This window comes from Prionailurus viverrinus, chromosome B1 (genome assembly GCF_022837055.1).
Source record: "Prionailurus viverrinus isolate Anna chromosome B1, UM_Priviv_1.0, whole genome shotgun sequence".
Taxonomy (NCBI): Eukaryota; Metazoa; Chordata; class Mammalia; order Carnivora; family Felidae; genus Prionailurus; species Prionailurus viverrinus.
Genome location: NC_062564.1, coordinates 7,148,760 through 7,212,210, shown reverse-complemented (window position 1 = coordinate 7,212,210; position 63,451 = coordinate 7,148,760). Strand labels below are relative to the sequence as shown.

The window sequence follows — 63,451 nt, the reverse complement described above, 5'->3', positions numbered from 1 at the left end:
GGGTTGGTGCCTCATACCTACTTACAGGTGATCTGGGGTCTCCTAGGGAGGCCAGGACGTGCTCTTGAGGCAAGACATTGATCTTCTGGTTCTTCTCATTGCCTCAAAGCCTATAGCAGTTTTTCAACCTCAGCACTGTCGACATTAGGGGACAGATAATTCTTATTTCTCTGTCTTCAAGGTCATCCCTGTCCACCGTAGGGTGTTTAGTACCATCCCTGGCCACCGGCCATTAGACGCCAGTAGCGCCTTTCTAATGGTCAGAACTACAGTGTCTCCAGACATCGCCAGTTCTGTGCTGGGGCCAAACCTTGTCCTGTCGGGACTTCTGGTTTATGACATCTAAATCCTCATGCAAGGTTTGTTTTTCTCTGGCTGTTTGGACCAATTCTTAGGGCTGAGGCTTGGCTCTAGCATTATCAGGGTGCAGCTGACTTTGAAAGAACCTAGGAAGAAAGGAAGGTTACATGAATGTATCCGGAGCGGGGCCGCATGGGATTCTTTGTCTGCTACCCCGTTATCAGTGCACAAGGCTTTATACTTTGGACTGTGAGAGAGAATGAGGTGGCTTCTCCGCATGACTGGATCTCCTCCGGGTTGTTGTCTGCTCCTGTAGTTGAGCCAGGCCTCAAGAATCCCGGGAAGTTATGGGGATAGAAGCTGTGGTTACTCTGGAGGACCATGTTCTAGGTGGACAAATAAAACAGATTCTTATAAATGAATCCTATCGTGGCACTGCTGCTTAATGAAAAGGAGGCACAAGTTATTAGAGTTATGTAAAGGGAACAGCAAAACTCTAAGACAGGAAGACAGATGATATTCGGTCTGTTGTATTTTAAGTCAGAATTATTGGGCTATCCCTTATACGCAGTAAAATTTTATTCATTAAAATTTAGTGTACATTTCTTTCTTTTTTAAGTTTATTTATTTTTATTTATTTGTTTTAATTTTTGTTTTTTTGAGAGAGAGAGAGAGACAGACAGACAGAGTGCAACAGGGCAAGGGGCGTAGAGAGTGGGAGACACAGAATCCAAAGCAGGCTCCAGGCTCCAAACTGTCAGCACAAAGCCTGATGTGGGGCTCGAAGTCATGAACTGTGAGATCATGACCTGTGCCATGCTTGGATGCTTAACTGACTGAAACACTCAGGTGCCCCTATTTATTTTTTTTTAGTAATCTCTGCACTCAACATGGGACTCAAACTCATGACCCCGAGATCAAGAGTCACATGCTTTTCTGACTGAGCCAGCCAGGCACCCTGAAATTCAGTGTACATTTCTATGAGTTTTGAAAAATGCATGTAGTCATGTAACCAGCATCACAATCATGCATTGGATGGCTCCCTTACCTTTCTTCCTCTCTTTGTGCAGTCAACGGCTCAGGCCTCCAGCCCTTGACCACCACTTATCTTTCTGTCCATATGGTTTTGCCTTTTCTTCTTTCTTAAGTTTTGGTAGTTTGTTTCTTTAAAGGAATTTACCCTTTTCCACCAAAGTTGTTGAATTTAATGACATAAAGCTATGCCAAATAAGACCTTCTTATTGATCCAAGATTTGTTCCTTTCTTTTATTACTGATGTTGGTCATTTGTGTTTAGTTTCTCCATTGACTTTCTCTCAGATCAGCACATAAGGGGTTTGTACATTTTATTGATCTTTCCAATGAACCAACTTTTGATTTCATCTTTGATTTCTGTTTAATACATTTTTCTTATTATCCTTATTACTCTCCTGTCTTTCTCATTTTAGATTTTCTCTTCTTTGGCAGTGTGAACATATGGGTACTACAATGTATTTCAAAATGCTAATTTAGCTTTATTCCACACATTCTGATATGATGTGCTTTCTTTTTTACTCAGTTCAAAATGCTTACTCATTTTTATTCAGAGTGCATTGTTTAGTTTCCAAATATATGGGAATTTCCCCAATACTGAATATTGGTTTCTACTTTACTTTTGTTAGGGTTGCAGAACATACTTTGTATGATTTCGATAATTTTGTTTATCAAGACTTGTTTTGTGGTTTATATTGGTAAGTGCACACTTAAAAAGAATGTTTGGGGCACCTGGGTGGCTCAGTTGGTTGGGTGTCCAACTCTTGATTTCGGCTCAAGTCGTGATCTCATGGTTTGTGAGATCGAGTCCCTTGTCGGGCTTTGTGCTGATGGCATAAAGCCTGCTTGGGATTCTCTCACCCTCTGTCTCTGCCCCTCCCCTACTCACACGCACTCTCTTTCTCTCTCTCCCAAAATTAAATAAACAAACTTAAAAAGAATGTTTATTCTGTGGTTGTGTGAAGTTTTAAAATAATATTAGTTAGATTAAGTTGGTGGTCATCTTATTCAGGTCTTTGGTATGCTTACTGAATGTCCTCTCGTGTTACTGATAACTGAAAAAGAAAAATTTTTATTGAGATATAATTGATACATAACATTATATTCCCTTCAGGTGTACCACATAATGATTCAATGTATGTCTGTATTGTGAAGTGATCACCACAGTAGGTCTTATTAACATCTGTCAGCACACACAGTTACAAATGTTTCCTTGTGATGAGAACTTTTAAGTTTTACTCTTTTAGCAGCTTCCAAACGTGTAGTATTATTAACTATAGTCGAGTGCTGTACATGACACCCTGAGGGCTTATTTGTTTTATAACTGGGGGTTCACACCTTTTGACCCCCTTCGTCCATTTCACCACACATCCCCCAACCCCTGCCTCTGGCAACTGCCAGTCTTTCCCTATATCAATGAGTTTGTTGTGTTGTTTTTTTTTCTTTGAATTACACATATAAGTAAACTCAGATGGCATCTGTCTTGCTGTGTCTTTCCGAATTATTTCACTTCGTGTATGTAATGCCATCAGGATCCATCCATGTTGTCATAAATGGCAGGGTCCCCTTATTTTCGTGACTGAGTAATATTCCATTGTGTCTGTGTGTGTATGACATTGCCTTCATCCATCCACCCCTGGAACCTGTGAATATGTCACCTCACATGGCAAAGGAGGTTGCACTGGAAGTTGGAACTGAAGATCCCAGTCGGCTGATCTTAAAATAGGGAGATTACCTTAAATTATCTAGGTGGGCCCAATTTAATGACAAGCCTCCTTAAAAAAGGGAAGAGAGGGACGCCTGGGTGGCGCAGTCGGTTAAGCGTCCGACTTCAGCCAGGTCACGATCTCGCGGTCCGTGAGTTCGAGCCCCGCGTCGGGCTCTGGGCTGATGGCTCAGAGCCTGGAGCCTGTTTCCGATTCTGTGTCTCCCTCTCTCTCTGCCCCTCCCCCGTTCATGCTCTGTCTCTCTCTGTCCCAAAAATAAATAAAAACAGTGGAAAAAAAATTTTTAAAAAAAAGGGAAGGGAAGAGAGAGGCTGCAGGTTAGTTTTGAGTGTTAGGATGTGAGAAGGATTAAAGCCCGGTGTTGGCTTTAAAGATGGGTGAAGCATAATGGCCCATGATGCACAGGAACATTCCACCATTGCTGCCCTAACCACGGAGGAAGGGAGCCATAGAGCTTCCAGGAGGGAACTCGGCCCTGCCGATACCTTGATTTTACCCCATTGAGATCCACGTCCGTGGATCTCTGGTTAGATTCTGACCGACAGAGCTGTCAGATAATGAATTGTTTTTGCTTTAACAAAACAAAGATCTGTGGTAATTTGTTAGAGCAGGCAGAGGGAGCAATGCAGTGGCTTACAGGATGGAAGGAAAGCTGAATGGCCATGCCCAGTGAAAGTGGGAACTTGAGAAATTCCATGGATCTCAGCCAGAAACACATGGACAGGCCAGAGCGCTACCTCTGGAAAGAATGTAGAAGAGGTTGTCTCGTATCTGGGTGCTGCTCTGTCTGGGGAAATTTCCCGTACGTTGCCTCTTTGTCAGGGAAGAGACGCCATGAGGCTGCATGGAAGGAAGTAACGCATTTTGCCAGTGGAAAGGGGAGCGGTGCCCCCAGATGCTGGGTTCGGGGGCAGCAGTGCCTGGCAAAAGATAGGTATGATCACAGCTCCCCCACCCAACCCTGGTCACTTAACTAGAAGCTTGTCCACACCCGACAGAAAGATGGGGACCAAACAGTGATGGAGTGAAAATGTACAAGATGAACTTTTGAAGTCGGTCTTGTGCTTGCTCGTTTTGCTTTATTATTTATTGAGGACTCCATAAGAATCCCTGTGAGAAGACAGAAAGAGAGAGAGAGAGCACAGAAGAGAGAATAAAACGTCAAAAGAAACACAAAGCTTCAAAAAATATTCGTCTTTCCTTGGGTGTTGTAGGCTCGATGAAGGGCTCATTCCCCACGGGCAGGCAGCATGTTAGGTCATTTAAACATTGCCCAGCATGGACTTCTTTTTCAAGGCAAAATTCCTGGCAGGAGCCATTTGGGGGCTCACAGATCTCCTTGAATTTGCCCCTGGCTGTGCAGAAAGGAGGGTTATTATAACTATTTATAAGACTCCCTGAACTAAAAACAAAATTTTTTTTTTACTATTTATTTATTTTTGAGAGAGGGGGAGGGGGCAGAGAGATAGGGAGACACAGAATTTGAGCAGGCTCCAAGCTCCGAGCTTTTAGTACAGAGCTCAGCTCGGGACCCGAACCCATAAACTGCAAGATCATGACCTGAGCTGAAGCCCGGATGCCACCCAGGCACCCCAAAGGCATTTTTCTTACTTTTTTAAATTGTTCTTTGCTAGTGAATCTTGTAGATTGCACAATGTCATATCTAGCTTTTTGCTTTCAAAACAGAAGCTAGAGTCACCAAGCACATACAAGAGGATCTGGTCTGCTTAGTCAACTTCCAGGTGAGGAAATGAGGCCAAGAGAAAGAGAAGCACCTTGGCCAAGCTCGATGATTGGGTGAGGGCGGGAGCGGGACAGAGGTGAAACCGTGTTCTCGGCCCCATTGTATTTCCCCTTCCTGCTTCCACTCGGTATCCCCCTCCCCTCTCCTGGCTTCCCACGGAAAAGCTTCAGGCCCACTGCAAATGACCCCTGAGGGCAGCAGGAGAGATCCCAGTGCACCCAGCACAGGTATCAGAAACGGGTTTGCCTCTGCTTTTCTAAACACAACACTACTTTCCTTTCTTTTGGTTGAGTGACTGAAAACAAAACAAAAAAGAATTAGTTTTCAAAATTTGGAAGCTGTAAGACTTCATTTCCTATCTTCCATGCAACCCATCTGGTTAGTGAGGATGGCCGCTTAGTAAGTACCAATCAGACGGGTCTGTGGCAATGCCACATGGACATTTTAAGCTGAAGTTCCCAGCTCTGTGTGCTCCTGAGTTAATGTCCTTGGATATGGCTTCACCTCTCACCAGGTCCGGGAGTCCGAGAAAGGAGGCAGGACAGTGGAGCCCTGGCGGGGAGGAGGTGAAGACCAAGCCTTGAGTGACAGTTAGCTCCCTCCTGCAGCCTGGGGGAGGCCCTCACTTTTTTTTTTTCAATATATGAAGTTTATTGTCAAATTGGTTTCCATACAACACCCAGTGCTCATCCCAAAAGGTGCCCTCCTCAATACCCATCACCCACCCTCCCCGCCCTCCCACCCCCCATCAACCCTCAGTTTGTTCTCAGTTTTTAAGAGTCTCTTATGCTGAGGCCCTCACTTTTCACAGCCTTGACTTTTCCTCTATAAAATACAAACAATAGACTCGAGCATCGAGACCTTGTCAACGACAGCGAATGATTTTATGGTATCTGCACCTGTCATACATAGCTCCTCTGCTCATTGTAACAAGGATAAATGCTCTTTTGTTTTGGTAAGAAAATACTTCTGCATCGTTTAAAAGAATACTTATTCTGGGGCACCTGGGTGGCTCAGGTCATGATCTCGCAGTTTGTGAGTTTGAGCCCCACCCCACGTTGGGCTCTGTGCTGACGGCTCAGAGCCTGGAGCCTGCTTCAGATTCTGTGTCTCCCTCTCTCTTTGCCACCCCTCTGTCTTAAAGATAAACATTTAAAATAAATAAATAAAGGAATACTTATTCTTCCCTTTAAATAAGAGAAACATTTTCAAGTTAAGTCATAATGAGCTCAGCCAGGCTTTTACATATTAGCTCTTCACAGTGGGATGGAGGAGCTTGACCCCAGACCCAGAGGTATGATTCCAGACTGTTGTTCACGCCAAACCCTCGCGCGTGTGGAACGGTGGATATACTTCACACACATGCACACACACAGATTATTACTAAGGGCAAGATGCAATGAAAGCCCTGGAGAGACAGCCTCGGACACTCCCAGTACCATACTGGTGCCGTGATTTTCCATCCAAAGCCTGCTTCTGCAGGGCGGAGGGCCTGAAGCATCCCAACCTTGTGTTGCCTTTGGCTTTTGTCACTCTTTTGGTCATGTCTTATTCCTCTCCCACCTCTCACTTAGGGAAGCTCTCCTTCATCCTGTGCCACAGCTCTGTTTTGGGGCTTGGTGACTCTCTCCGGGGCTCTACAGCCACCAAAGTGACTGGCCTGTGACTTGTTGGGAATCAGGGGCCATCATATCTTCCTTGGCATGCCTGCTTCCTGGTAAGGGCCTCCCCTACTGTGGGAGCCTGACAATATCTGATAAACTGGACCAGCTTCCCACCCCCAGCCTCTGCGCACCTGAATCTCGCCCCCGCTGCTTCCTCCAGAGTAGCTCTCCTGGAACCGAGTTGCAGCCACTTTATAAGCCGTACCCTCCCCACCAACCTAAAGTACTGTCTACCTGTTCGCAGTAAGCAGTCCCTTAAAACCCAGGCTTCGCTGGGAAAGTCGGGATTCACCGAGACTAGGCGTGCCTCCCATTATATTTTCTGGTGGAAATTTTGGGAAGCATCCTTTTGCAAACAACATAAAACGCAAGAGTCAACAGTTCCCTGACGAATAAGAGGACGGCCCAGCTCCTCTTATCTGTGCCTGTTTTCCTATCCCTTCCCGAACTTCGAGGCCCCGAATTGTCAGGAGCAGATGACAAGACATTCCACTTGATGGAGACCACTACGTTGCTCGTGCCTCCTTGGAGCTACAGGTCCCGAGTTTTAGGGAATTTAATGATCCATTTTGGGTATCTGGCCACTTCCTTGGGTGAAAGCGAGGAGTGCCCACCCAATTACATGTCTGTGCAGGGCGCCTCACACCCGTGACCCATGTTTGCACGCTGAATGCAGGAAGATACACTCCACCGGGGTGTCGTTGCTGATGCCTGTGTTTAAGTTCAACTTTGTAAGACTAGATGTTGGAAAGGGGGGGAAAAACTAGGGGTTGGGGTGGAGCCTCCAGGGACAGAGTCAAGCACAGGACACCAGCAGCACGAAGGAGCCAAGGATTGGACATTTCTTTTTTTTTTTTTTTTTTAATTTTTTTTCAACGTTTTTTATTTATTTTTGGGACAGTGAGAGACAGAGCATGAATGGGGGAGGGGCAGAGAGAGAGGGAGACACAGAATCGGAAACAGGCTCCAGGCTCCGAGCCATCAGCCCAGAGCCCGACGTGGGGCTCGAACCCACAAGCCGTTAGAGCATGACCTGACCCAAAGACGAACACTTAACAGACTGAGCCACCAAGCGCCCCCATTTTTATTTCTTTTAAAAACTTTTTCACTTTCCTTTTGATTTATTCTTTAACCATTTGTTATTTAGATTACAAATATTTGAGGATTTTCCAGTGATCTTTCTGTCATTGATTTCTAACTTAATTTTATGGTAGTCAGAGAACTACTTTGTATGAACTGAATCTTTTAGAATTTATTTGGAATTATTTAATGGACAAGAATATTGCCCATGTTGGTATATGTTCCATGTACATTTTATTTTTTTTTATTTTTTTATTTTTTAAATTTTTTTTTCAACGTTTTTATTTATTTTTGAGACAGAGAGAGACAGAGCATGAACGGGGGAGGGGCAGAGAGAGAGGGAGACACAGAATCAGAAACAGGCTCCAGGCCCCGAGCCATCAGCCCAGAGCCTGACGCGGGGCTCGAACTCACGGACCGCGAGATCGTGACCTGGCTGAAGTCGGACGCTTAACCGACTGCGCCACCCAGGCGCCCCAATGTACATTTTAGAAGTATGTGTATTGTATCATATTTAGGTTAAATATTTTATGACTGTCAAGTAGGTTAATTTGATTGATAGTGTTTATTTTTGGGACAGCGAGAGACAGAGCATGAACGGGGGAGGGGCAGAGAGAGAGGGAGACACAGAATCGGAAGCAGGCTCCAGGCTCCGAGCCATCAGCCCAGAGCCTGACGCGGGGCTTGACCTCACGGACCGCGAGATCGTGACCTGGCTGAAGTCGGACGCTCAACAGACTGCGCCACCCAGGCGCCCCTGGATTGGACATTTCTTAGGTCAGAGTAAGCCTTTCGAGGAGACCCCCTGGCTCGTCCCTCTGCCGGGGCCCCTACAGCTCTGGTGGGACTCTTACGCCAGTACCTTGGAATACCCTGGGCTTTTGCTGCAGGTAGGCAGAGGACGTTGGAAACCAACAATTACTAGAAGAGATACCCATTTGGGGGGTTATGTGGGTCTAGAAAATACTGGTAAACTTGCCTAATTAAATCCATCTTCAGTGGTGGAGCAAAGAGGGTATCAGACGCTTGAAGCACCCTGCCTTCCCTTCATCTGACCGAGAGCTGCTAGCGGGGACTGATGAGTCAGGCGGCTGCAGGCCCCAGCCACAGGGTCCTCCGGTTTCCTGCGAGCCCGCTGCTCGGGGTTCAGGTGATGGTGATTTTGCTCCAAGTACTGGATCCCCATAAGGTCTCAGGCACTCGACTCTTACCGAGACTTCGGCAAAATTTCTTTTGTTACCTGGTAGAACTTGGCTCATAGACAACGGTAAAGAGGAGGGCTGGAGAGAGGAGAAAGCTTGGCTTCATTTCCGAGAGGCAGAGAGGACTTCCGTCTGCGGCTCTCCAGCACTGGCAGAATGTCTTTGTCTGGATGATAAGCACCCTTCTGTACCTCATTAGGGATATTCATGGACCCAGGTGTTCTACGCATACACAATTGCCTTCAAGGGAAGACTGGGCATCCTTGTGCGGTCGGACACTCAGTTCAGTAGGAGGACGTGGGTGCACCGTTTGATCAGAAAAGCTTATTAAATGGGGACAGAAGCTCCAAACACCTTGGCGGCAGATCAGAGTGTAGGAACAGAGCCATCTATATCAAGTTACAAGGAGAAACCAGTTGGGTTAGTTAGTGACTAGACATTTTGTCGGTGAATGCTGCCCAGGCTTTCCTAATAATAACCACCACGCTCGCTCCTGGTCTGAACGCCCTCGGTGCCCTGCTCCTGGGACGGTGCTTACCACCCCGTGTGTTAGTCTGCTGAACACATGCATACTTCCCCCACGAAGGTGTGGGCTTCTTACTTGTGGGGATCACACTTTGCTCCTTGAAGCGTGAATCACATGGTCATTTACTTTCAAACGCTCCTCATGAAATGGAACAATGCGGGGCAGTGACATGCCACTGAACGTGGAGACACAAGGTCTGGATGGAGGTGCTGGATCTCCAGACCTGCTACTGACTAGGCGTATGGACGTTGGCAGAAGATTGTCTTCCTCGGATGTCCACAGCGCCCGTACAGATCTGGATCTGTTGAATCCACATCGGGGGTCTCTTAATCGTTATTGTGTGTGTGACTAACAGGGAAAGTTGCTGTTTAATGTGGACCTGTAGATGCACTCTCAACATTTTCAGTGTGGTAGGGTGGGGTGGAGCCTGGAAGTCTGCTTGAACAAGGCTCCCCGGTAATTACTCTGAAATTGATTCTGGAATACTCATTGGAAGGTGTCAACTTGAATATTCTCGAAGCTTCTTTGTAGCTCCAATATCAGAAAAATCCTAAGTTCGCTTGTCTTAGGATAAACCTCATGTTTGGGTTTTGTGACTGACAACAGTGCAGGACCAGAGCCCTTCACCCTCCGCTCAGTATTCTTCTCCTGAAGAGGTCCACGCACGGGTCTCTGTGCTCACGCATGCCCGCTGACAGCTACCCTCTCCCTCCTGTGGCTCACATGTACAACCGTGGAACACAGGGAGTGGTGCAGTCTTAGGACTCTGACTCCAACCCACCCCATATGCGTGCCTCGTCATTCACGTAGAGGAGGATGTACCATGATCGCTACCTCCTTAGTTTAATATTACTGTAACTACTAAATTCATTAGTATTTCTGTCACTTTGTTCATTATCATGATAGTTCTGATTGTTATTCACCATTAATTTTTATTAATTATTACCATTCTTACTGTGGGTCATTTTTGTGGGGTTATGCAACACTGAAGAGAGGCTGACTGTTGATTAAGGCTGCATAATTTACTGAAGATGATTTCAGACGCGCACATGCCAGCTGCAACCCTACTCTCACTCCACTGCCTGGGTGTTCTTGCACTTCCAGAGCCTCTGGAAAAATGTAGCAATACCCCTGAGGACCCAGCAACCACGTTTGCTGTCCTGTCTCCTTGTCACATCCAAGTCAGCACTAAATGCTCTAAGCTAACTCTGGGGCACAGGATCCGCTCCTGCAGGCGTGGACGAGTCACGAATGACATCCATGGCATTCCCAAGACTCTTCTGTAGGCAGACAGGGTGTCCAGGGGGAGCACTCTTGATCTGCTGAACCCCTAAAAATTTGCAAGTCCCCTCACGATGCCAGCACCTCTTGTTCTGGCATCGATGACCCAGGGAGATCTATCACAAAATTTTCTTCTAAGTCTACTCAGGGTCCTGGGAACTGCCCTGTTGTCCTGGGAAGGACGGACAGGGTGTCTATACCGGCATGTGCCTCCTTAGAATTTGATGTCCGCTGAGAGCACAGAAACTGCCATTGCCACACCTGAAGAGTGTCCTAGGCCTTTCTGAACCTCTGGAAATAGTCTAAGTACCTTCAGGTGTCTTGGAAATGCAGGTACTGCCCTGGAAGGCACAGAGATGATGACCCTCTGGCCTGAGCAAGGACGGCCTTCATGAAGTAGGTCAGGGCATCCTTGAACTACTTGTGTTGGTCTGTCGCCCCCTGCTGGTCCAGGAACAGCATTGAGGACACCTTCCCACAGCCCCCCTGCAGTTGCCCTGCACGGGCCTCCCCCAAACAAGTCCCCCAGGGTTCTGTGGGGAAGAGCTGTTGGAAGGGCATCCAGGCAGCGAGAGCTGAGGCAATGCTGGGACCTAACGTGGGTATAGTCGGGGCCTCTATGTGCGGAGGGTGGGTCTGACTCCTGCCTTCCCTGCTTGGAGCCCAGCCCCGTCATCCAGAAGGCAGAACTTCTGAAACCCGGTGGGTGCGCAGTGATGGGCAGGCCCAGGACTGAAGTCCCTCTGTTTTCCTCAGGACACCCCTCTGAACTTTGTGCACGGAGGTCCCAAGTTCACTCACATCCTTCTCCTCGGCTCTCTCTTTTCCTCTGCTGCTACTTTCTGCCTTAATTTTTTTTCTTTGTTCAGACCTTGGACTCTGGCCTCAAACTATCCCATGAGGCCAGAAACTGGTCCCTTGCCATTCATACAGGGGAGTCTGTACTCTCACCTCCCATTACCTTAGGTTTATTGTTCTTGTCATTAGTAGTGGTGGTGTTATTATAATCATTATGTTGATTATCATTTCACTTTCATTGTTAGTCATTATTATTCTTACGAGTATTTTCTTAGTAACAGTATTCCTCTATTGATTTTTTCTTATTGATTATGATTTTTTCTTATTGATTATGATTTTTTTAAGTTTATTTATTTTGAGAGGGAGGAGGGGCAGAGAGAGAGGAAAGAGCGAGAATCCCAAGCAGGTTCTGCACTGTCATTGCAGACGTGGGGCTCAAACTCACAAACCATGACATCATGACCTGAGCTGAAGTCAGATGCTTAACTGACTGAGCCACCCAGGTGCCCCATGGGTTATAATTTTGTAGTCAACTTATAGGACACTGAGGACTTCCTGTAGGACTTAGAAAACCCCGAAGTCAGGCAGGCAGGTGGACATTCCTGTGCCTTCCAGCGTGGTAACAGGATTTCTGGGGCCACTGAAGGGACTAGGAATGCTTCCAGGAGCTTGGGTAGTCTTTGGGCGCCCTTGTGACACCTCAGTTGAGGCGGCTGTGTGTCTGTGTGTCTGTAGGGGACCCTTTCAGTTGTGTCTGGCAGCCAGATGCCCTTCCTGAATAGAGAAGCTATATGCCATGCTGTAAGATAGAATCACAATTATAATCGGTAATAATAATAATCGGTCATAATAAAAACCGATGCGTATCAGCAATCATGATGATAAGCATGTGATACTGACACTCATACCTATTGACTATATTGACAATAATAGTAAACCTATGGACTTGAGACACAGAGGAGAGATTTCCCTTAGTGAATGTAGGTACAGATACTGGGCCTCATGAGGTAGTTTGGAGTCCCAGGAGGCAGAGGTGACCAGCCAGAAAGAGAAGAAAATCAGCTGGAAGTAGGCATGTGCAAACACGGGGAACCCGAAAGGAACCCCAAGCCCTGAGCATCCAGGCCAACCAACACCCAGCAGCTTTGGGGAGAGGAGACAGCTGGCTGATGGGGCAGGGCCCCGTCCCAAGAAGGCAGGGCTCCAGACCTACATACGGCGCCCAGAAGCACGGACTCTGACAAACAATAAGCCCCTAGCATTGTGTCGTCCCAAACCATCTGGCTGCCCTTCTGCTGTCTGCTCCTCCGTGGCCCTCCATGGCTGGGACATCTGGGTACTTGTATCTCCTCCAAAGGCTGCTGGAGGGGTTGTCACCCTCCATTCTCCCCTACCTGCAGCGGCGAGACAGACAAAACCAGTGGTTCCCGGCTTTGCTAGAAGATTCTGTGTTTGCTCCAACAGGCCAGTCACCTGCTCAGTGCATTTTCGTATAGCTCCAGCCATCCCTGGACACCTGAGGAGACTTAGAAAATTTCCAGAAGCTCGGGAATTCTGGAAAGCACTCTGTGAGCATCCTTTGCCTGTGGCAGTGGATCCATGGGCTCCTGAACTGTCTTAAAATTTTTTCGGAGGCTCTGGTGAACACATGGGCCCGTTCCAGTTACAAAGGAGTGTTTCCTGGGCCCTGAGTTGATTCCCCCTGGGATCTCAGTTGGGTAACAGAAACTGTTCACGACCCATCCCTGCTGGCATAAGGGGCTTGTGGACCTGAGTTTATTTAGAGAAATTTTAGGTGGCCCAGTTGATGCAAGAAAGCCTTCTCTAGGGGCTGCAGGTCTGCCTATAGAGTTGCTGGCATGTGGACGATGTGTCTAATATTTTCCAGAGCCTAAGATAAGACGAGGGTGTCCTTTCCAAGTCCCCCCCTGCTGGTATGGACAGGTCCTTGCATCCAGAAGGAACCTGGAATATTTCAGGGGGCCCATCCTTTGAATTAGCACCAGACAAGACAGTACAGGAGCCCCGAGGTGCTGGGTGTATGTATGTCTTCGGGTTACTCTTCTAATCATCTGCAGTAGCCTGGACAGCTTTCACAAACTGAGAAGCTTTACACAACATTACATAACAATCACACAAAAGATCCATGATAACCATAATAATACATGGCGAGTAACAGTAACAATCACAGGGATGATCCTAATGACTAATACACAAGTATTAGTACACTAATACACTAATACACAAGTATTAGTCATTTCAATGAAGATATTGTTAACGTAAAGAGACGGAGATTGAGCATATATTTCTTTGAGTATCTGACAACGTACTGATTGATATAGGGCCCCGTGGTGTAGTTTGGAGGCAGAGTCCTAGGACCGCGCCGTGAAATGTGGTCCTGGGAGGGCAAAGAAGGGCAGTAGCAGGGAAAAGGCAACAAGCCACATGAGGCCACGCGTGCAAGCGAGGCCTCGCGCGCCACTCTGGGACGCATTACTGCCGGGCATTGATGAGGGACACTGGTCCAGATCCTGCCTGCCACAGGCCTCTCAGAGGCTTTCATAGTTTTGCCACATGGCTGGCGGGGCAGCGCTCCAGTGAGAAAGCAGTACCAGCCCCACATCGCCCCCTCCAGGTCTCAGAAGCTCTACTTACAAGGGACATCAAGCCCCCAGCGCTCCATCAGCCCTCACCCCCGTGGCTAGCCTGCTGCCATCTGGTTTTCCCCAGCCCCATTATGGTGAAGGTATCTCCATACGGTATTCACCAAAGCCTGGGGAGGGCATCATCCTGTACTTCTCCACCAGCAGGGGCAAAACAGGCCAGCACCCATGGTTCTGGAGCCTCCCTAGAGGACTTAGAGAATTCTGAGGTTGCTCAGACGGGCAGGAAGCCCTCTCTGAGGCTTGCAGTGGAGCTCCAGCCTTACACACCTGAGGGTACTTAGAAAACTTCCAGAGGCTCATGCAGTCCTAGGACACCCTTTGTGCAAATCAAACGCGTACAGTGGTGGCTCCTTGAAGTCAGAAATGAACTTAGGAAAACCTGGGGAGTCTCTAGAGGAAGGAGAAGAACTCTACTGCCATTCCAGAGAGAAAGGAACAGTTTTGTTGCCTGAAGGACACTCCTGCGTCCAAGTTCTTGAGTTGGAGGAGCACGCGGAAGAAACAGAAACCAGACGACTGTGCCTTGGACCAGTGGAAATTCCTCCCGAACAATCCCGGCCAAAGCCTGAATCCAACCTCAGGAAAACAGAATTCTCCCTGCCTTCCAATGTTGTCATGATTCACTAGTCGAATACAGCACGGAAATCCTGAACGGGGAAAACCACCTGCTCAACCATGCAGGTATGTACAGGTGGCAATGCACGTTGGCAAGTCCCGTGTCGGGAGGAGCTCCAGGGGTAACAAGAAGAATAACAGGTCTCCAGATGTATCCCAGTCATCTCTGTCCAAGTGTTGACACACGAGCATATGCACGCGCACACACACACAGTTACTCGTGGATGAGGAGGTGAAGACAGAAGGTTTGTGGTTGTGCCCGCAGGTAGCAGAGACAATATTCCAGGTGAGCTCACACACAGGACGTATTTTGTGACGTGGCTTATGGTTGTCTAGGCAGGTGGGGCGCTGTCTTTCTGCACATGTTCATGGACATCGCATGCAGCATGCATAAGTGTTTACTGGGTATTGGGCTGTAGGTCTCCACGGCAGGATTTCCGGAGAGGAGCGGGTCTTACTTCTGGGTCTGAGGATTTGCCAGTTGTGGTGTGTGGAAAGTCAGCTGATGATGGATGGGGGGGGGGGGGGGGCGTTTCCATTTTTGCAATATGTGACCCATGTTCAGGGACCTGGAAGAACTGCATTGGGAATGGATTTGCCTGATGCGTGGGTTGGTTTTTCTTTTCACCCATTTCCTACTGGTATTTAGTGTTGTCAAAGTAAGTTCAGTTTTTGGCAGGTTGTCCAAATAAGTTCAATGGTGCGTTCTCAAGGAGCAGTGGGCTGTGCCATCTACATAGCTTCGGGCATGTTGATCACACATTTTGTGGTTCATCTGGTGGGTATATGGGGTAAGCGTGTGCATCTGGGACTGCAGGTGTGTGTGCACGTTGCCTGGCCTTGGTCAGATTTGGGATTCATTTAATTTGGGATTAAATGCATTCAAAAATGTGTTTGTGCTCTATAGAAAGATGATATTTGAATTCATAGACCTTTGTGGTTAGAGAGAGTGCAGGTAAATGGTTTATTTAAAAATAAGGAGCAAGTGATCCTCTGCCTTAATATCGGAGGTTTTTATGGAGATGTAAATGAGTCAGGAATAATTTTTCCTATGTTCTAGGCTACGTGGTATTAATATCTTATAAAGTTGTCCCAATTGCCACTTCTCACAGAAACGTTATCTGCCATCTTTCATTAGATGAATAGCAAAGATGATTATTGAGAGCTCCCCCCACCCCCACATACACACCCACCATCCCCGCAGGTGCCTGTGCTGTGAGGTGTGTCCTGAGGTACCAGGCACATTGTCCTGGCTGCAGTGACCCAAGGAGGCCATTTCTGGCCCTCCAGGGCCACTAGACTTTTCCACCTACATTTGTGGATGTAGGAACTGCTCTTATCCTCCTGAAAAGGCTGGAGATGGTGAACTCTTGGGGCCAGGAGCTTCCTCAGAGTTGTCTGCATCAGCTTAGAGTCCAGAGTCTGACATTTCTGACAACTGAGATCTAGTAACAGTGTTTTCAGCCCAACTTGACACTCTGGAAATATGCTGGATCCCTGTTGGAGAGCTGGAAAGGTGTGTGATGCCCTCGAAGGCAGCTTGGCGACCCGCCCTCCCAGGGAAACTGCAGAATTTCCTGAGTCCTTCAGGAAACCCATGGACCTCTCACACATGCCTGTTTTGCCCCCTGCGACACACTGAGATGCATGAACGCAGACATCTGGGATTTCCAGGCTGGAGAGGATCAGGAGACAAGCAGCCAGACATTAAGGGTAGCAGTAATGCTTGGAATTGCAGTCTGTGCGAAAATGCCGGAGCGTGATGGTGTGGGCATCCTGGTCCTTAATTTCTGTTCACATTAACAACGACATTTGCCGGCAATACCCATGGCTACAATTCTATTGGAAGGGACGTCGAACTTTACAAATGTCAGCTAACAAGGGCTAGAAGAGAAAAACCCAGTGCATCTACACAAATAAATAGTAAACCTCGGTGAGCCTTAATGAACCAGAGCTACATGGGCCCACAGGGAGATTTTTCAGGAACAATTGTTTGAGTCAGAAGGTAAGGTGCAGAGTGAAACATAAAGCGTATCAACAGGGGCGCCTGGGTGGCTCAGTCAGTTAAGCGTCCGACTTCCACTCAGGTCACGATCTCATGGTTCGTGACTTTGAGCCCCAGATCGGGCGCTCTGCTGTCAGCACAGATCCTGCTTTGGATCCTCTGTCCCCCTTTTTCTCTGCACCTCCTCCACTTGTGCACACTCTCTCTCTCTCGCTCTCAAAAATAAACATTAAAAAAAGAAAGTGTATAACAAGTGTAATGTTTTTACTTACATAAAATATATGTTGTTAAAAGTTTACACACGGGGGCGCCTGGGTGGCGCAGTCGGTTAAGCATCCGACTTCAGCCAGGTCACGATCTTGCGGTCTGGGAGTTCGAGCCCCCCGTCGGGCTCTGGGCTGATGGCTCGGAGCCTGGAGCCTGTTTCCAATTCTGTGTCTCCCTCTCTCTCTGCCCCTCCCCCGTTCATGCTCTGTCTCTCTCTGTCCCAAAAATAAATAAACGTTGAAAAAAAAATAAAAAAAAAAAAGTTTACACACGTGTATATTAACATTTTTCAATGCTTATAAATGGTGAACAATTACTGTATATTATTTCCAGAGAATTCGATCACATGTGATTGGATCCCATAATTATATTATATGGAAGTGAGTTAAGCAGGCTCCAAAAGGTAGAATCCTGTGTATAAGAATATCTTATAAATTATGATAAATCTTTCCAAATTGTCCATCAAAACACATTAGTCATCAAACCACCTTCAAAACAGCATTAACTGTGTACGATTCCCCAAAACAGTATATACAAGCGTTTGCTTCTAATTAGTTAACAAAAGACAATATTAAGAACTTTTACATTTTCCAGTTTGGTAGAGAAACTGTATCAAGTTAATATTATAATACCTGTTTTCCCAACCAGCACTGAGGCTGTTTGATTTTCATACCAAAATGATCGTTCATATTTCTTTAACTGTTAAATTTAATGTTTTATGTTCCATGACTTTTTATTTGGTTCATTTCTTTTCAATTTGATTGAGAGGAAATCCTAGTATATATTGTATACATGGCATCTTCTCCTACAGCATCCAAGCAGGTGGATGTGCCTGCGCACAAGGAAGAAATCTGTTCTAGAAGCTGTTCTCACAAGTCGGCCGCATGAGATCCCCTGCCCTATGGTGTCTCCCCTGAAATGACCTGAACTGACTTCCTCACCTCATGGACAGAATAAAATACAGGTAAGGAATGTCACTGAAACCCCCCCTCTAAAGTATGTTCCAAATACTTTAGCCAGGACCCCTCCCTCATTGTCAAGGTAGGCCGGATGTCGGTTCTCAGGATGTTCTAGAGCTGTTCTAGAAGCTGTTCTCACAAGTCGGCCGCATGAGATCCCCTGCCCTATGGTGTCTCCCCTGAAATGACCTGAACTGACTTCCTCACCTCATGGACAGAATAAAATACAGGTAAGGAATGTCACTGAAACCCCCCCCCCTAAAGTATGTTCCAAATACTTTAGCCAGGACCCCTCCCTCATTGTCAAGGTAAGCCGGATGTCGGCTCTCAGGATGTTCCCTAGGCTGCCATTCCTCAGTCCCCAGGAACAAGCCAAGTATCCTGAAATGAACTCACATCCCATCCCACATCCTGCTGCACATAAATTGGGCCAGGACTCCAGACTCAGCATCAAGGCACCAGGTGAGAGATCTGCCCAGATCCCCATCCATCCAGACTTGACAGAATCCCTCAAATAAATGGAGTCCCAGCCCCTTCCAGACCTTCAGTGGAGTATGATCTTGGGGGGCTTTACAGACTCTCCAGTATCCCTTCAACAGAAATGGATTTAGACCCAAAGACCACGAGGACACTTGCCCAAATGCCAACCCCTGACCTCCAGGCTCTCCTTGGGAGACCTCACCTAAATACTGTCCAGGCCTGCACTGTGCCCCGTCCTTCCCTGTCCAGCTGTGTTCCAGGCCAGTTCCTCCAAACAGGCTTCCTGAGATTAGACAATGAACAGTGGAGCCTCAGGTTCACAACAACTCCCTCATTCCAGCCTCCTGAGAAGCCAGCCCCTCATGGTCAGAGTCCTCACGTCTTAAAGAGTTCTGAGGAATGCTGTCCCTATATCCTGGCGTATCCACGTGCGGCACCTTTTGGTGAACTCTGCCTCTGAGCAGAGTGACCAGGGGTGACAGAGGAGACAGCCTCCGGCCTCAGGTGTTGTGGAAGGGACTGTTGGATTGAGTAGGGAGGGATGCAGGGAACACCTAAATACCTCCCAGAGAGTCCTATCCTTCCCCCTCTTCGTAGAAGGGACCCAAATGATGGTCCCACCCTCTGTTGGTTTGTTGGTTCACAACCTCGGGAGTTCCTGGGTAAAATTTGAAGCTGGCCTCCACACATGGAGGTCAGGGAAGGACCGAAGAAAAGAGAAGACCACTCCAGATTGGTAGGTTATAGTTTTAATAAGCAAAGGGAACTTACATGCAAGGCATGACTTGGGCAGCTGCAAAATGAATCACTCTGAATACCAGCCACCAGGATCTTTGTATAGAGGCCTTAAAGGGGTTCAGTCACATTTACCATTGGATGGTCTCAGCATGTTGCACTCTCAAAGCTGCATCCTTGAAATGGTTTCTAGTATGGGCACAGTGGGCAGAACATACATTCCAAGGACGGGGAAGGGGCGAGGAGCTTTCTACAGCCTGGGTCATGTCCTCTCAGTGACCTCCTCCAACACCCTCATGACCTCACCTAAACCTAATTACCTCCAAGAGACCCCATCTGTAAACATCATCACACTGGAGGGCAGGGCTTCAACATAATGAGTTTGGGGAAGAGGGACACAGTTCAGTCCATAGTACCATGTCACTGGTTGAATGTTCTAGGGCCCAAGTTAGTGGAAAAACCATGCGGTTGCTGAAGAGAGTGGAACTGGGGCGTGGGGCTCTCCTAGGGAGACCTTGGGCACACGTGCAGGGTTTCAGATGGAAACTCTGCTCGTACATGTGCCAGGTAGGGCAGAGATTGGTTCTGTGAGGGGCACAGGCCAGTCAGTGTCCTGTGCCCATGCATGGCCAATGTCACTGGGCATCACTGAGTGTCCACAAATCGGGTGAAGACTCAGCCATCAGAGCGTGCTCCTCAGCAACCCCTACACCAAATGATGCTGACTCTAGCTCTCTCTGACCACCCTGACCAGAGGAGATATACAGGCATTTAATGAGGAACTGCAATGTGACATCAGTGTTTGGGTGAGCCGAGCCTCACATCCAGGACAGATCCAAACACCCTAAAAGGAACCCATAAAACTTGACTATGCTCTCTGGAATCCTGACACTCTTAAGACAATTCCAGAGCCAACCTTCATTCTTTCCTCCATCGGCTAAAGTCCTTCTTCCTCCATAAATACCGGAATGAAATGATCCCTGACTGAGCAGGCACTCATACTTTCTCGGGAAGAGAGCTCCTTCAAAGAGTGACTGTGAACTTCCCTCAGGAGTATGTGGGCATCCTGATCCCTTCTCTGAGGACTCCGAACAGAGACATGGCACTTAAGACAAGAACCTGGTGTCTGTGGGTGAGTCTGTGTTGCCCTGTGCATGAGGACCTGCCCTGGAAATGACTTGAGATCCCCCGGGACACAGAGCTCTGGGGCCTCTAAAATGTGTAACTGAGTCTGGATGTCAAGGTCAGCAGCCCATGGATTTTCATCACAAACTCACTGTGTGTGTTCTTCATCCCCCACTTTCTACCTCTGGGTTGTTCTCTTCACTTTCAACATGGCATGCTGAGAGTATTAATATACCCATCCACACATGAACATATTTTCATCATGAAAGCAATGAGACAAATGGTATTTGAGCATTCCAAAGGCCTCAGCAGAACCTCAGGACAAAAGGCTAACCAATGTCTCAACACTGGGGGGCACCATATTCAAACTTCACACATTACACCCCCTCATGTGCTCACATCCCCACACGGGAATCCGATTCTCCAAGCTTAAGCTCCTTCATTCCACCACCCTAGAGCCAACAGAACAACTGCTCCCTTCCACAGGAGCTCCCTACTTTGACTCATAGCACATCTCTGCTCTCAGCTGGAGGCTCCCAGATGTTAGGACATTCAGGGTACTTGATGGGCAAATGTACTAGAACCAGAGACATCCCCAGGAGAGAAGGCATCATCATCCCTGGGATGATGTGGGCACAGGCACCCCTAAACATGCATTCCAGTCTACAGGGGCCACCTACCCACCAGGCCATCAGAGTGACCCTCATCAAAATTCTATCCTACAGTCATTATGATTACATAGGGTAGTGTTTCTAAGGAATGCCTGGAAAATGGTTTTTCACTGTAATAATATAATGAAAACAGAAATAGAAGAAATTATACTTCAATTCAGTCTCATTTCTTTTCTTTTCACTCCTCAGCTTTCATCGGATCTAATTCCGAGCCTGGGAAAGAGATTCAGAGGTGTGGGAAGACCTTGGTTTACTAAGACACCATCTTACGGGCTCAGCTTTTCATAAGGAGCTTCCAAATAATACACATCGACATGTGCACCCAAGAAAAATCACTTCAGTCGATTTATGGCCTCCCAAAGCACTCCGTATAAAGCAGAACACAGAGGATTTGATGGAGGAGGTGGCTTGGAGGCTGGATGGCTTACACTGGTGGAACTGTATCACTTGGCTTCCATGTAAAGAGAGAGGGGGATAAAGAAAGACTAAATGGGGGAGGGGTTCATGTACCGGGATTCCTTGATCCCTTCTTAATCTGTGCCCAGCTCCTCACAGGTATGAGAGGAGTGAGGTGAGTTCAGATTAAGTAATCTCTGCCCTGGAGACCAGGAGGGATCGTGGGTAGGGCTCCCCCAACTCGCTCCATATGAACTCCACAGTGTTTACTGTTGCCCTGCCTGAGGACGTTATCTTCCAGAATTTAAACCCATTTGAGCCCAAATATTTAATATTAAAAAAATGTAAAACTAGAGAAATAGGTGTTACGAGAAAACCAGAAAGGTTCTTCTCTGGAAATAATCTTTGAGAAATCCTGCAGCCTGAGTAGTTGGGATTTAGTCTTGCCAAATTCCCTCTAGCATGAACGTCAGAATTTACAAAGGAAACAGATGAAGATTTTCACTCACACACTTTCCATTAGAATTTATTAAGGGTATAAATGAGGCAACTAAACTTTGAAAATCCAGTTTCACTATGCTTTTTGGTGTTGTCAAAAAAGAGACGTTTCAGTGAGATGTATACAGAAATAATGAAAAATTAATACTTGCCCATACTCGACACAAAACATTGGGAGGCAGAAAAAAAACACAGACTAAAAAAACCCTGATTTTTCAAAATTAAAAATGCTCTTTCGAGTAGTACCTCCGGAATAAAGAAAAATGTGAAATTACAATAGATTCAGGAAATACTAACTCCGGCAACTTGCAGAATGTCCTGCACATCAGTCTTAAAGGTATGCGAATTTATCAACCTCAAGCCCTGCGCAGTAACACGAGGGCCTCAGCCGACCATCCTCACGGCCCAATCCTGGGCCCGTGTGTCCCTCTGCCTCCCCGCGAACAGGGAGGAGAAATGTTAGAAATGTTAGCTACCCTCCGTGGTCCGGCTGAACCCCTGGGTTCGCACAAGTGAATTCGGCGTTCACACTCGTTCTATCGGAAAGGAAACCACAATTTGATAGGCGGAGCCGCAGACGCCCCTGCCCCGTCCACGCCGCCGCAGGGGTGTCCCCGCAATCCGAGCGCCTCTCGCGGTCCGCGGGACTCTGGCGCGCACGTAGGGTTATTTAAGCCGTTCTCACGCTGTTGCGAAGGAAACAACTCCGCATTCGGAATTACCGGCGCGCCAACGCTAAGCTTTTACCTTAGCGTATCTGAGTCATTTAACGTGGCGTAGGGTGGGCAGCCCGGCGCCACAGGCCACCCCGCCACCTGGAGGCAAACGCCGGGACCCAAGCTCCGGGCGGAAGAACTTGCAGAACGAAAACGCCCTGGGGGCGGGGCGGAGACTTGCATAAGCCACACCCAAGCCCTTCCTTCCAGACCCCGCCCCGTCCGAGGTCCCCGTTTCCGGCCGACCCGGATGCAGATTTCCCAAACGGAAGGGCTCTTTTCCCGGTGCGGGTTTCAGCGTTTCTAGTTGCAGCTGGCACGTTGATGGTCTGGGTGTTGCGGCCTCCACACCCGGAGTCCGGGCCCTCGCTAACTTGACAGTCCCCGCATCCGCCAGCCCCGCCCGCGGGGAGCCCGGCCTGGTCGGAAGACGTTGTGCTGCTGCACTGGATCCGCGTCTGTTTCCGGTAAACTGCCTCCCAGGCCGTTTCGCCCGTTTTTCTGCCTCCGTTCTTTTCACCGTCTCTCCCTGGCCCCCGCGCGTGTCAAGGCCCCACTGGCGGGGTGCATGGTCGCCCTTCGCGGTACCGAGGGGGCAGCACCACGACGCCCTGCTCTCCGGATCCTGCAGACCCCAGCCCCCTCCTGAGTTCCTCTCTCCCTTCTCGCGTCTTTCTGGGGCCGGCCCTGCTGGTCCTTGGGCTCTCCACAGTCAGTTCCTCAGGGAGGCCCTGAGTCCCTTGCTGGGGCTTTCACCTGCCCCTGTCCTGTGGCACCCCTTGTTCTGTCCCGTCCCATCCTGCTGGCTGTGCCTGTCAGGTATTGTTTACATTCCCGATGAGCCACTACAAAGCGTGCTTCTGGACAGGGGCATCTTCATTCTGTTCCTGTGAATGTGAAGGTGGGGCCGGGGGATAGGGGAAAGAGAGAGACCAGGGAGAAGCAGGGAGCTACAGCCAAAGAGAGTGATGAGAAAAAGCAGCTGTGAAATCGAGGAGAGGGAAGTGGGTCCGATGGGCTTTGAAAGACCAAATAAGAGTGAGAGCGTGACATGAGCTAGAAGCAGTGGAATAAATGAAAGTGGCAAAAAAAGGATCAGCAGAGAGATGGAAAAGAGCAGAAGGGAGAGGAGGCGAGCAACAGTAGCAATGGGGGCAAAAGAAGGGTAGATCCCAAATTCATTAGAATTTTGTTTTTAATTCCCAACGTATATTCCCTCTTAAATATGTCAGAGTCAGATGATGAGGTCTTAATGGTTTTATAGTCTGCTATTATATGTTGAAAGTATTCTTTGGTGCTTAGTAAATAATTGTACACTATTTCAGTGTGCCCTTGATTAAGGATATTGGCAATTTTTTATATTAACAGTCAAAACCTAGTTGAACCAATTAGTCTAATATTCCACATCTTCTCTTTCTTCTTATGTGATCTTTTAACCTAGTGGTCTGTGAACTAGTTCCCAGTCAAGTGTGTATCTATTTCCTTTGTCCTTTCTCTGGAAATGACCAAGGATGGGTTGGACTGTTGTGGGACTTTGTTGAAAGATAGCCCATCTGTTCATAATTGGATAAATTACTCAGCTGCTTCTATTGACCTTCTTCCACGGTTTTCAGTGCTACTAATTAGGTATTCTTAATTACCTATTTTTTGGTAGTTTAATCTGATGTTCTGGAAAAGAGGAATTAAATACTTGAGATAGTGATTAAAACCATGAAAGAGAAGCAGCTCTTGCTCAGGTGTATGATATGTGATCTGTAAATTTTAGGGGTAGGGGTGAGAAGGGCAAGCCTTACCACTGTCCCATCCAGGCCATGTCTTTCCTGTGAGGAGACTTCCGCTCTGCTGGCCTCTCCCACCGACCCCTTCACCTGCCCCAGTACACATGCAGGGAGTCACGGGGCAGTTTGATGGGAAAGGGCCCAGGCTTTTTTTTGTCTTTTCTTTTTTTAAGTTTATTTATTGTGAGATAGCACATGAGCCCTTGTGAACAGGGGAGAGGCAGAGAGAGAGGGATAGAGAGAATCCCAAATAGGTTCCACGTGCTGTCAGTGCAGATCCCACACGGGGCTGCATCCTGCAAACCTCGAGATCATGACCTGAGCTGAAATCAAGAGTTGGACGCCAGACCCACTGAGCCAGCCAGGCGCCCCCGGACCTAGGCTCTTTTAGCCAAATAGAGAACAAAAGCATCTCTCCAAGGAGGAGGAAGGAGGAGGTGCTTTGCTCTGTGAAGGGAGCCTGTAGAAGGAATTAGAGTGCTCTTTGGGGAGTTAGGGGTCCTGGAATGGGGGAGAGTTTGAGAAGCTCTGACCCTGTGCTCAGCAGGTATTAGCAGAGACTGGGGTCTTTGTCTTCAAGGGACCGTCAGTCCAGTGCGTGGACTCACCACTGCTGCGGACCGTGTGGGCTTCACTGGGATAGGAGAGTGTTCTGAAGAAATGAGCAGAAAAGCCCGACTGTTGATCTTCACGGAGGAGCGTAATCCTGCTGAATCCCCGTTATTTCAGCGTGCAGCGGAGGACTGGCTTTGCCACAGAGTGAATGCCTTCTCCTGGGTGTGTGTCTGCAGTGCAGGGAGGGGCCGTGCTGTTTCGAAGCCCCGAAAGCCATCGCCACGCTCAGGAGTGAGGGAGTGACTTTCAAGACGGATCTTGGCTGAGAAAGAAGTTTGTCATGTGTTCTTTTTTAATTCCTGACCTGAGGAATCATGTGAAATCATGACCTGAGCCAAAATCAGGAGGTCACTTGACCGGTGAGCCACCCAGGTGCCCCTGCTTTCTTTTTTTAATTCAAGATTTTTAATCCAATCAAGATCGGAAGATACTGCAACGTTTAAGTTCTGGGAGGATCAAATAGAGAGGAGTAGTGGAAGTTATTATTATTTTATAAGTAATAACATAAAATTCATGATATGGCAGGAAATAACAGGACCCAAACATAAAGTTGGAGGTAAAGAACCTAGCTAAGATTAAAAGTTATTCCTCACCTTTTACGGAGAAGATGGCATAAACACCAGGTACGACTGCACGAATACTTTACAATTTAACAGTTGAGGGGCACCTGTGCGGCTCAGTTGGTTATGTGTCCAACTTCGGTTCAGGTCACGATCTCGCGGTTTGTGGGTTCGAGCCCCACGTCGGGCTCTGTACTGACAGGTCAGAGCCTGGAGCCTGCTTCAGATTCTGTGTCTCCTTATCTCTCTCCCCCTCCCCAGCTCACACTCTGTCTTTGTCTCTCTCTCCCTCCCTCCCTCCCTCCCTCCCTCCCTCCCTCTCTCTCTCTCCCTCTCTCTCTCTCCCTCTCTCTCTCCCTCTCTCTCTCTCTCCCTCCCCCCCTCTCAAAAATAAACATTAAAAAAATAATAAAATAAGATGAACAGTTGAAAGCATCTACCTCCAAAATTACCTACCTTATTTGTGAAATAAGTTACCAACCATCTGATGAATGAAAGAGGAAGGACAAGTCGATGGAAATTTATCTGTCATAGCTAAATTTTGAAATAGCATTTATTTTGCATGGGAGTTGGAATTTACATGCAAGACCTAACACGATTGCCAGGTATTTTTGAGAAATGACCAAAATGACCTGAGATACAGTTGCGTATTTACTGTGCTGTGTACTGGAATTATTTCATTGTGAGAGGCAGAAACTTTCAGCCAAAAGATTTTTCTCTGCAGACGTAGAGATTCCACTTAAACATATAATTCAGTTGTGAATGAGATGGCGGTGAAAGTATTTACTGCGTTGTGCTCTGTATTAATATTTTATTTATTTTCCCATTAGCCAAAAGATAAAGTATAAGGCTGGCTTCCCATTTTAATTATAAATTAATAAATTCTTAACATGTTCTTGAAAGCCCCCTAACACTCTCCTCCTCCACCCTAGTAACATAGTTTATGTATGCTGCATCATAATATATTTGCAGATTTTCATATTTATTCGGCTTTCATCTTATCTTCAAGCCCAGATTTCCCCCAGGGAGTTTGAGGTTTGTGTCCATGGAATCCCAGGGTGTCTGCTTCCCTCCTGTATCTGTCTTTAGACATTTGTTGTATCAAAGCAGCATCTTAAATCTGAATTTTACTGTTAGCAGTAATCAGTCCCCCATTCTCATGTCCTATTTTTGACTATTTGTGTCCCTTTTCCATTTTTGTCTTTAATCTGTTTCATTATTTTGACTGCCTACTCCAAGGTTTTAGAGCTGTGCTATCCAATAAAGTAACCATTAGTGACATGTGCTTATTAAATTTAGATTAATTACAATTAAATAACTAAAGACCCTCGCTAATGCTAGCCAGATTTCAGGTGGTTTTTTTTTTTTTTTAAGTTTTAAAATTTTTTCAAAAGTTTATTTACTTTTGACAGAGCATGAGTGAAGCAAGGGCAGAGAGAGAGGGAGACACCGAATCCGAAGCAGGCTCCGGGCTCTGAGCTGTCAGCACAGACCCCGATGCGGGGCTCCAACCCGCGAACCGCAAGGGCATGACCTGAGCCAGAGTTGGATGTTTATGTGACTGAGCCCCCCCAGGCGCCCCAGATTTTAGGTGCCCTTTAATGACATGGATCTGATGGCTGCTGTGTGGATAATGTAGGTAACAGAGCATTTCCTTCATCACAGCAAGTTCCACCGAACTCCTTGTTCTACATCTTAGGTTTTTACTGGACTTTTTTGGCTTCTAAGTAATTTCTTTTCTGCTTCTCCCTATTCCCTTTAATGGGTTTCCTCAAGTAGTTTTTTCGTTTCATTTCTTTTCTTGAGGTAGGTGCTTATATCATTTATTTAATCTTTAATTAATTAAATATTTAAGATAAAATTTTCTGTGAATATTGCTTTAGTTTGTTCCATTGGTACATTTATATATGTATAGGGACATTGCAGGTTCCTTTTTTTTTTTTTAATGCGAGGTTTTCCTCCATCCTTGTGTCACAAGCCCTTTGTATTCAGGGACCGCTGTGCACTGTAAAGGGAGATCTTCTCTTTGGGAGTGTGATGCTTTCATATATGAAATTCTAGAATAATTACAAATTTCATTCTATTTTCACCTTTTCTGAACAGCTGTGGATGTACTGGATGTTAAAAATTATGAAAGGTTGGATTTTGATTTGTGATCAAATGAGCTGATAGGTTTTTCCATTTACAGTATTAATTTGAAGGATACAGTTGTTCTAGTTTTATACTTCTTCATACGTAAAGCTATTTTCCTGTACTCTGTGCCTTTGCTTTCCAATCTGTGTATTGCTAGAAGGTTAGAGGCAAGAAGGCAAGACTCTCTTGGTTAACCTGTAAACTGCCGTCTCCCCAGCACCTGGAATAGCTTGGCGCATCACTGGTCTTGGGATTTGAGGGAGCTCACTTAGTAATATCATTTTTTCAGACTGCACTTCGGAAAGAAAAGGAAACACAGGTGAATGGGAATAGATACCAGTCATTTTTTTTGGCACATCTGTTGGAGAACCTGGTTTTGGAATGGAGAAAACAAATGTTGCACCCCAGACCTAAGCAGCTGTGTTCAGATAGCCTGGGAAGGACTGGGAAATCTTAATGGTTAGTTAGCAGTGCTCTAAAAAATAGTGAGGTGATATTGAGGATGCACAAGGCCTTCTTCCCAGTGACCCTTTAAGAGATCTCGAGGGAGGGGCTGAGCTGTGTAATCACCCATCCTGAAGTCATCAAAGACGTGTCACTATTCCTGGTTGGGTGGGAAGTTGGTTAGTATAGTGTTGTGTGAATGAATGGATAACTTGGAACTGTTAAATAGGTTTTATTGGTTCTAAAGTTGGCTTATATAGCTATTTTATTTATTTATTTATTTATTTATTTATTTATTTATTTATTTATTTTTTATTTATTTATATTCATTTTTGAGAGAGAGAGAGAGAGACAGAGTGTGAGCAGGGGAAGGGCAGAGAGGGAGACACAGAATCCGAAGCAGGCTCCAGGCTCTGAGCTGTCAGCACAGAGCCTGACCCGGGGCTCAAACTTGTTAACTGCGAGATCATGACCTGAGCCGAAATCCGCAGTCGGAGGCTTAACCGACTGAGCCACCCAGCTGTTCCCGTCCACGAATCTTTCTTAAATCCATGTCTTGTGATAGTTGAGGAAGAGTTTACTTGGTTATAAGGTTAAAGGTCACAGTTGGTTCCCCACTTTGTTCAGTGAATGTCCTTTTATACCTCACTTGAGTTTTTACTATGATCCTCAAATCATTCTTTGTCTATGAATTACAGACTCTATGGGGACGGGGCACTTTGTTTTGTATTGCTGTATATATGTTTTTCCAAACAGTGCATTTTCACGCACGAATTGCTTTTTTTGTATGTTTTAATACTTCTTTATTGAAATAATTCATAAAATTATTTTTTGTCATATTATTTCATTTGTTATCTTTACCACTAACATGGGTTCTCTAGGTTGTGGGCTTGTATTTCAAGCTTTCAATGATTTTTTATTTAATCCTTTTACCTTTTGCTCATTTTAAGCCTGTCTGTGACATTAATGAGTGACTTTTCAGCAGTGTGTCTGTTACTTTCTCTTCTCTCCCAATGTAGTCTCTTTTAAATGATTTTTTTATTTTATTTTTGAAAGTTTTGGAGTTTTGCCGAGTCATTTCCTTCTTCCCTTGTCCTGTAATCTCTTTCATCCTAATTCTGCTTTGAAGTCCTTTTTTTAAGGTTTCTAATGATTTGTTGTCTATCCATTACCAAAATTATTGGATAGCTTCTAAAGATGTTTTGCTCCAAGCCACGGGATTCTTTGAATATTAATATTCAATTACTTTTTCACTCCTGCCTCTTTCTTTTTAATAGCTACTGTGTTGGTTACTTTTTTCATGTCATTTTTATGAAGTTGAATTCTTAAACCCAATGAATTCATGGTGGTAGTTTGCAGAAAAATAAATGTCGGGGTTGTGCTATAGGAGGACCTCTTCCTGGCTCAAAATAATGACTGTTTAACACAGGACATTTGGAAAGTTTGTGGGACCTAGTTGGGAGTTTTCATAATATAAGAAATAATCAGCTACTGAGCTGCTTTTTATTTATGGTTCTCATTCATTCATGTTCCTCTTTGATGCCTACCACTTGGAAACACAGACAAAGCACAGTGATACGTAGGTAAAATTTTCCTTCCTACTCATAGGACTTTCCTGTTCATATGTGTAGGGATTCCCTGGATATCCCTAGATTTCCTTTGAATAAAAATTCTAAAGGTAGAACATAATTTTACATTTCAATCTAAATTTGTCTTGAAGGCAAAATCTAACATAATCCCACGGCCAGTGCGTTACTAGTTTCCTGAGATCTTCCTTCTCTCTCCTTGGACTCTCCCATATGCTCTGGATAACTCAGTTGGTAAACCGTATTTATAGAGAATCTTTTGGGCATTGTGAAGTGTCCTGGATATTGGCTACCTTTCTCCAGTTATCAGATGCTTGCATTAATACAGAGTTTCTCTTTCAGATCTGAATCAAAGCTCTGTTCTCTCCACTGGGTGGCTCATAGGAAAACAAGAGGATACAGTACCCAGAATCCAGCTGTCACCTCCCCAGAAATTTAAACACTTCTCCAGTTCCTCAGACCCCTCAACTCACCCCAGAAGGCAAAAGATTCAATTTCTCCATCATAGTACATGCATACAACGGGCAGAGAGCAAAGCTTGGTAATCACCTTGGCATTGCCTATCTCTGTGATGCTGAAGACATTCTCATCTCTGTGCATTACAGAAGAGATTCAGATTTCCAGGTGTGGACCAGTGTGCAGGGGAGGGGTGTTCCCACTCTTCTGAAGGGCAGGTACCTTGAAGCTCAAGAGAGGTACTCAGAAGGGTATAGAGTCTCAGTCCAAGTGCCCTAAAAGGGAAAATATTGGAATAGAAGCTTAGGGCACAGTTGGAACAGGATATCCAACCACTTTCTGGCCTCGTAGCCATGGAGAAGGACAGCAAGGGAGCGGGGTGAAACTGGGGCTCTTGTCAGTCTTGGAGATGAACGCCAGTTTTCTTCCTCTACAGAGTTGGTAAGCTTTGGAAGATGCTAGTGGAGCATTCTGCACTATGGAGACATGTACGTGACACCTTACAGGGTATGTATGGACTCTGGGAAAATGCTTGCGGGGATCCGCTTTATGTGGATGGCAGCTGGGATGGCAGTTCTTACACAAAACCCATCTTGGGCCCTCCAGAGACTGTATATATGATGGCTCAGTGGAGCTTTGATACTGTCCAAGAGCCCTGGACATCAATCATTCCACTTTTTTCTTTTAATCTTTATTTATTTTCGAGAGAGAGACCGACAGTGTGCAAGTGGGGGAGGAACAGAGAGAGAGGGAGACACAGAATCCGAACTAACCTCTAGTTGCGTGTCGCATACTTGAGGAAACTCCCAGTCACCAAACTTCCCCAATTCCTGACAAGTCTAGAACTGTACAACCCTAAAATGTCCAAGTCCAAGTCATGGATCTTTGAGGAAAGTGACTTCTCTTCACTATTCTTCCAACACAACTTTGGCCTGGACCCTGTTCCTGTCTTCATGACAGGTAGGTGGTGACCTCGTCCAGGCTGAAGGCTCTGCATTTCGTGGGAGTAGGGGACATTTCCTTGAGTGTCAGGAAAGGGGCTCATGATGGCCCTCTCTGAGGTTGATGGGTTCCACCACCTAAAACTGGTGAACTTCTCAGCAGATGGATTCCTACAGGCAGTAGTCTGTATCTTCAGAAGCTTTAGAAACTCAGTAGGAGGAGAGCGAATGGTCTCACGAGCCAAGTATTGTTTCAACTAGAAGGGATGGATTCACTGCAGCCCCTGGAGCCAAATATTCCTCCCACCACTGAAGCCTTGCCCTCTACTTGACACATGTGTGGTGGCCTCAGGCCCCGACCCCAAATCTTCAAGCTCCTGGAAGTCCATGCCCCATGTCAGAAGGGAGGATGCCAAGGCTTTTCCGCAGGAAGTTCCGTGCTACTCTGGTCCCCTTTAGTTCCAGCCCAACCTTATCCCGAAGGGTGGAAGTGATGCCACAAAAGGACTCGGTCCCATTTCTCACCACTCTTACTTACAAACCATATGCCCTTTTTATCCTTTCTCTTCCTGCAAGTGGTTATCCATCTGGGGTTCCTATTTTTCTGAGACATTTGAAACCGTGAGAACATAACTCATAAACTGTGGTCAGGCAATAGGCTTTTGACCCAGATAAATATGAGCAAATAGGTGAGTAAATTATATGCTGTATGGTTTTTGTCAGGTCATGTGAATCCTCTGCAAGCTGGCTTTCTAAGAGGAAAAGTGAAGATAATAATGGCAAACTTATAGGGTCTGAATAAATGGCAAGATTATAAGTAAATACCCGTCACCTAATATGTGATCAATATTGATGATGTATTTGGGCAGCTAGCTTCTTAGATCTTCCATGACTTCTCCGTAGACTTCGTACAGAGCAGGGCTAGAAGATGTCACTGAGTTTAAGAGAATCAGTGGTCCTGGAATGGACACACCTCTGCTGGAATGGAGTCTGGGCTAGGGACCACAGCGCTAACCATGATTATCTTTGGGGACGTGGGTTTGGGGGTTATAGAAATTTTGAAGATTTTGAAATGTTTATTTTTCATATTAAACACTTTTTAAAAAGTGTGTGTTTTAGGAATGGTAAAAAGCATGTTACTTTTAAAGTAATGTTACCAATTTTAAGTAAAATATGCAAGATTTTATATGGCAGATGACGGAGGAAAGTAGTATTCTCTCAAGATGATGCTCATGGAGGCAAGAAGCCACATTCTGTGGTCTTGTTGGAAAGGGAAACATACAGGTCAGTGGCCTCTGGAGAGTAGTAGTTAACTGACTCTCTGAAACAGACAAAGCACTGATTTATACCATTTGCTGGTTTCCTTGTATACCGTGGCAAAATTCAAGCTAACAAAGGCTTTCCATCCAGTTTCCAAACCTCTGAATATTTTATTTTTTTATTTTTTTTATTTATTTATTTTTTTCAACGTTTATTTATTTTTGGGACAGAGAGAGACAGAGCATGAACGGGGGAGGGGCAGAGAGAGAGGGAGACACAGAATCGGAAACAGGCTCCAGGCTCTGAGCCATCAGCCCAGAGCCCGACGCGGGGCTCGAACTCACGGACCGCGAGATCGTGACCTGGCTGAAGTCGGACGCTTAACCGACTGCGCCACCCAGGCGCCCCCCTCTGAATATTTTATAAGCAACTCTTAGGAGCCAGTCCATGCCAGATCAAGCATAACTGCCAGAGGCACTGAAGGAATATATAAAAGAAAATTAGTAACTCTCCTTTGTTGCCCCAGGGTAGGAGTATAATGGTGGAATTGAGAAGAACAATCTCACTAGGATGCTGTGGCTTATGTTTTAAGGAAGCCAGTTAGAGTAGCTCCTCTTACCTCTGACCCAATGACCTCTTGAATGGACCTAGCTTTTTGTAGTTGGGAAGAATAGAGTCCAGAAACATAAGCCCACTCCCTTACAAAACCAGCCCTGTCACAACTGTCACAACCGTTCTATTTGTTTGAAAAGGGAGGAGCTGCAAGGGTCTTGAGTGCTGCTGTAGGTGGAGCTCGGTGACGGTGAATGAACGAAGTTCCATGATTCCACGCAATCAGGACCCAAGGGAAAACCGTGGTTGTGAATGACTGACTTTCTGCAGTATTCGTATCATTCCTCTTTGAGGGTTAAATAGATTCGGCACTGATTAAATCTTGGTGGAGTTCTGGGATGCTGCCAAGGCTGACGCCCCAGGGCAGAAATCCAAAGCTTAAGTGGTCCAGCCTCTTCAACTCTTACAACATTCTACGAGAAGTTATTTTAACTTTCAGTCACTAGGTGTGAAGGATGTAAGCTGCTTTGGACATATCTATGTTCCATAGCTTGAAATTTCCCTAATGTGTAAAGAAGGTGTTTGGGGATGGGTGGATGGTAGTCCAAATCAAACTTCTATGTTAACTATAAGTCAACACTATGGTCATTTTAAATTCAGAAAAGCGAGGTTACTGGATGGACTGGTCTAAGGAAGACTAATCCATCTATTTCTGGACTTAGTTACAGAAATAGGAAACAATAGGAAAAATATATCCTAAACCCAGACAATGTCATTACTTAATCTCAAAGGAAAGATGAGCTCCAGTACCATGCCAGAGCAGAAGGGGGCTTTTTATATACTCCAAACTCCAGGAATTTTCAAAAGGAGGAGCTGTCAAAGGGAAATGTAATAAAAGTGCCAAAAGTGAAAAGAGAGTTGAGTGGGCACTTGACTACCTCAAAGCCTTTCCAGTGCAGCTTGGAAGTAGGTGCCTGGAAGTGATGAGTTGAGTGGATAGTTGACATTTCTTGGATAAGTTGGCTTCTCTTTGCATCCATTTACTTTATCTATGAAGTAGGAATAGTACGGGGACCTGGCTGTCATTTAAGTCCAAAGCTGCTGATTCTGTGAGACTCCCTAAGGATGCATTCGGCACCCTTTTTATTACCATGTTTCTGCCATGTGCTTTGTCACACCTGTGCCATAGTTCCCTCATAATGATGTGAATCATAACACTTTAATATTTTTTGAGTTTGATTCAGCACATTTAAAGTTCACAGATTCTTGCCTGGTGTGTATTAAAACTCCAGTTAAGATTTACTTACTGATAAGCTTCCCAAGATGGCAAATAAAGGTCAGTTGCCCCAGAAATTTTATTTAGAAAAGTGTATACGTGTTGATGAGAAAGAATTGATCTAGTAATCCAACAGAGTGATCCAAGTGACTTGAATTATCTGGAATATGTAAGGGCAGTTCTTGATTTTTTTTTTTAATTTAAACTTTAGTTGACTTATAGTGCAACATTGGTTTCAGGAGAATTCAGTGATTCATCACTTACCTGTAACACCCAGTGCTCAGCACAAGCACCCTGCTTAATACCCATCTGTTTGTTCTCTCTCATTAGGTGTCTGTTATGGTTGGTTTCTCTCTCTTCTCCAGCCCCCCATATATGTTCTGTGTTTTGTTTCTTAAATTCCACATATGAGCAAAATCATACGGTATTTGTCTTTCACTGATTGATTTATTTCCCTTACCATAATATGTTCTAGCTTCACCCACGTCATTGCAAATGGCAAGATTTCATTCTTTTTGATGCCTGAGTTAAAGTCCATGGCATATATGTACCACCTTGTCTTTATCCATTCATCAGTCGATGGACCTTTGGGCTCTTTCCATACTTTGGCTATTATCAGTAGTGCTGCTATAACCAATGGGGTGCATATACCCTTTCAAATCCATATTTTTGTATCCTTGGGGTAAATACCTAAGAGTGTAATTGCTGGATCATAGGGTAGTTCTATTTTTAGTTTGTTAGGGAACCTCAATACTGTTCTCCAGAGTGGCTGCACCAGTTTGCATTCCCACCAACAGTGCAAGAAGGTTCCCCTTTCTCCACATCCTCACCAACGACACTTGTTGGTTCTTCTGACAGGTGGGAGGGGGTATCCAATCATGGTTTTGATTTGTATTTCCCTGATGATAACTGATGTTGAACATCTTTTCATGTGTCTGTTAGCCATCTGGATGTCTTCTTTAGAAAAGCATCTATTCATATGTCTTCTTCCCATTTACTGGCTTGTTTTTTGGGTGTTGAGTTTGGTAAGTTCTTTATAGATTTTGGATACTAACCCTTTATCAGATGTGTCATTTGCAAATGTCTTCTTCCATTCTGTAGACTGCCTTTTAGTTTTTTTGATTGTTTCCTTTGCTGTGCAGGTTTTTATCTTGATGAAGTCCCAATAGTCCATTTTTGCTTTTGTTTCCCTTCCCTTTGGTGACGTGTCTAGTAAGAAGTTGTTCTGGCCCAGGGCAGAGAACTTGCTGCATGCGTTCTGCTCTAGGATTTTGATAGTTTCCTGTCTCACATTTAGATCTATCATCCATTTTGAATTTATTTTTGTGTGTGGTGTAAGAAATTGGTCCAGTTTCATTGTTCTGCATGTTGCCATCCAGTTTTCCCAACACCATTTGTTGAAGAGGCTTTTTTCTATTGGATATTCTTTCCTGCTTTGTCGAAGATGAGTTGACTGTACAGTTGTGGGTCCATTTCTGGATTTTCTATTCTGTTCCATTGATCTATGTATCTGTTGTTGTGCCAGTACCATAATACCTTGATGACTGCAGCTTTGTAATACAGCTTGAAATCTGAAATCGTGATGCCGCCGGTTTTGTTTTTCTTTTTCAGGATTGCTTTTGCTATTCAGGGTCTTTGGTGGTTCCCTACAAATTTTAGGACTGTTTGTTCTATCTCTGCAAAAACTTCTGGTGGTATTTTGATAGGGCTAGCATTAAATGTGTAGATTGCTTTGAATAGGATGGACATTTTGACACTGTTTGTTCTTCCAATCCGTGAGCATGGAATGGTTTTCCATTTACTTGTGTCCTATTCAGTTTCTTTCATGAGTGTTCTACAGTTTTCAGAGTATGGATCTTTCCCTCTTTAATTAGGTTTATTCCCAGGTATCTTACTGGTTTTGGTGCAGTTGCAAATGGGATCGATTCCTTGATTTATTTTTCTGCGACTTCATTATTGATGTATAGAAATACAACAGATTTTATATTTACAACATTGATTTTATATCCTGTGACTTTGCTGAATTCATGTATTAGTCCTAGCAATTTTTGGTGGAGTGTTTTGGGTTTTCTCTATAGAGTATCATGTCGCCTGCAAATAGTGAAAGCTTGACTTCTTCCTTGCCAATTTAGATGCAGTTTTTTTTGGTTTGGTGTCTGATTGCTGAGGCTGAGACTTCCAGTAGTATGTTAAATAGTAATGGTGAGAGTGGATATCCTTGTCTTGTTCCAGACCATAGGGGAAAGGCTCTCTCACTTTCTCCCCACTGAGGATGATATTAGCAGTGGGTCATTCATAAATGGCCTTTATGACATTCAGGTATGTTCCATCTGTCCCTGCTCTGTTGAGCGTTTTTATCAAGAATTGATGCTATATTTTGTCCATTCTTTTTCTGCATCCATTGACAGGATCATATGGTTCTTTTTTTTTTTTTTTTAATGTAGTATGTCGTGTTGATGGATTTGCAAATATCGAACCAGCCCTGTAGCTCAAGAATAAATCCCATTGATAATGGGATCAATGGGTGAATAATTCTATTAGTATACTGTTGAATTTATTTTGCTGGTACCTTGTTGAGGAATTTTGCATCCATGTTCATCAGGGATATTGACCTGTAATTCTCCTTTTTAGTGGGGTCTTTGGTTTTATAATCAAGGTAATGTTGGCTTTGTAGACTACGTTTGGAAGTTTTCTTCTATTTCTGTTTTTTGGAACAGTTTAAGAATAGGTAGAACTATTCTTTAAATTGTCTGGTAGAATTCTCCTGGGAAGCCGTCTGTCTGGCCCAGGACTCTTGGTGGTTGGAAGATTTTTGATTACTGACTCAATTTCTTTGCTGGTTATGGGTCTGTTCAAATTTTCTATTTCTTCCGGTTTCAACTTGGTAGTTTGTGAGTTTCTAGGAATTTGTCCACTTCTTCCAGATTGCCAAGTTGGCATATAATTTTTTATAGTATTCTCATGATTATTTATATTTCCCTGGTGTTGGTTGTGATCACTCCTCTTTCATTTGGATCCTCTCTCTTTTTGATAAGTCTGGCTAGGGGGTTCAGTTTTGTTTATTCTTTCAAAGAACCAGCATTTAGTTTCATTGATGTGTTCTGTTTTTTTGTTTTTTTCCCTATATTGTTTATTTCTGCTCTAATCTTTATTATTGTCCTTCTTCTAATGGCTTTAGGTTTTATTTGCTCTTCCTCTTCTAGGTCCTTTAGATGTAAGGTTATGTTGTGTATTTGGATCCTTTTTTCTTGAAATAGGCCTGAATTGCAATATACTTCCCACTTAGGACTGCCTTTTGCTGCATCCCAAAGGTTTTGGACCCTTGTCTTTTCATTTTCACGTGCTTCCTTTTTTTTTTAAAATTTCTTCTTTAATTTCCTGGTTAGCCCATTTTTTCTTTAGTAGGATGTTCTTTATTAACCTCCATGTATTCGAGGGCCTTCCAAATTTTTTCTTGTGTTTGACTTCAAGTTTCATAGCATTGTGATCTGAAAATATGCATACTTTGATCGTGATCTTTTTGTACTTGTTGAAGGCTGATTTGTGACCCAGTATGTGCCATGTGAACATGTTCCATGTGCACTAGAAAAGAAGGTGTATTCTGCCTTAGGATGAAATGATTCGAATGTATCTGTTAAGTCCATCTGGTCCAGTGTGTCATTCAACGCTATTGTTTCCTTGTTGATTTTCTGCTTAGATTTGTCCATTGCCATACGTGGGGTGTTAAAGTCTCCTTCTATTTTTGTATTATTGTCAATTAGTTTCTTTATATTTGTTAGTAATTGATTTATATATTAGGGTGCTCTCAATTTGGGGGCCTAAACACTCAAACTGTTAGATCTTCTTGATGGATAGACTCCTTAATAATAATACAATGCCTTTCTTCATTTCTTGTTACAGTCTTTGTTTTAAAATCTAGTTTGTCTGATAGAAGTATGGCTACTCTGGCTTTCTTTTGATGTCCATTAACATGATAGATGGTTCTCCATCCCCTCACTTTCGATCTTCAGGTGTCTTTAGTCTCTTGTAGGCAGCATATAGATGGGATCTTATTTATTTATTTATTTTACCCATTCTGCTACCCTATGTCTTTTGATGGGAGCACTTAGTTGATTTACATTCAGAGTGATTATTGAAATGTATGAATTTAGTGCCATTGTGTTACCTGCAGAGTTGGTGTTTCTGGTGATGTTCTCTGGTCCTTTGTAGTCTTTGTTGCTTTGGTCTTTTTTTTTTTTTTCTTTTTTTTCTTTTTCTTTTTCCCTCCAAAGAGTTCCCTTTAAAATTTCTTGCAGGGCTAGTTTAGTGGTCACATACTCCTTTAGTTTTTGTTTGGGAAACTCTTTATCTCTCCTATTTTGAATGACAGCCTAACTAAATAAAGAATTCTTGGTTGCATATGTGCCCCATTCAGTACATTGAACATTTCCTTCCACTCCTTTCTGGCCTGCCCTTTTTCTGTGGACAGATATGCTGCAAATCTGATCTGTCTTCCCTTGTAGGCTAAGGACTTTTTTTTTCCCTTGCTGCTTTCATGATTCTTATCTTTGTGTTTGTGATTTTTTTTTTTTATTTTTTTTTAATTTTTTTTTTATTTATTTTTTTTATTTTTTTTTTAAATTTTTTTTTTTCAACGTTTATTTATTTTTGGGACAGAGAGAGGCAGAGCATGAGCGGGGGAGGGGCAGAGAGAGAGGGAGACACAGAATCGGAAACAGGCTCCAGACCCTGAGCCATCAGCCCAGAGCCCGACGCGGGGCTCGAACTCACGGACTGTGAGGTCGTGACCTGGCTGAAGTCGGACGCTTAACCGACTGCGCCACCCAGGCGCCCCTGTGTTTGTGATTTTTGACTTGACTTTTATGCCGTGGTGACGATTGGCTTTTGTTGAATCTAATGGGAGTTCTCTGTGCTTTTTGGATTTTGATATCTGTGTCCTTCCCCAGATTATGGAAGTTTTCAGCTATAATTTGTTCAAAGAAACTTCCTGCCTTTCTTTCTCTCTCTTCATCTTCTGGGACTCTTATGATGTGAATACATTTTTAGTAAGTCACTGAGTTCCTGAAATCTGCCTTTGTGGTCCATGACCGTTTTTACCCTCTTCTTTTCAGCTTCATTATTTTCCATAATTTTATCTTCTGTATCACTGATTTGCTCCTCTGCTTTGTCTATCCTCATTTTTATGCCCTCCATTTGGGATTGTATCTTGGTTACAGCATTTTTACTTTTGGCATGACTAGATTTTAGTTCTTTTATGTCTGCAGTAAGGTATTCTCTAGTGTCTTCTATGCTTTTTTCAAGCACAGCTAATATCCTTATAATTGTTGTTTTAAGTTCTAGTTCAGACAATTTACTTATATATGCATTGATTAAAATATCTGGCTGTCCTTTCTTCCTGTTCTTTCTTTTGAAGTGAATTCCTCATCTTGTCATTTTGGAGAGAAAGAAAAATAAAGCAAAATAAAAGAAAAGTAAAAATAGAAGACAAAAAAAAATCTAAAAAATACATGAAGTTAGATCCTAGGTGTGTTCTGATCTGCTTGTTACAAGAAGCTTGATAGGAAAAAGGAAGAAAGAAAAGAAAAATCTAATAAAAATATATCCAAAAATAAACAATTTAAAAATGATAAAATAAAAAATAAGATTAAAATGCTCTTTTTGTATCAAAAAATAAAAAGAAACAAAGACAAAAACAAAAACAAACAGAAAAACCTAGGATGCTTTTATGCTAGATATTTTTTCCTCTAGAGCTGAAGCTTTGCGCCAGTCTGATTCATAGACTTGGTGTGGGCTAGGTGTTTCTGCTGGTCTTCTGGGGAAGGGGCCTGCTGCTCTGATTTTCAGGTACAATTGCTCTCCTGGAGATGTGCCTTCAGGGTGCTGGGGGGGGCAGGACTTGGTATAGCAGCTCCGTCCTCCACTTGGTGGCGCTGTTTAGCTCACCGAGGTGGATCAAGCTGGTGGGTGCGGGAGAAAATGGTTTCTCTCTCCCCATTCTCTTGTTCTCTCAACTCAGGAGTAGGAAGTGTACACCACCCCTCTTCAATAAGCCCTCACAGACGCGCAGCGATGCCACCTGTGTCCCGGTTTCCGTCATATCCCCACCTTCACCCCGTGTCCAACCTGTCCACCTGCCAAATGGTGCAGCACTGCCATGTTTTAAATCAGGTGCGGCTGTGTTTCAAAACCCCATACTTCAGAGACGCCCACAGCACAGACCTGCACTGATCTGGGGACAGTCACGATGACTTGCGGCTGGTGGTGCCAGTTTGTCACAGAAGACAGCCACGGGATCATGTAGTGGATCAGAATTTATTGTAAATCACAACACACAGCTGGCGCCCGAGTTTGCATACCTCTCCTGGCTTCTTTGTTTGGGATGTTGCCTGCTGGGTCCTGTGTCCATTGAGAGGCCGAATCACCTCTCCCAGATGCACTCCAAGCAGCCGAACCGCTTCTCCCCATGTGATCCTGGGGATCCTCAGGCCGCCCGCCATTGGGGCTCAGCTCTGCTCTCTCACTGCTCAGCTCCCCAGGTACGAATCTGGAAATGTCACAGACCTCCGAAACTTAGGAATATGCGCTCCACTGTTTCTGGAAAACTGGTGGTGTTGTAACCCTGTCCTTGTCTGAGGTTTTGGGGAGTAATTTTCTTGAGCAGTCCCTTGCAGTGTTTTCCCTCTTACACGCCCCCCCCTCTCTTTTTCTCTCCCTCCCCCTCCTCTCCCTCCCCTCCCTACTCCCACTGAGACCAGGGCTCCTTTCCCTGGGGAGCACCTGCAGCTCTTTTCTCCCACGAATTCTATGCAGTTCCTTCCTTCCATGGGTCATTTTTCTGGTTTTTAGATGTGCAGGTTTGTTCTCTGAGAGTTTTGATTGCTTTCTTGGGTGTTCAGAATGATTTGATGTTTATCTGGCTGTGTTCCAGGGAGGATGCGTGCTTAGGGCCTCCCCACTCCTCCACCATTTTACTCCATCAATTTCTGTATTTTCTTAAGACAATAGATTTTTGAACTCCTAAGGTATTATCGTAACAGCAGTATTGGCGCAGTGATTTTTATTTATTGAAAATAAGATAATAGCAAGAACAAAATTCACATCTACTTAATTTGATCAAGGAAATTTGCTTTTCACAGAAATAACAGGCACAAAAGAAAAGTATAAATGCTGATGTATGTTTTAAAACAATTTTACGAAACCAAATTTAAAAGTTGTATTTTTATTGAGCTCTCTAGAGAATGTTCAAGCATTTATATGTACTTGTCCGTAGCATATGCTTTCTGGATGAAAAGTCATCGCTATGTAATAATATTTTACTTAAATCTTTCTGTATCTAAAAACAAAGCCCAAGAATTTCCATGGTAAAACAGTTAGGAGAATCTGTTTACCCAGCATTCGCTCTACAGCTGTCCCAGATAGAACTGCCTCATCATAGGCACACAGGCAGCTGCACAGACTACGGACATGGGGGTCTCCAGTTTAATACTATAGTATGGCAGGACTGTCTACAGACACGGACGGCAGATAATTCATCAGCTGGTGCCTAAGTGAGATACCTCCCCCCACCTCCCAGCCACTTTCTGAGGACCAGTTGGACACCAGCCCTGGGCCAGCCCTGTGGATCCCAGGAAGACCTTCAACCTTAAGTCTCTTCAGCTATTTCTTGTGGAGGTTGATACTGAAGTCAGTTTGCAAAACCAAGCTGTGAGTTAGAGGAGGAAAAAACCCCCACAAATTCCCCAAAGAGGACTTGCCATCAGCGCAGAGGGTGGGTATTCCACTGGGACGTAAGACCCCAGGATCCTGAGCCTGCGCTCTGGAGTGGAGCCTTCGTCGTCCATAAATTAGTCCCATCCCTTTGCGTTTCGTTTGAAGGTTAAGAGTGTTGTTTCTGGTAGAAGGGTGGAAGGCGAGAATAGTGCCGCCAAAGCACTAAGGTTTGGTCCTGTGTTGATAGATCTAAAACAGAAGGCTTTGTTTATATGAATTGTTCTCTCACTACTTTTAACATGAATTGTTCTCTCACTACTTTTAACATGCATCATATCTCTCCATATCCCATACAGTTTATGGGGACCCGGGGACAATAATGAGCCAAGCCAAGTGTTTTTGCTGTCCTCAGCTCACACAGCTCTGAGAAGGAGACAGTCAAGGTGGCAGTTGCAGGGAGGTGTCCTAAATGCCCTCCTGGGATAATGGGGAAGTTTGGCACCAACATTAGACTGAATGTTCAGGGAAGGGGATCCCATCTCCCAAAGGGGTATGATATTTAATCAGATTCTTAAAGGGGAAGTTCAAGAATGCCAAGTGGGGGATGGGAAGGAAGTTCTAGTAAAAGGGCTGTGCACGGTGAGACAGTAAAGCCAGCTGGCCGGTGGCCCGTGAATGAGACAAGTGCCTGTGAGGCAGATGATTTCAGTTCAACCAGGGATGAGTGAGTGATGAATCTGGCCATGTCTGATGGTGACCTGAATCCATATTAAGAATCTGTCTTTAGCTTATTGGCCACTGTGTCACATTTTCAGGGTTCTACTCCTACATCAGGATCCCTGGTGTACTTGTCAAAATGCAGACTCCCAGTGTCCACCCCAGACCAAAGGGAAGACTGTGACTGGTGTTAGTCAGGAGCCCCATAAGTTTGGTGCTCATGTCGGGCTATTGTCTTCCTCACTGCTGCACTGTGGCTATTTAATTTTTTTTAATTGTGCTCAGAAAGTGGTATCATGGCATTGTCAGCACTTTGTAGAATATAAGGTAGCTTGTTTCTTTACCGCTTCCTCTCTGTTAACAGTTCGCTGTTATTTACTGGGCTCTATGTCTATAGAAGATCAGTCTATCTCGAAGACCATGAAAAAAGACAAATACACGTGGGAGACGCCAGATGTAAAAACATGGGCTCAGGGAGCTGTGGACAGTGGTTCACATTTGGATCCAAAACCCTCCGCACCCCGTACTCCTGCCTACTCAGCTGCAGCTGGCTTTTACTGCTCCCGATACAAGTAATTACAGCAGTGACTCAGTGTGGAAACGTTACACTCATTAACCCATTTTTACCTCTCAATAGTCCTATGAGGGAGTAAAGGCCATCTCAATTTAAACATCACCCAGCATGTGGGGGAGCCTGGGTGGGGCCCCAGCGGGCTGAGACCAGAGCCTTGGCCCTTGACCTCTGAACAGTTTGGCTCCAGCAGGACCTGGTTCGAAGTTCTTTTGGCCTTAGGACACTAGCTTTTCATGGTGATGATAATGCCAGTGATACTGATGACAAGGATGAAAATGACAATTTTTTCTAAATCAAATGCTTGTATTTAAAATGTATATTGCATGATTTTTCTTCAAAAACAATCTGTTCTTTTGGATCTCGAGATTTCCGTGTATCTTAAGATATGTCCTACTTCTTTGAAACTTATTTTCAAAAACAAAGCACATCCTATTTATAGTAAAATAAGTAATGAAGCTACGTTATTTATTCTAGAAAGCCTTATTAATACTTTGAAGCTTGTAGGGTTTTACAGTTGTTAGGCATCAATCAACTGAATCTGATGAAGAGACCTATGCTGATTTGTTTTTCTATTTCCTGACAGTAAAATATATACACTCTAGGTAGCCAAATATATATTTTAAGCTCAAATGTTTCATTTATCTGGAGTCACCAGGATGCTCACAGCCTGAGAGATGTCACATGATGAGTCCTCTTGAAAATAAAGAGCAGCATACAGCTCTCGCTTTAGCTTCTCTCCAGTGTTGCCTGTAACAACCCAAATCCACAAGATGGATGAAGATTGCTTTTGAGACCTTTAGAAGGATGACGAGTTAAACTATGTAATCTGTTGGTGAAACAGACAACTGTATCAGTGAAACACAACAGGGAGCCCAGAAGTATACCCACACAAATACAGTCAACTGATATTTGACAAAGAAATATAATGGAGAAAAAAAGCATTTTCAACAGTGAGGGCAGGTAATAACTGAAATTCAAAAACCAAAAAAAAAAAAAAAAAAAAAAATCTAGACACAGACATTATACTCCTAAAAACTTATCCCAAAATATATAACATCTAAATATAAAACACAAGACTATACAACTCCCAAAGGAAAAAAATCAAGGTGACCTTGAGTTTGGCAATGACATTTTGGCTACAACATCAAAGGCATGATCCATGAAAGAACTGATAAGTTGAACTTGATTAAAATTAAGTACTTCTGCTTCAATACTGAAGAAAATGAGAAGACAGAGCCACAAGCTGGGAGAAAATATTTCCAAAACACACATCTGATAAAGGACTTAACCATAATATAAGATATTCCTAAAACTCAACAATAAGAAAATGACCAACTCCATTCAATAATTGGCAAAAGTGGGGTGCCTGGGTGGCTCAGTTGGTTAAGCATCCGATTTCAGCTCAGTTCATGATCTCACGGCTCTTGAGTTTGAGTCCCATATCAGGCTCTGTGCTGACAGCTCAGATACTGGAGCTGCTTCAGATTCTGTGTCTCTCTCTCTCTGACCCTCCCCCCCAGTTGCTCTCTGTCTCTCTCTCAAAATAAACGTTAAAAGGGGGGGGGGGGGAATCAAAAGATCTGAACAGCCATCTCACCAAAGAAGATAGAAAATAAGCATATGAAAGTATGCTCAACATCATGTCATTAGGGAAATACAAATTAAAATAAAAACGAGAGTACCACTGCATGCCATTAGAATTCTAGGGGAAAATCTAAAATACCAACACCACCAAATGCTGGTAAAGATACACAGCAACAGGAACTCTCCTTCATTGCTGGTAGGAATGCAAACTGGTACAGCTGCTTTGGAAGATAGTGGGAGTTTTTTTTTTTTTTTTTTTTTTTACAAAACTAAACAAACTCTTACCATGTGATCCAGCAGTCATGTTTCTTGTTTATCCAAATGAGTTGGAATACGTAGGTCCACACAAAAACCTACACGTGGTTGTTTTAGAACGGCTTTATTTGTAATTGCCAAAACTTGGAAGGAACCAAGTTCCTTCCTTCAGTAGGTGATGGATAACTAAACCGTAGTATAGCCAAACTGTAGAAATTATTCAGTGGTAAAAAGAAATGAGCTTTTAAGCCAGTGAAAATGGAGGAGGTTTAAATGCCTGTTACTAAGTAAAAGAAACCAATCTGAAAAAGACATACTGTATGATCCCAACTATATGGCATTCTGGAAAAGGTAAAACTATGAAGACAGTAAAACAATCAGTGGTGGCCAGGGATTGGGTGGTGGGCAGGGATAAATAGGCAGAGTACAGGATTTTTAGGCCAGTGAAAATCTGATGATACTGTAACAGTGGATACATGTCATTGTATATTTTTCAAAACCAGTAGAATTTACAACACCAAGAGTGAACGCTAGTATAAAACTAAGGACTTTGGGTGATGATGATGTATCACTGTAGGTTCATCAGTTGTGACAAATGTAGCACTCTGGTGGTATATTGATAGTGGGGAAGGCCATTCTTTTGTGGGGACAGGAGGTATATGGGAACTGTCTGTATCTTATGCTCAGTTTGCAGTGAACCTAACATGAGTCTAAAAAGTATTGTTAGAAACAAAAAAAAGCATCATTTTTTCCGTAACTGCATCTATATGATTTACCTAATTAGAAAAAAAAAGGCATGCCTCAATTAGATTTATATTGACTGTCATCCAGACTGGCCAGGGTATGTCTTTTGGTTTACGTTACTGATGATGTTGTCAACTGCTTATAAAGACGGATCACCATCGCAAGAGCGATCTGTCTAGAACTAGAAAGAAACTCTGAGGGTCTTTGTGTGGTGGCTGCATCCTCAAAGAGTTGGCTTTGTTAGCTTTTCCATCTGTTTGGGTCTGGGGAAGTACTGGAGAGAATTTATACCAGAAAAGACTGACTCCTGTATTTCAGAGAGGAATTTATAATCAGAAAATGATGGTTTATCTGACCACAGGCATTTGGGGGGAGGTTTCCTTACTGCGGGCATAGAATTTCTCTGTCTTCATAATTCAGATGTAACGATCAGAGGGGGACTTGCCTAACTCTACCATTCATAGGTGCATTTTTCCTCATTTAGACCATTGAGAGGACAGCATAAGTAAATATATAACAACAATTTCATGAGTGACCTGAAAGGGCAGTAGTTCTGTTTAAGTCAAGGCGGAGGGCAAGGGAGAGGCTTACTCTGGTTGGAGTTTAGTGAAAGTGTCTCTGTATAATTGAGATGCAGACTGAAACTGGAGGAGGAGGAGTATGGGGCAGGACGTTCGTTGATGGAGGTGGAAATGAAGAATGACACCAGTGGCCAGTTTAGAAATAATAGCAGTGTGTTTGTCGGATGGATGAAGGCATTTACAATACCAACACTCAGATGGAGCCATTAGCTAAGATTCAGACAGAGGAGGAATACATTTGATGTTTCGAGTGGTGGAGTTACTGTCCTGGGAAATATTTCATTTTAGGTGTATGTACGTTTGCAGGCAGAGGTGATCATTCAGAAATGGAATCCAGACAAGAAATTGGTTACTTTCAATTTAGGGACAGCAACAGAAAAAATGTGGAGCAGTTGAAGAAATGCGTGAGCCTACGAGGACATGGTATAAAAGGAGAGCAGGAGCTCACGTGAAGTCTCGAGACATTCTGACAGGATTGAGGAATTCTTTGCAGAGGACATGTGAGAAGGACCGATTGTAGAGGAGACTTAAAGTGTCAGGTAACGGCAGCAAGATGTTCAGAAAAGGAGGTCAGGGTTTAACTCCTCCTCATTTCCATGTAAGGATTTATTTATGGAGACAGTGATATTAACAACGTGTACTTACAAAGCAATCATTGGTGGTCTTTGTAAGTCAGAGGGAGGGGACGACGTGAGTGAGGGACACCAGCACTTCCGGTTCGGCTCTGAAGGGAGGATGGAAGGCCAGGGGCCGGAGAGAAAATCCGTCCAGAGGAGATTTTTGCTTCAAGTTACGAGAGAGATAATGAGCGTCAATGAGGAGATAGGTGATTGTGGAGAGATGGACATGTTTTGGGGAAAGGAGAGTTCATAATATAGTTCTGAACAAAACAGGAGAAAGGAATTCAGTTGGACACACTGCACTTAGAGGCAACAGGACTTCAATTTGATAGAAAAAAATAACCAGTGGACATGAATGTAGGACTTGTGGGGAAAACTGAGGCAGAATGTCACTGTATGTAAATTCATCTCTATTATAGGTTGAATTTTGTGTTCCCAAAAGTCAAATGTTGAAGTCCCAACGCTAAGAATGTATTTGGAGATTGGGCCTCACAAGTGGTAACTAAGGGAAAATGAGGTCAGTGGGGCGGGCTCGGAGTCTGTTTGACTGGTGTCTTTGCAAGAAGAGGGACTGATGTCACCGATGTGTGCCAAGCAAGAGTGTGGAGACACAGGGAGAGGACGGCTGTGAGCACGCTGGGTGGGGAGGCCTTGGTCTCGTGCAGCGGCCAGATTCATGAGAAAATACACTTCTGTTGTTTAAGCCCCTCGGTTGGCGGTACTGTGTTACAGCAGCCTGAGCAAACCAACACAGTATCGTAGTAGGGAAGAATCCCGTCTTTTGAAAGGGGAGAACGTGTAGATTGAAGAGCCTGCAGATTTGAAGTATTTATGGAGCGTGGAAGAATGATTCACTTCTCCAAGGTAGAGATGCCGGACACATTTGAAAAGCCCTAGGAGTGGTGGTGCTGGTGTTAGGCAGGGATCGGCTTCTTTGCCACGTGGGTCACATTTGGCCACAGAAAAGGCAGGCACAAGGAAGTCACCTGCTGTCGGTTCCCGCGCACAGAGACCTGAGTGTGGGGTGTGTTTCTTGAAAAAGTAGGAAGAGGACGTTGTAGTAACAGCGGAGGGCTTCTCATTAAGTCAGAACCGACATGATTTTCCAGGTTAAACCCAGGCATGGGGTGTGATTCTTAAGGAATTTGAGCATGGGAGACAGGCAGAGCAAGATTAAAATACAGAAATTGTTTTGAACCTCTTCTCTTCAGGTCTTTTGTTAAATTAGTAAATCAATTAAAACCACCAGTTTATTGTGAAGATTAAATAAGTGGATCATGTAAATATCCAAGCAGAGTCACATTTGATACAAATTTCCTTTTTTTCCCTCTTTTTCTGGACCCCAGGTACAAATGGGTGAGTTACCCTGTTTTTGCTTATGACACATTGTCGTCATTTTCCCATGAAATACATTTAATTATTATTGGTATTTTAGGGGAGAATTTACAGTTTATAAATGGCTTTCTCTGTCTTTCACACACATTTGTGTATATACGTAAATGTGCATGTATGTATACGTGTATGTGTGTGTGTGATGCAGGATAGTACAGCTAATGAAGACTCATATAGAATCGGATTTCAAGGCCTTGTGCTACCACTTAGCTAAAATAATCGAAGAGTAGCTAGATATCCTCCTGAACCCCAGCCATTCCAAGTTACCCGAATGACCTGGAGGGTTGGGACAGTACATAACAGGAACGCTCTGACTCCTATACTCCTCCTTTCTGATGCAGGGGAGCAGAATGAGTGCCACTGATCTCTCCAAATGGAGTAAGTCCTTGAATTGAGTAATCCTATCATAAACTTAGTTTTTTTGACATCCACATCTGGGGGGGGGGAGCGCAGATCGCAGAGGTGGAGTTGAGGGAGAGCAGAAAGGCAATGTGGCTCCAGAAGGTTGCCATGGATGCTGGACAACCACTGCTTGTGTAGGAGAATAAGGAAATCTGAGAAAGTCGAGTATTTACCTCCAGATGGAAATCAAACTCGACATGCGGCCGAAGTCCAGGATCCCCACGCTCTGGAGTCACAGAGGGAACTGAAGAACTCTGGATGCCGTGGGCTGATTGCCATATACACTCAATACTTTCAGTGGTCTTATCCTGAGACATCTATATTTGTATTTTTTTTTTGGGGGGGGGTGTTTTTTTTAGCAACTGTAGTCAGTCTTCTTAACTCTAGACCACGGGAGAGGAGGCGAGTCCTCTGCATTTCTTGTAGAGCGCGCTGCAGGTTGGTGGGGCTGGGTGGGGAGTGTCACATCCAGGTGAAGGTTTGGGGCTTCATGACAGTTTAGACTGGACATTATGTGCAGGACCGCATCTCATGGCTTCTTTCTCCGTCCTCAGCTTTGCCTGCTTAGTGCTTGGACTGCCAGTGAGCGAGGACCCAGAGAAAGACACCTGCATCTGGGTTATTGACAATGCAGCCACTGGTGAGTGGGGATCGCCTCTTTCCGCTTACACCCTTGTGCCATCTGACGGGAGGGATTTTCCCATTGGCACGGATATTCCAGGTGCGGTGAGGAAGTATTCGGGGATTTGAGCTCCAGTGAAATCTCCCCAGGACTCTGGGATGGTTCTAATGGGTCAGGAACTCCTCAGTAACCAATAACCTTTCTACCTCACACTAGTTTACTCTCGCCTCCATTAAGCTTAGGTATTTACAGAAAAGAAGAAAAGTTTTTTCTCTAACTTAGTCCATATCCTTACCGGGAAATGATTCACTCACTAATCACGCTGTTGGCTATAATGGTCCTTTGTAAAGGGTTGTGATGAAGAGATGAGCCAGGAGGGCAACACTGTAGTCCAATAGGGAGGTGGGTTCTGACAGTCCAGTGTTACAGGTCCTGGTTGGGGTCTTTGGGTGCGAAAGGAGCACGAGAAAGGTTTAGGCCAGAAAAGGCATGAAGGGTCACTCATTCTGTCCAGTTTTAAAGTTTTGATAGAGTGTATTTGTACTTTTGGAAACTTCTTAAAAAGAGAACTTTTCACTATCATTCATGTTCCCAGTCACACATTTTGCCTTACTGTAATTAATTAACGTTTTAAGAAAATATTCTTAGCTGCAATTAGTGTATAGGGAGTATTATTTCCATAACTGTGGCTATATACTCAGGACAAGGGAGTAGAGTACAATTTAAGATCCTGCAGAAACTTTTTAAGAATTAAATAAACCAAAACCAGTCAAGAGACTTCTGTTATCCTTTAGCAGAAGGACCAGATAGGAGACGGTGATAACTGTGTCTGAGGTCCCAGAGAAGATTGGGATTGCGAGTCCTCATGGCACAGGACTGTCCCCCGGCACAGCCGTCTCAGAGGTCCCTGGCTTTGCTGCTGAGCCTTCTGACCTTGTCCTTTATTATGAACATCTGCATCCCATAGAGATGAGCGAGACAACACTATTTTTACCAAGTTCTTTATGAAACCTGTTCATTTTTGAAGAATGCTATAGGTGGTTTCAAGGTTCTTGGGACAATGTAAGGAGTAATAGGCAAATGGCTTATAGTTAATACACGTTTACTTAGGAAGAACTTCGTACATTAGTTTATCAAGTCTTTCAGTACTCGTAACAGTTTATTAAATGTTTACCTATGGGAATGGCGTCATGGTTTAAAGAGACAGGTCACGGTTATTGTTTGCCTTACAGTGCGTCGGTAAAGTTACTTGAAATTACCAGAAAGTGAGTTTTAGTTATTAATTTTCAAGTGCCACATATCAGAAACCATCATTACCAGTTTTTATTTTAGACTTTGTCTTTATTTTACATATTTACTTTTGTAAGTAGGCTTCACACCCAGTGTGGGGCTTGAACTCACAATCCAGAGGTCAAGAGTCACCTGCTGTACTGACTGAGCCAGCCAGGAGCCCCTAGAAATACCAGTTGTTGTTGTTTTTTTTAAAGTTCCAGGTAATATTATGTCACGCTTCACGTGATACCCCCTTATAAAGAAGTCTTATTGCTTCAGACTGGATGTATCTCTGTGATGAATCTGAAAGGCAGCTGCCCATTCGGTACTGAGAATGAGCTGACGGAACCCCACGTTCAGTTTGATCTTTCGACACACCTGGCGCCTCCGCCCCCTTCCTCAGAGCTGTCAGCTCAACCCTCCTACTCTGGACGCCTGTTGGGAGTGCTCGGTCTAAACCGGAATATCCATGATGTTTCAGGAATCAGTGACATTTGAAGATGTAGCTGTAGACTTCACCCAGGAAGAGTGGGCCCTGCTGGACGCATCCCAGCGAAAGCTGTTCAGAGATGTGATGCTGGAAAATATACGTCATCTGGTCTCCCTGGGTGAGCCTGCCAGTACGTGTGTATCTGTATGCACGTATACGTATACAGATGGGTGGGTCGGGAGGTAGTCAGTCCATCCGTCCACAGGAATCTGGAATAGCTTCGACATACCCACTCCACACTCTTCCCTGAATCTTTCATAGACCTTCCTGGAAAAATAAGTTATTTCTTTGTATTTTGCTCCATCTAGTTTGTCACCCCACTAGAATGTAATCTTAGCCACAATTTAATGTCTTTGTTGCTACTCAGTCTCTAACACAAAGAGAACTGGGAACTCAGTATTTCTGAATGTAGAAATAAGCTGATTAAACATTTTCTAAATAATTATTCTGCTCTAGTCACTGTGGCAAGAGTTGAAAGCAGACTAATGAAAACAATAGAACTTGGTTATTCTTGTAGAGCTTATGTTTGTTGGTGTCTGTTTGAAAATAATATTCAACCCACTCTGGAGATATTCAGCATGTAATGCAGACTGACTGGCGTTCTTTGAGCTTGGGCACGGACATCAGCATCCAGAGGTCTTCACTGTTGTGAACACACTGTCTGGATGTCAGTGTTCTTTTCTATTCAAGTGGTGCCTGGGGTGAACTTCAGTGTTGTCCTTGTCCTTCCTCAGTAGCCTGTCCTGGACTTGATGATAATTACTAGCTTTGGGGAAGGAGAGGACTTTTATCAGCACAGAATTCAAAATCCATGTACCTTTTTTCAATGACCAGGGTACCAACATTGCCAGTCAGATGTGATTTTCCAGCTGGAGCAGCAGGGAGAAGAGCTGTGGGCTGAAGGAAGCGGATCTCTCCAAGGCCAGGGTCCAGGTGAGCCGCAGGGACCTGTGTTTAGTAGGCGACGTGCCTGCTCAGTAGGGAGCATGTTCCTGGAAATGCCGGCTGAAGGTCTTGTCCAGTGAGGGATGATTCCTAAAATGCGAGGAAGGACACTGGGGCAGAATTCTTCAGTTACCATTATTCCTCGCATGTGACAGGCACGGTTCATGTTTCCTCCTGCCACTGTCTTTTTTTGGCTTTAGGGAGAGCATATTCATGTGCTTATCACAGTTAAATTTTCACGCAGTAACTCACACTGCCTACCCAACTTCTCTCCCTTAGAATTTTTTTATAATTCAATTTGAAATCTTCACTTGCCAATTACTTAGTATTCCTGGAGTATTCCTTCCCTTGATTTATTTGCCCCCATCAAAGTCCCATGGGTCTTGGTGTTTTTCAACATTTTCATTCCCCTAATGCCATTCGAAATATTTGTGTTTTTTTCAATTGTTTTAGGTGGGGAAAGTGCCCTTAAAGAACAAGACATGATTGCCCCACAGCGTATCAGCAGCAAGGACACATCTATGGTCATGCCAGAGGTGAGTTCCAGGGGTAGTCACCCAGCTCACTCAAAGACCTGGAAATAGGATGTTAGTAATTGAGCACAATAGCCTAATTTACATTAAATTGGGATTAAGCCTTTTTTTTTTTTTTGAGCAAAAGGTTTAATGAATCTGAGCTCAAATCCATAACCTGAGATCTTTAAGAAAAGGTTTTTAAACATTGATCAAAAGTTCATAAACACTGATCTTATGCCTAGTCTTTGAAACATGTTAAGGTCTCCAAAATCAGGTAATAAGCTCTGCAGTTGGGATGCTACAAAAGGGAAAATCTTCATGTATGCAGGGGAGTAACCCATCGTGTGTGTGCAAGTAATACTGAATTTTGATTGGAGACCATCACTGAACGATTTCTATTCCTATAGAGAAGGGAACGTATGGACATAGACAAAGCTTTACCAACCTTCCACCTCTTTCCCCAAAGCAGAAGTCTCCTTCGCCAGAGGATCCCTTTGAATGCAGTGACTTGGAAGAAGATGTCACTCGCAGCTTCATGGTGACTCGGCGTCTGTTGACTCCCACAGAAAAGACCCCCTGTGTCAGTGAACAGTGTCAAAAATCCGTTAGTGAGTCGTACCTTAATCAACACAAGCACCTTCACACTAGAGGTAAATCATGTGAGTGCCATCTGTGTGGGAAAGCCTTTAGCAATTGCTCCAGCCTGAGGAGACACGAGATGACTCACACCGGAGAGAAGCCCTACGAATGCCGTCTCTGTGGGAATGCCTTCATTCAAAGCTCTGACCTTAGAAAACACAATCTGACTCACACTGGAGAGAAACCATACGAGTGTCACCTGTGTGGGAAAGCCTTCAGCCAGTCCTCCAACCTCAGACAGCACGAGAGAACGCACACGGGGGAGCAGCCGTACGAGTGCCACCTCTGTGGGAAAGCCTTCAGTAAATGCTCTGCCCTCAGACGGCACGAGAGAACGCACACTGGGGAGAAACCGTACGAGTGCCACCTCTGTGGGAAAGCCTTCAGTCAGTGTTCTGCCCTGAGACGACACGAGGGCACCCACAACGGAGAGAAAATTAGGAATGCCTTCGGCAAATGTCCTGACCTCACATGACCCGCGTGGCACGACTGTCACGAAGGCGGGCACCACGTCCACCACAGCGGTTAACACTGAAACGCGCCACAGGACTCGCACGTCGTTCGGTCTCATTCGTCGGACTCACGCAAACTTCTCTGGGAGAAACCCGCCGTGTGCCGTCCACGCGGCAAGACCTTCGGTCAGTGCTCCGACCACAGGCGACACGAGCACACTCACTCTGTAAATGCGAGGAAGGGACAGGTTTGCCGCCACGGCTCTCGGCCTCGGCACCTCCGTGCGGGAGAAGCCCGAGGTCGGTCATCACTGCGCACGCCGCTCAGCGGGCACCGGGCCTGCGCCCAAGAAAGCTCAGTGAGGTCTGAGTAGACGCTCGCCCCAGATGGAAGAGGAGAACGCTCTTGAGGAACACCAAAAGTCACACCGCGGTGAAGACTCACGGGAACCCCTTGGCTCACAGAGAAGCCCCGTGGCGCGTGTGAGGACACAGACCCTACGGAGCAGTGTCGCCAGCAGAGGAGAATCCAGTGGTCACTCACTTCTTAGCCAACGTTAAAGTTCTTACCCTAAGGAGACATCAGTCGTGAAACCAAAGTGGAGGTAACTTCAGCTAGATTTCACATCAGAAAACTAAGTCGGGGGACAAAAACCTCTAAAAGAGCCTTTTGACGTAGAATTTAGCAAATATTTCAGGATTTTCAGAAAATAACTATTCATGGGGAAAATGTAGCATGTAAGTGCAGAATAGTAAGGTGATCCGGGAATACTGAATGCAGAAGTTTGTAAGAAATTAAATTTTTTCAATAGATTATTACTTGTAAATATTTAAACAATAAACCCTGTTGCTGAAAAATCTAATGTTGGTGAAATTCTAGTTTTCTCTGCGCGGTTGTAAACAGGGGCTCGAGCCTGCGCTCCTCGGTACGTGGGTGAGACTCAGCAGGACTCCGTGTCTCCCCCTTTCTCCAGCAGTTTCTTCCACACAGATCAGGTCCGCTCTTTCCAACGTGTCACCGTCGGCTGCCTCCTGCGCCCTGGTGGCACACAGCAGGGACGCTCGGCCCGGCCCGGCAGGACCCTACTGGACATTAGTGTAAGCTGCAGGGTTGTCTCCTGCCTGTGCCCCTAGGCGACCACATGGGGCCAGGGAAACAGGCAGTGGTCTTTCCAGACCAACGACATTCCTTGGAGTTTTTCCACGAAGCTTCTTTGGGGGTAGGAGTTCATCCCACAACCATACCTAACATCTGCTCAAGTGAGTCCGGAGTTATGTGCCTACCTGCACTCCAGAGCCACGGCCGTGCACCCCCAAGCAGTCCTGCAAAGAAAACTAGTACCATAAAAGCCCCTAACCTGTCAGACATCACAGAAGACTTTGGCATAAATGTAACGTACTCTTCTCCAAACAAAATGAAAGTTCTCACAGGGGCCGTCTCCCCAGCTTTGGTCCCAGGCCCTGGAAATGCTCTGCCCTTCAACAAACCCTAATACTGGACCTAAACCTCAAGGGGGGGATGTTCTCTTCCCAAGCTGCCACAATCCTAAAATCTTAGCCTGGGACCAATTAAATGAGCACATCTCTGGGTGGAACTGATGGTTAAAAAAATTTTTTTTGAGAGACAGGGAGAGAGGCAGCATGAGCGGGGGAAGAGCAGAGAGAGAGAGGGAGGGAGACACAGAATCCAAAGCAGGCTCCAGGCTCCGGGCTGTCAGAATAGAACCTGATGCGGGGCTCAAACTCACAAACCATGAGATCGTGACTTGAGCCAGTCAGACGCCCAACCAGCGGAGCCACCTGGGCGCCCCAGATCATTTTTAAAAATTACCCACCAGTGATTTTACCCTGCAGCCAGGGTGAGTCATGTGCGAGGACAATAAGCAATCAATGTCCAACATCTTGGCACCCAGGCTGGAGAGGCAGGTCTGTGATCAGGCAGGGACACAGGGAGGTATGAAGGGGACCAATTAGTGATGAGAAATTCAGACCCTGGAGACAAACCTCATGGGTTTTAATTTCCACTGTCACAGCCAGTGAGATCTTGTTACTGAACCTTTCTGTGACTCATCAGTTCTAAGGCAGAACTAAGCTTACTGCTTTCATCTTCAGACTTACTGAAAAGACTGAGAACTCAGTTCTACATACACCAAGTTGTTATTACAGGTAATAGGTATTTTGTATTTGCCAGTCACATTGCATAAGCAGAGATGTGAATTTACCCCTCTACCCTATTTTTATATTGAAGTATTTCATAACCATTCTTAAAAATATAAACAGGTTGTAGTATATTTCATCTGTTTATAACAATATGTACCTTATCCCCATGCTGCAGTTGATTTTAGCTGTAATCCTGAGCCCCAACTAAATTTGAGACCATTTCTGGTGGCTTGGCTGGGAATCACACACCCTCTGCCCGTGTGTCTCCAGGAAGGAAGGGATCCATCCTGGTGCCTCCTGGGGGTGGGGCCTGTGCTAGAGTTGGGACCCCTAAGATTGACGCACACACCCCCTTCTGAGAGGATCTCATGTTCCAAGGGGCTTTATCTCCACCGACCTATGGATGGAAGTGTGCTGGGATGCTGTACTGAGATCAAGGGACTTCAGGGCAGATAAAGGAAAATCTATGACTACAAGGTGATGGAGTGACACAACTAGCTTTGTCTGGGTAGCACATTGACAACTTGCTGTAAGGGGAAGTCCCTCGCAAGTTGACTCCTTCCAGAGGAAAACTGTGGGGCCGCCACCCAGAAGGGGAGGCTGGCAACAGAGCTCCGGGCAGGGCGGGGGGAGAGCCATCTTCGCGTCCCGATGAAGTCTCATTCGCACACGGGGAGTCCCCGGGTCACATCTACGGGGGGCTAGCAGCACTGAGAGCATTGGGCGGTCCACAGTTTACCTTTATGGCTATGGCTAGCAGGTGCAATGTCAGTATGCACAGCACGCAGGCTCTGAATGGTTACAAATCTGCTAATCCGAGCTGTTTACAACAATTGGGTGTAAAAATGCGAGTTTGGCACTGGTGGGTTTTTAAGCTCATGGGCCTGGTCTGCTGCAAAGAAGTAAAAAATACGGAGACCATCTTTGGCTCATTTATAAACGAGGTCATAATTTCAACTGATTTGTCTTCGTGTTCACTGGTTATTTCTTTTGCCTGCTCAAATCCAGGGTTGGAGCCTTTCGTCATTGTACTCTTCGGAATTGTGCTCTTCGGCTCCAGAACTTCTATTTGATTCTGTCCTATAACTTCTGTCTCCTTACTGAAACTCCCAACTTGGTGAAATAACGTTCTTCTGGTTTCCTTCAATCCTTTGAGCCTCACGGAGACACCTGTTCTGAAGCTTCTGTCCAGCACGTGCACGGTCTATGCTTCCTCAGAGACCGCATCTGTCCGATCTTCTTTTCCCGAGGGTGGGGTATACCTTCTGATTTCTTCACGTGACTCGTAATTTTTTGCCGAATACTGGATATTTTGAATATTAGAAGCGGTCCTCAGAAATCAGATTCTCCTACCGTCCCAGGGTCTGTTGTTATTACGCTTGTTCACTGATTTTCTCAACTCTTTGTAACGGCTGTTCGGCGTGTGTGGCCCTGACGTCTGTTCCGTCAGCTCAGGGGTCACCTCGTGACTTGAGACCGATCTCCTTCAACAACCGCAGCCAAAACACCCCGCCAGTCACGGCAGACTGACTCTGTAGGCGCTCTCCTCCAGGGCTCGGGCAGGACGTCGGCCCTGTCCCACCCTTCCCTGCACCTGCTCCAGTGCTGACGGTGGACTCGCGTGGTGCCCTCACACGTTTTCCCAGCACGTGTCCAACAGCAGGCATCAGTGTGGCCTTCAGATGCCACGGCGCTCGGCAGGCTTATCTCCCAGCGTCCTCCCTCGGGGGCTCCCTGGTCCGCCTGCCTCCCGCCCCTGTGCTCAATCCCTGCAAGTGCAGCTAGTAGATTTCATTGAGATGCTCTTGACATTGCCAGCCAGGAGGGTCCTTCAGCCCCCAGAAAGTTCTAAGGCCGTCGCAAAAGGAGAGCCCGTCCCTCCTGGAGCCCCCAGACGGTCCGAACGCACAACTACGATTCCCTGAGAACAACGCTTGTGTTGCCCTGGCACCAGAAGGCTGCGTCGGGAACGTGGGCCACTCACGGCTGCCACAAAGCTGGGGAGGGTGGCACAGTAGGTGGGCAAGTTAGAACATCACACTGCTGTTTTACTGAAATCAAACAGCTTTTGTTCTTCACGAAGCATCCCCCCAATTATTTGAACTATCAATACCTCATTCTCCAACTTAATTTTGCAATTTTTGTTTTCCTAGTCCAGTTCTGTTTCCCCTGGCATTTGAAGATTTTAACTTACCTCTACTCTCTAAAAAATCTTACTAACATTAGGTAAATATGTAGAAGGAATGCTATCTGTTGTGTCCAAATTCCGAATAACCAACAATTTATCCTCAAGGATTCAGTTTCATTTTATTACTTCCTGAAGACCCCAACTAACTGCCTTGTGTTTAGAGACAACACACATCATCATGGTATAACATATTTAAATACCCCTACCTTTATTTTCTAGACACACTACAACATAAAAAGTTCTTAGCGTGCATTTCTCTGGGGACAGCTTAATCTATGGCCTATAAGAAAGAATTATGGGAAATACCTGCTGCCGCAGTTTTGGATTTTTGTTTTTTGTTTTCCCAGGACAAAAATTTAGTAGAACCCTAAACCTACTCCATATTTTAGTTACCTCCATTTCCAAAACTAGAATACAAACTCCCAGAGGAACTTAACATTGTTTTCTCCTGGTATATTTTACTAACACCCAGCAGGAGGACTCAATTCAAGACTCAGAGCTTTGGCAAGGCTGTTTTCCACATTACACAAATATTCTTGTGGTTAATACCTTTCAAACACTGCTCGCATGTCACTCCATAAAGCCGGTCTTAATTCTATCAGCCCAAGTTAGGTCCTGGACCCGGAGACCTTTCACAATACTTGGCTTTCATGTCTCTAGTACAGGCTTTATTTCAGTGTATCACTTCTCTGGAGAATTCTCCTTGAGTGTTCATTTATTCATCAAAACCGTGTACATGAAACATACCAGGCATTGGTCTGAGAGCTCAGGATGCAGAGATGAACACAGAATTATTTCTGACTTCAGAGTCTGGTGGGTGTTATATCCAGATCTTAGCTTGAGAAGCAGCAGTACAAGGCAGAGGTTACAGGAACATATTTAGAACCAGACATTGTCTGAAGACCACATCTACCATTTAGGAGCTGTGGGGCTTTGAGTAAATCATTTAACCATTTACTAATTGTGGATAATATTTGATAGGCTTTTTTGAGAACAGAATGAGTTAAATCATGTAACACATTTACAAACATGGCTGGTCTAGAAGAACTCCATGAATATATATTTTTAAAAATTGAGATGTTTCCTTGGAAAGCTTTCTTAAATGTCTCCACATTGTTCAGAATACCACGCTAATACCATGCTAAAGCAACACATTATGCTAATTATAAATTTCTATGCAACTAATCACTGTAGTATGGTATTCTGAACATACACATTTGATACATGTCACTAATTTGATCGATACCATTAATCTGTGAAGGAAGCACCCTGACTGCATTTGGCTTGATCCCCAATCTTGTGTGTTTGTCAAGCAGTCTTCAAACCCATGAGAACATCCCACCTGCTCACCAATTTCACACACAAAAAATGGGGACCTTTTGTTTGTACACTATTTAAAAAGACTACCCTACTTAAATGCACAGAATACATTTTGCATACAAATAATGAGCTGAGCAGAGCACAGATCTCCCATAACCATGGGGTGTGGGGAGACAGGGTGGTAACAGCTTCCACCCTTTCATACACCTGCCAGAGTTGCTCCGTTGTCATGGCTCATGCCAGGTAGGCTTTTATATCAAAGCCATCTTTCAATAACTTCTTCATAATAAGAACATTTCCAGCTTTTCTTTCATATCAGTAAAGTCAATAAACTATTTTGACTGTTGATATTTTATGATTATAGGAATATACCTTATAATCTAGTATATTGTTCATAATGAATGACTTCTGTTGCAGAATGGAAAAGCATGGAATGTATTTTGCTTTCTGTGTCCTTTTTTTTTTATATCTTTTTAATGTTTGATTATTTTTGAGAGAGAGAGAGAGAGACAGAGACAGTGTGAGTGGAGGAGAGGCAGAATCGGAAGCAAGCTCTAGGCTCTGAGCTGGCAGCACTGAGCCTGAGGCGGGGCTCCAACCCACGCACTTTGAGATCATGACCTGAGCTGAAGTCGGACACTCAACTGACTGAGTCACCCAGGTGCCCGTGCTTCACATGTTCTTAACAGTATTTGAGGCCTACTGTGATTTCCTCATTAGAAATTCCATTTGAATTTTGTTAAACATAACAGGCAAATCTTTTTGCCTACTTAATAGGCAAATCTTTTTGCCTACTTAATAGTAGCTTGTAAGGCCAACTATAGTTACAACCATTTCTAGGGTTGGGCCTCCAGTAACGATATGAGGTATTTCTTTCCCCCCCAAAAATAACAGCATCTGAAAGCTTTTACAAAATAGTCTGCCATTTTTACTTTTTGTTACTCTACAAACCACCATCTACGAAACTCAGATGAAATGTTTTTAAAACTCTCCTGTTTGGGTAAGCGCTACGAAAAGCTATCAGATCTTCATGGTGCTACATTCTGTTTACACTCTTACAAACCTTAACAAGTTTCTTAGTTGGATAGTTGGATAGATTTGACTGTGCTAAAAGTGTGTATGGAAACACACAAGAACAAGAATGCTTTGGAGTAAGGAAGCCAATTACAGTGAATCAATTCACCATTAGAAGTGCTATGAAATCAGCCTTTGGAAATGTTGAGACAAGATATGACAGAGAATTTTAAAATCTGAATGCTGACCCTCTTAGAAAAGCTATTTGTAGAGAGTAAGACACATAAACTCAACCATACCAGAACCACACACACACACACAAACATATGCAATACACAATCATATATTAGTTCTATTTACCCATCTATGTCAAAATTCTTCCAAATTAAAAAAATAGAGAATATGACTAGTACACTGTCAATTACGAGTTATTAATAGTAGGAATAATCAAACATGTAAGTAAGTGTTAGAAAATTATAATGGTGTTTTTAATAAACTTTTAATTTTGGAATAGATTGTATTCAGAATAAATTTACAGAAAATTTGCAAAAATATAAAGATATTTCCCATATACCTAAGACCCAGTTCCCTCTCTTATCATCTTGCACCACTATGCCATTTTTGACTCAATTTATGAATTAATATGTCATCAACTAAAGTCGATACGTCATTCCAACTTCTGTAGGTTTATCTTTACTGTTCAGACTCCCATCTAGTATACCACATCATATTTATTCATCATGTCTCCTTAGGATCCTCTTGGCTATGACATTTTCTTAGATTTTGGTTTTTGATGACTTTGACAGTCTTTAGAACTACCATTCAGGTTTATCTGATTTTTTTCCCCCATGATTAGAATGTCTGTGGTTTTTGGTATTGAGAGAAAGATAACAGAGATAAATAGCCATTTTCATTACTTCTTTATCAAGGCTCTATGCTTTCAAAATGACTTAATAGTGCTGTCAGATTTCTCCACTGTGAATTTACTTGTTTTCCCATCCTTACTATTCATACTCTTTGGAAGGAAGTCACTGTAGACAGCCCACATTTAAGGAATGGGGAGTTATGTTCCACCTCCTCGAAGAACAAAGTTATGAATCAGTTACTTTGTTTTTTTTCTCTTGGTATGAGTACTATCTATTCTTTCCCATTCATGTATACACATCAATTCATATCTATAGATTTTATACTTTGAATCAGAATTCAATTCTACTTTATTTTGTTGTCCAAAGTATTTCAACTTTGGCATTAGGAGATCTTTAATTTGGCTCTTGTTTTCCTTTCGCTTAACCTCATCTTTATTTTTTGTTTTCTTAACTAACTTCCTTTTTAGAAACTCAAGGTTCTTCAGGATTGTCTGTACATTTCCTGCCCAGTCCTAATATCAGCCATTTCTCTGAGGAACCCTGGTTCATCCTACTGGAGACCAGTATTAAACCCAGGTTCTAGAGCTAAATGTGTTTGTTGCTATGAAGTGCCATTGCTTCTTGACCCTCTCAGTGGACAGTGCAAGGAACTGTGTGTGTGCATGCGCTAACCTACGAATATACACCCAACTGTAAATATTGTTTATGAAAGCCATCTGTATCTGTGCTAAGCTAAGCACTAGTTCATAGTGATGTATCCAACATGGATTATTCTAACCTCCTTTCCATGCTTATCTCTAACTTCCTACCCTCAAAGTGAGGTACCTGGCTCCTCCTATCCGCCATCCTTTTTTGATTGTTAAATTCCAGTTCATGTGTATAGTGGTTTCAGAATTGTTAACTAGTACCTCCCTGGGAAAGAACTTTATCAAGTTGAGTGCACTGTTTATGTAACAATTCCTTTTGGTTCTGGTCTTACAGACTCCACTCATTCCAAGTTACTTAGGCCAGCCCCATCCTTCCTCCACCTACAGCTTCTTTGTTTCATACTTTTTAGTAAATTAATTGTGTAACATTCTTACTCCATTTTGGGATTAAGCTAGTTCCCAAAGGATTATTTTCAAATTTAAACTCATTAAGAGTCACCATTTTGGCTGTAAAATCATAAGGGATTTGACAAATGCATAGGGGCAGGTAACCACTGTTAAAGAGTCATTTAGAACGTTTCACTTATTCAATCTTCTCCTTTCACAGATCCCGGGAATCTACTCATCTATTTAGCATTTCTATAGTTTTGCATCTTCTCCAAGATCATAGAGATAATACAGTATGTGTCATTTTCAGACTGGCTTCTTCTACTGAGAAATATGCATGTAATCTTCATCCATGTCTTCATGTGGCTTCATACTTCATTGTTTTTTCATCACTGGATACTATTCCATTTCACGGTTGTACGTTTTGGTTATATATTCACCCACTGAAGGACGTGTCGGCTCCTTCCAGTTTGGGGCCATCATGATAAAGTTGCTATAAATATTGGTGTGCTGTTATGGTGTGGGTCTAAGTTTTCAGTCCAGATGGATAAATGTCTGGAAATACAATTATTATGAGACGAGACCATGTTTGCATTGTAAGAAACCTGCCAGACTGTCTTCTAAAGTATCTGTGTCACATTCCTTCCCACCACAGGTCCTCGTGGTTCCTCAGGCTGGTCAGAATGTTTTGTGAATTTTTCTAAATTTTAGCATCATCTTAATGTGCAGTAGTAAGTGGTAACTCACTTAATTTGCTTTTCCCTAAAAGTGAGTGGTGTTGAGGATGTTTCTGTATATTAATTTGCTATCTAAGTTCTGTATTGGTATCTCTCCTCAGAACTCTACTCATTTTTATTTTTTAAATTTTCTTCTTTTTAGGTGTTATGAGTCTTTACCATATTTTCCATACAAATCCTTTCTTCTGGTATCTGTTATGCAAAGATCTCCTTGTCTGCAGAAGCCTTTCCATTCTCTTAGCAGAATCTTCTGCAGAGTAACATTGTAATTTTGATGAAACTCGCCATTATCGATGTTTCTCTTTCATGGATCATGCTTTTGGTGTTGTATACAAAAACTTACCTCTATGCCCAAGTTCAAGTAGGTATTTTCTTATTCCAGAATTTTTTAAGTTTGCATTTTGCTTTTAAGTTTATGTAAGTTCCAGCGTGTGGTGGGTTTTCTGTTTATTTCTCCACGCAGCGGAACAGTCCCTGCAGCTGTTACTAAAAAGAATCCCCCCCCCCCCCCACCCCGCACCGCTGTGCTCC

At 44.3% G+C, this 63,451-nt stretch overlaps 1 protein-coding gene across 8 annotated transcripts; it reads left to right on the top strand.

Moving 5' to 3' along the window:
- Positions 1–22,447: 22,447 nt before the first annotated feature.
- On the top strand, positions 22,448–54,464 carry LOC125163935 (zinc finger protein 705A-like). 8 transcript variants are annotated; one of them, XM_047856272.1, is made up of 9 exons: positions 22,448–22,953; positions 29,945–30,226; positions 30,495–30,565; positions 48,606–48,642; positions 49,221–49,306; positions 51,042–51,180; positions 51,885–51,983; positions 52,449–52,531; positions 52,977–54,464. In XM_047856272.1, exons 5-9 carry the CDS (start codon positions 49,295–49,297, stop codon positions 53,622–53,624), a joined length of 981 nt encoding a protein of 326 aa, XP_047712228.1. In that variant the 5' UTR covers positions 22,448–22,953; positions 29,945–30,226; positions 30,495–30,565; positions 48,606–48,642; positions 49,221–49,294; the 3' UTR covers positions 53,625–54,464. The 8 variants fall into 8 exon arrangements, with proteins under 8 accessions (XP_047712228.1, XP_047712226.1, XP_047712227.1 ...); XM_047856270.1 differs by lacking the exon at positions 48,606–48,642 and having other exon boundaries at positions 22,449–22,953; XM_047856271.1 differs by having other exon boundaries at positions 22,449–22,953; positions 48,606–49,306.
- The last annotated feature ends 8,987 nt before the right edge of the window (positions 54,465–63,451 follow it).

Coding starts and splice junctions, on each gene's coding strand:
- LOC125163935 (XM_047856272.1), top strand. Junction 51,181..51,884: donor CTCCCTGGGTGAGCCTGCCA/GTACGTGTGTAT, acceptor TTCAATGACCAG/GGTACCAACATTGCCAGTCA. Junction 52,532..52,976: donor CATCTATGGTCATGCCAGAG/GTGAGTTCCAGG, acceptor CTTTCCCCAAAG/CAGAAGTCTCCTTCGCCAGA.